Raw genomic sequence first — 72089 nt, 5'->3', positions numbered from 1 at the left:
GGTGGGCACCTAGGGCTCCGATCGGCAGAAGCTCGGCGGGAGTCTGGGTCCCGGCGCGGCTCCCTGTGGCGTGCGCCGCTCACTTCTCCCCAACTTGGGCGGCAGGACGGAGCTACCCGAAGTGCCGAAGCTTCCTCTGCCGAAGGAAGCAGGCAGAGAAGAGTCCCAGTCGCTTTTGGGGGGAGGGGGCCCGAGACCCAGCGCCCCCTCCCAGACGCTCCAGGCCTGGGAGCGAGCCCTGGTCTTACGGCTGGTTGGGGACTCTGAGCCCAGAGCGCCCTTTCCCGGAATCCGGGGACCGTGGAGTCGCAGCGCTGAGAGCGCACCCCAGATCCACTCCCTGGGGTCAGGCTGTTCTGGATTCTCCGAGTGTCGGGATCCCCTCAGCGCTCAGGTGCCCCCGTTGCCTCTGGGGACTCTTGGCCGTGCAGAGTCCGTCTTTGGCCTCCGGCCTGCGTCGGACAGCCCGCAGCCCCTGCCGCCATTTGTACCCGGGTTGGTGACTTTGAGATTTTCCACCTTCCTCTCAGCGCCAGCCTCACGGCTGCAGGGCCTTTACCCGGGTTGCACGCAAAGCCACCCCCATCGACCTCCCGGACGCCTCTGGGAGCGCGCCAGCCGCCTCCTGAAACTGACTTGGTAGGGATTCTGGCTCCCCTGCCGCCTCCGCACTCCCGACCCTAATGTCCGGAAGTCGCGAGACCCAGGGAACCGGAGCTGGCGCCGAGGAGGACCCCTGGCCCGCAGCGTCCTCGGACGCCGCAGCCCCGCTCCCACTCTGGGCCAGCCGAGAGAGGCTGGGCTGGGCCGGGCCTGGTTCCTCGAGAATCCTAGCCCGCGTGGGGCTTCTCGCCCCAGGCTCTCGGACAGGCAACCCCCACCCCACAGGTGGGAGGGCGGGCGCGCGTGGGGTGCTGCAGCCGGGGTCCTACGCTCCAGTGCCCGTGGCTCGAGACATGAAAGCCAGGCGTCTACCACCCGCTCACCAGCAGCAGCCACACGCTCCTGGCCACTGCGACCCACAAGCTGTGCCTTCTTTGCCTCGCGTCTTGGGACAGGAGTCCCTGAGCCACCACACCTTGCCCGCCCGGAAGGACCTAGACATTCCCCCGCCCTGGGATTCAGGCCTGGGACCCGCAGTGAGACGAACCGGGGACGTTCGTGCCTTCTTGCCCCTTCGTGGTATTTTATCAACAAAACCCATAACCAAAGCCCCTTAAAAGTTTGACGAGAGCCCTTCCCGTAGCAGCTACGCAGAGGCAGCAGCATTCCGGCGCTGGGGCGCGGGTGAGTGAGGGCAGAAAGGATTCTCCGACGTGTTGGACGGCTCCGAATCACCCCAGACGCGCGGTAAGTGAAGGGTGGGTCGCCAGTGTGTGCTGCGCGTCCAGGCGGAGGTGCCAGCCTCCTCGGAGGGACAAACGCCCCTCCCCAAGGCGCGCCCCTCGACTCTCTCCAGCTGTCTCCCGAACAGCCGCGGGATCCTAGGCGAGCCGGCGGGCGGCTAGAGCCCGGGCTGAGCGCCGCGTGTCCAGCAGGCGACGCTGCGGAGCCCGGCGGAGCGGGAAGGAGCCCTGGAACCCGGGCCAGCCTGCGGGCCGCCGGCTGGGTGGGCATCCCCAGGCACCGCGCTTCCACTTTCGCGTGGCTTTGGGGGTGGTGTTAGAGAGGCCCCTTCTGTGGCTCCTCGCTCCTTTTCTCCTGCTGCGAACCGTCTCCCCTGCTCTTCTCCACCTGCTTCAGTTTCTGCCCTTGTTTCCCCCTTGCTCTCTATTCTGGTTCTGAGGATTGGCACAGGAGTCAGACCCTTCCCAACCTGGGGAGCCCCAACCGCCACCCTCGAGGCTCTGACACGTCACCTTGTCTGCCATGCTGAAACAGTCCCCACACAGTCCTGCATTCATTCACTCCCTGCTTCACTGATTATTTCCTAGCACCTACCCCTTGCCAAGGCCTGCTTTAACCTTTACTCATCCCTGACACAGTTGGAGAAACCGAGGCTAAGTCCTGGAGGCCAGTGGCAGGGCAGCGGATAAAGCCAAGGCCTTTCCCCCACCATCCAATCTCATCCCCCTACCTGCCCCTCTGGTGGTGACACTGAGTGACCCTGGTGTCCTTGTGCTGGGTGACTGCACAGATGCAGATCAGGGAGGTGTTCCTCCGAGATAGCTACCAAAGAAGGACCAGCTTTTGAAATCTGCCACCAGTCTGTGGACCTCCTGGTCAGCACAACCAACACAAATGCAGATGCCTGTCAACACACGTCCTCACTCACATGTTTCCACACTTTCACCCCTGCTTCCACAGAAGCCACCTCCCTGCTCTGACTCTGGCACACCTGGTTATGTGTGGCACATAATTATGCTCTGACAGCAGACAAGAGAAGGAAAAATGATGGGCTCAGTCTTTAAGCAGTGAGGAAAGGCAGAGAAAGCCCTGCTAGATGATGAAGTTCATGTGCTTTGGAAAACTCATAAAACTGGAGCTCCAGTGGCGCAATCAGTTAGTGCACAGGACTTACACAGAAAACTCATAAAAGTTGCCCAGAAGGTGGGACCTATCCCCTGCCAGGCCATCTGCTGGCCTCTGCTGCCTATAATGGCTTAGGGTTCCTCACTAAATGTGGCTAGTGGCCTGGTGGTTGCTTAGAGTGACTGAAAAACCCAGGCTGACCTGCCCACATCTGTTACGGGCTATGCCCAGCCCATGGGACCCTATATCATCCCATTTAAACTTCACAACAGTTCCATGAGGTCATTAGAATTGTCACTCCATTACTAGGCTTAATACCTGGGCGATGAAATAATCTGTACAACATACCTTCATGACAAAAGTCTACCCATGTAACAAACCTGCACTTGTACCCCTGAACTTAAAAGAATCTTCACCCCATTTTTCAGATGAGGAAACTGAGGCTCAGTGGGAGAAAGACACTGGCTTGAGGTCACATAGCTAGTGAGAGATGGCTATAACCAGAGATTCTCACCTTGGCTGCTCTTGCCTGATGAAGTTTTGAAGAACAGTGCCTGGGAACCAGAGGTGCCGTTCCAGCTAGGGGAGGGTCTGGTGAACATTGCTCGGTTTTCAAAAAAGTTCTGGTGTTATTGCTATTATTTTTTATGGAGATTTTCTTTATTTATTTATTTTTTTTTTTTTTTTGAGATGGAGTCTCGCCCTGTCGTCCAGGCCGGAGCGCATTGGCTTGATCTCAGTTCACTGCAACCTTCACCTCCTGGGTTCAAGCGATTCTCCCACCTCAGTCTCCTATGTAGCTAAAATTACAGGCGTGCACCACCATGCTCAGCTAACTTTTTTTATTTTTAGAAGAGACAGGGTTTCAACATGTTGGCCAGGCTGGTCTCAAACTCCTGACCTCAGAGATCTGCCTGCCTCAGCCTCCTGAAGTGCCAGATTACAGGTGTGAGCCACCACACCCAGCCTATTTTTTAATGGAGATTTTCAAACAGAGCAGTAGAATGAATCATGTAATGGACCGCATAAACCCATCACCCAGCCTCAACACTGATCAGCTCTTGGGCAACCTTATTTCCTCTCTACCCCCTCCAGCTCATTATTTTGAAATTATAAAGACGTCATTTCACCTCCTCAGTGCTTGTCACTTCCAGCTAGGGTTTCAACCTATGCTTGGGCTGGCTTCCAATCCAGGCCTCATCCTGCTGTCCCACCTGGGTTGAGGCTCGGTGGGGTAAAGCATATTGCTCTCCAGTTCGTGCACAGTACAGCTGGGATTTGAACCTACTTCTGTCAGACCTGGAAGCCAAGCACTTAACCCTACCCTGTGCTGGGTGTTGCCAAAAATCCCAAGGGTACTAAGCCCTCTGTGCCCAGTACGACCCGGAGTCAGGCCCAAGGGTATCTGGGCTATGCAAAGACTTGAGCCCCACTATGAAATGCCTTGGTTGGGATGCCCCCAGTACAAGAGAGATTCTGAGAGTGAGACCAGCATAAAGCCACATGGTGCAGTGGAAAAAGCACAGATCTGGGTTCAGTCTAACCTAACTTTTAGCTCCACCACTCTTATCTAAGGCTAAGTCTCTCTTGACCTCAGTTTTCTCATCTATGAAATGGGCACATTGATACTAACCTAATGGGGTTTTTGTGAAGCTCAAATGAAATAATAAATTTGAAAATGGCCAACCTACTGCCTAGTTCGTACTGGTTCTTAGTAAAGACAAGTTTGTTTCTTTCTTTCCTTTCTCCCCAAAGTCTCATTTCATTGTGACCAGCTGTCTTGCTCAAGAACTTCCTATGGCTCCCTGTGGCCCACTGGCTTAGATCTTCATTCCACTACCTGGCTATCAGGGTACCTGTAATCATGGTTCATCCTCTGGTCTGACCTCTGTTTGCCTAACTACCTTGTGTCTCACCAGTCTTCAGAGTTCAAATCCTCTGCCAGCCGGCTAGCCCCTCAGCCCATCCCTCAACACCCTGGTGGATGGCACCCATCATGTACTCCTTCCCTGGAATGCATTCCTTTTTCCCTTTCTGCCAAAACACTCTCAATACTCTCCTCTTCCAGGAAGCCCTCTAGATTTTTCCCCCCACCACACACTGATCTTTCCCTTACTTTGTGTTCCCTCAGCACTTAATGCAAAGGCGGACGGTAGAGGTATAAAGGCCACTGTACCAGGGACCAGGACACTTGGTTTTGAGCAGTGCCTCTTAATAGTTGTGTGACCGTAGACAAGTAAGTCACATGTCCTCTGTGAAGCTTGTCTCCAAAACTGATACAGGGCTGTGCATACCATGGGTGAACAGCACATTGCCAACAAGAATAATATTAAAAAGTAGCATGAACTGCATACTGACTAGTCCTTGCATTCATTTATTCATGTGACCATTACTGTCCCCATTTTACAGGTGACAACGCCAAATAAAATGTCCATGTGACACTGTGCTGGTCCCTGCGCCTGGGATTTTGTCCTCCACCTCCTTTTCCTTGTTACCAGCAACTCAAAAGTTCTACTTTAGATCTCAGGCCAAGTGTGACCTCCTTCTGGAAGTCCCCCAGACCCTTTTTATCGGATTTTATGCCCTTTCCTTTGCTGTATCCTGCCATCATATCTTTTTATATTGTCCAGAAAGCCTGGATTCTGGGTTACTGGGGAGAAGATATTATCTCCTATACATATTTCGAATAATAGCAGCTAGCATTGTACCTGGAACATAGTAGGTGTTCACTAAATATTAGAAGGAAGGAGGGAGGGAAAAGGAAGGAAAGAGGAGAGGGAGGGAGAGAGGAGAAAGCAGAGGGAAAAAAAAAAGACAAAGGGAGGACAAATGCACATGAATCAGGCACTCTTGGATAAAATTATGCTTCCAAAGAAGGGAGGGTAGGAGAAAAAGGAGCAGTGGCCTTAGAGGAACTTTGAATGTCTTTGCCTAAAGCTCAAAAGTCAGGGCCAGGTGAGCTTCCGTGCATCAGCTGGAAATAGCATTTGCTGATGATAACAAAGACCCCTAAATAGTGGCTTATGGAAGACAGATATTCTCCCAGACTGGAAGTGAGCAGTCCAGGATGAGGGTAGCCCTCTGTCACCAGGAACCCAAGGCTCTCCTGTCTTCAGTTCTGCCAGCCCAGAAAGCTTTCCTCCTACATCATCTCTGAATCCATGAAGGCCGCTTGAGCCCAGGCACCATCAGCTCATTCCAAACCACAGGAAAAGAAACAAGAGGTAAAAAGGACCCTCTCCCTTTGAATGGGTCTTCCTGGTAGCCATACGGCTCCTCAGCCTGCACCTCATTGTGTAGAGTTTAGTCACTTGGCCACACTTAGCTGTAAGAGAGGCTGGGAAGTGTCATGTTCAGCTGGGCACACTGCCTGCTGCCTCAGATAAACTCAAAGCTGCTGTGGACTGAAATGTGTGCCCCCAAAAATTCATTTGAAGCTCTACACCCTCGTGTAACTATATTTGGAAATAGGGCCTTTAGGGAGGTGAAGCTAAATGACGTCATAAAGGTAGAACCTAATCTGAGAGAATCCGTGGCCTTCTAAGAAAAGGAAGAGACGCCAGCCACGAGGCACAGAGGAAAGACCCTGTAAGGAGGCAGCCGTCTTCAAGCCGGGTGGAGCGCGCTCACCAGAAACAGAATCAGCCAGCACCTTGATCTTGGACTTCTAGCCTCCAGAACTGTGAGAATAAATTTCTGTTGTTTAAGCCTCTCAGTCTGTGATATTTTGTCTGGCAGCCCAAGCTGACTAACACAAAGAACTTTGTTACTAAGAGAAGCGGGAAGGATGGAAGTAGGAATAGAATATTGGCAACTCCCCTTCACCCCGCAAGAGGGGTCACCCAGAACCAGAGTCAAGAGAGAGCCCTCTTGTTGCCAACCTTCGGTGGGTCACAGGATGGTGACTTCTACCTTTTAAACACAAATTCTTGTTGAAGTGGACAGGGGTGCTACTGGAGAGGCCCTTAGAAGTTGTAATTCAGAGTTAGTGCAATTCAGTTGATGGTGCCTATCAACGTACAACGCAATGATGTAGAGCTGGATTTGTGAAAAGTAATTTTTATTCCCATAAAGAACTTTGGTTAGAGACCTGTTTATTTTGGTCCTGAGGAGAAGAAGGAGGAAGAGGAGGGAGAGGAGGGATGAAGAAGGAGGAGAAGGAAAAGGAAGAAGAGAAGGAGGGGAAGGAAGAGGAGGAGGAGAAGGGAAGAAAAAGAAAGAAGAGGAGGAGGGAAGGAGGAAGAAAAAGAATACCAGGAAAGGGAGGTGGAAATAAAGAGGAAGAAGAAAAAAGGACAAAAGCAAAGCTGGGTGGAAAGGCAGTAGCATATTAAACTTACCTGCCACCTGCCTCCATGTTACTGATTAAAAAAAAAAAAAAAAAAACTGAACACAGCCTCCAACCCAAAATGGAGGCAGATCCTGCCTTAAGTAATTACAGTGTAACTACAGAAACCTGAAAGAAACAAAACCCAACCAAAAAGAAGGCAGATGATCTCACTGAATCATAGCAAAATGTGAGCAAGTTTTGTTTTGTTTGTGATGGAGTCTTGTTTTGTCGCCCAGGCTGGAGTGCAGTGGCACTAATCACTGCAACCTCCCCAGTTTCCAGCGATACTCCTGCCCCAGCCCCCTGAGTAGCTGGAATTACAGGCATGCACCACCATGCCCAGCTAATTTTTGTATTTTTAGTAGAGTCAGGGTTTCGCCATGTTGGCCAGGCTGGTCTCTAGCTCCTGACCTCAAGTGATCTGCCCACCTTGGCCTCCCAAAGAGCTGGGATTAGACATGAGCCACTGTGCCCAGCCCATGTGAGTGAGTTTTAACCTTGCCTCTCTCTCTATATATATAAAGAGGTAGCCCAGGGGACACCTATGTTGGGTCCACGAGGGCACTGGGAGGAGAGGGAGACTTGGAGAAGAGAAGAGGAGACTCCTGGGAAACTAGAGGGAGTAAGGAAAATGCAGAAACCAGGAGGGGCACTGAGCCTGAATGTGAGCCTTTTGGTTGCTTCATTGCCGGAAGTTTCCTCCAGCCTTAGGTCTCAACATGGAAGAGACATCTCAGAGTTCTCGGCTGACTCTCTGTGTGTCTCTCCATCTCTGCCATTTTTCTTTCATTTACTTTACAAACATCTCCTTTCCTCCAAAACCCTGCCAGGGCAAATGGGCAATTCCCAGGATGTAGGAATTCTACATATGCCGCATCAGCAGTTCTTAAGCCTTTTGTGGGTTGAGGGAAGGATGCAGAAACCACAACTTTTTTTACAGTATATTGGAAGCCGTGGCCCCTCTTCACAGAAATGAGTCCACATGCTCAATGTGGGAAACTTAATTTCACATAGTTCATGGGCCTGTAGATTTTAGATCCTTGACCTTGAAGAAAATCCAAGATGTTAAAGATAAAAAGAGCAAGGCCTTTGGACATGCCCTGAGGGGCCCTGGGCTTTCCTTTCTAAATTATTCTGACCAATGGGACATTCCAACTACTCTGTGATCAACTGTAATAAATAACATTTCTGTCAACCCACTACAGACCAGTGTACACTTGTGCAACCTCACTGGAACCCTATGAAGGAGGCACTATCATTAGCCCCACTTTATGGGTGGGGAAACTGAGGCACAGAGAGGTTAAAGTGACTTGCCCAAAACCACACAACCAAGAAATAGCAGATCTGGGATTTGTTATAGGGTATCAGACTCCAGGGTCTATTACTTTTGTGCCTTCCTCTCTTTGCTATACTGTATAGTGACTTTTACTTCTCTGTACACTGAAGCCACAGAAACCTGTCTTTCTCCCAAACACAGGTGTCAGACCCCACCCACCCAGTGGTGTGCTGGAATCAGTTCCTACCGGCTCCCAAGAGCCAACTGTGCACATCTCCTCCCAACTCCTCACTCGGCAATGTCGTGTTAGTAGCTTGAAGTCAGCCATGGTGGGAGTATTTACACCACAGCAACGGGCAAGTGCTACAAATGAAAGTCTCCCCCCACCAAAGAACTGCTTTTTCACCATTTACCAGCTCGCCACTGGCCTCACCTGTTCTAGTCCAAACAGCTGCAACCTGCTACCCAGGCCAGGAATCAGTGGCCCCTCCCTGCCAGTGAGGAGGACTTGTATATGGTCTGCTTGTATATGTAGAGTATTTAGGGGGAGTATAATCTTCCTCTCTGACCCCACTTTATGTGGGCCACTGCCAACTGCCCTAGTACCTCTCTTCTGCTGGACACCAAGCCTGCTCATGTGAGGTCCTGGACCTCTTTTCCCACATAGATCCAGATTCTTTACACCAGAGGAAACTGAGCACTGTGGATGATTCTAGCAGTCCATCAGATCCAGAGAGTCTTTGGCTACCTAGAAGCCCCTGAAGTCTGCCAGATCTTACCCCTGACATTGTACCCTTGGCTATTGGTACCTGCCAGCCAGGTCTGTTTTAACCCAGCCACTTTGGGGTTAGGAAACAGCCAGCCCCACACCCTCACCCCACTGGAAACAAGCGCTGCTCCCTCTCTTCCACTTTCTGGGAGCACCCAGCAAAACCCAACCCTAACTAGACTAAGTTGTGACAATGCACATCCTCTGACCTTTGTCCATAGAGAAACCTCCATCTGACGGCAAGGATTCCAGTGGACCAGGTCTAGCATGAAACCTGCCCTTATGCACTCTTACCAGGCAGAGTATCAGGAAAGAAATTGGATTATGATCATTGATACCATTTAGCAAGCACTTCATTTATACCAAATGCTGTACGTAGCACTTTCTCGACATTATCTTTTTACATTCTTACAAGAACGCTGGGAGATAAAGAACTACAAAAGAAAAAACTGAGACTCAGAGAGGTTAAGCAATATGCCTGAAGTCCCACAGCTAACAAGTGGTGGGGCTGAAATTCAAAGCCAGGTCTGTCTCATTCTAAAGCCCTTGCCAATAAAACCTGTGCACTTCCACTCAGGATTCTGCACTCAGAGCAAACAGAATGTCCGCAGCTGCTCCTTCCCCAGGCCCCAGGGAAGTGTGAGGAGGACAGCCCCCCTCGCCTACTTCAGTATTCTCTGGGGAAGCCATCAAGGCAATAGGGAAGACAAACTTGACCACATGTGGCAAAACCAGTGCCCAGAGTTATGAGCCCCCAGCCATGGAAAGTGTTCAATGGCAAGCACATATTGAGCACCTGCTGCATACATAGCATTAACCTAGGCATGGAGACAATGGGAAGATGACCAGGACATGGTCTCTGCCCTCAAATAACTTACTGTCCAGTCTAGTAAGTCATGGAGACAGCTGTTGCCTTAAGGCAGGCTGTAATGAAGGATATAATCAGTGGGGGCCCAGGATTAACTCCAATGGGAACATGTGAAAGTTATCAGGGAGGAGGCAGCACTTGATCTGGGCTTGGATGATGAGTAGATACTTGATGGCTAGAAAATGGCAGATTTGGAGATCCAGGAGGAAGGACCAGCAGGATCAAAGGGATGGAAGCAGGAAAGATGGTGTCTTGTTCTTCAGTAAGCAGTAGGGAGCCATTGGAGGTCTTTGAGCAGAGAAGGAACATTATAGGATGGAGCAATGAGAGACTGGAGATAAAGAAACCAATGTGGAGGTCTTGTGGTTAAGAGGAGAAAGTGAGAGCTGGAAGCAAAGGAGAAGCTGCAGGACGGGCAAAGCAAGGACAGTTCCAGGGGGCAGTGAGGAGGTAGAATGAATGGACTGTACTTGGTGAATGGCTGAGCTGGAATGGACAGCAGGAAGGTGAAGAAGATCCTGAGATATTTAGACTCAGGTATTGGTCTACACAATGGTAAAACAAATACAGGGACTTAAAACAGAAAGAAGTTTCTCTCTCAGGTAATGGTCTCTGTGACTACTCTGCTTCATGATGTCATTCAGGGGCCCAGGTTCCTTCCACCTAGGTGCTCCTTTGTCCCCTAGGATATTGTGCTCATTCTTGTAATCAAATCTGGGCATATTCCAGCCACTGAAGGGTAGAGGGAAAAAGCAGCGTGCAGTGTCCTTTCAAACAAGTGAGAAAGAAGTTGCTCATAGTCACATGGCTACACCCAGCTGCAAGAGAGTCTGGCTGAAATGTTTCTGGCTTCATCTCCAGTCTCTCATTGTTCCATGTGCCAGGGGAAATGGGGGAATGGATGAAGTAGAACCCATGACTGGGTACCTGGAAGAAATTCTAGAGGGAGAGCAGGCTTTGGCAGGGAGATGGAGTTTGTATGACTTGAGTTTCTAAAGCCTGCATCGGGTCAGGGCTAGAGCTGTAAATTTGTGAATTGTATACAGAGAAGAGAAAGCTGAAACCTAGGGTGTGAGTGATGTGTACCCAAGGAGAAAAAAACAGAAGAAAAAAGCTGGAGTAAGGGTGGAGGCTGAGGATGAGGGAGGCTTATGAAGAATAGTCATTCTGCCAGTTGTGTTTTCCAATCATTTGGTGCCACCGATATATCCCATCCCATATATTCTTCTCACACTATGGAGCTGGTGCTCCTTCCTTGACAGATGGGGTCTGTGTTCTATTCCCATGAATCTGGCCAGGGTTGGAGTGGAAGTGATGCTATGGAACTTCCAAATCTTAACTGTAACTGGTGATACAGCTTCCTCTGGAAATGCACACCCCTGGGACCCAGTCACCATGCTGTGAGGAAGCCATGCAGCCACAGGACGGGCCATGTGGGAGTGTTCTGGCCAACAGCCCCAGCTGAAGCCCCAGGCAAGAGCAGTGTCAACTGCCAGCCACTTGTGTGAACGAGGCTCAGACAACTCCCGGCCCAGCCTTTGGGCTGCCCCAGCTGACCAAGATGCAGAGGAGCAAGATGAGCCCTCCCTACTAAGCCTCACCCAAATTGCTAATTTTTCAACAAAGTAAAAGTTGGGCGTGTTTTTAAGCCCCTTGATTTGAGACTCTTTTTCATTTAGCAGTAGATAACTGAGACTGGCTCTCTTCCCAACCCAAGAGAATGCTCCCAGCCATACAGAAGAGGGTGACCTGGGTGACCTCTTTGTATGTCTCCTGCTTGGCCCTTCTCCAGCTGTAGCCCATCCCACTATCCATTTTCCTAGTTCTCAGCTCGCTGCCCTGGTGGGCCTCTGGGTCCCCACAATGGCCACCTCCCTAGGTTCTGTCCTTGGAGTGGCCCCACAGGAAACCCCCTCAAAAGGACATCCCTCATCCTGAGAGGGGTGGTCTGGTGGCAGAGAAGTAGGAGGACAGCATGAGGTCCCAGCACCAAGGACAGAAAGGTCGCCGAGTTCCTTTTGAGTATCTGTATGAGGAACAACATCAGAATTGGAGAGGCAGAGGGATGAAGGTCAGCGAGGAAGATTCTGAGACCAGTGGGCAGGCCCAGGGGGCTGAGGCTGGGGAGGTGGCCACAGGCACCATGTCCTGTGGGGACAAGAGACCTCAGAGGAAAACTGGCTTAAGAGGGAATGTGGCCCCCGTACAGGGTCTCAGGGTTCCTCAAACTCTGAGCATGCCCCCAGCCAGGTGGGGACTTTGGGGAGGTACGCAGGGCTGCATGGTCAGAGCATCATTTGGGTGCTGGACTGCAGGGCTGTGTCCTTTCTAGGGGCCTAGCTGGGTAGCTACCTGGCCCGGGGCTAGGAATGAGGATGTGGCAGGGGAGGTGTGTCTTTGTGGCACTTGCCTTGATGTAAGAGTGCTACTCGGCCTATGTCTGAGTGTGGCATGGGGCCATCTGTGGGGGCCTGGCTGTGATGGGGGATACACCTACCTTTGGACAAGCCCAAGTGACACTCTATGTGTGTATGAGTGTATGCTTGTGCCTGTGTGGGTCCATATGGGAGAGTGTGTATGAGTGTGTATGTCCATGTTTGTGAATTTGTATGTGATCATACATGTGAGTTCGTGGGTTTATGTGTGTTGTGTGAGTCTGTGTGTGCATGTGTGAGATTATCTGTGTGAGTGTGTGTGTGTCTGTGTGTGTGTCTGCACCATCACCAGGAGGGCGGGAGAAAGGGGGACTAGAATCCAGGGCCCTCAGTGTTCTCAGACAGGAGCACCCACCACGAAGAGCAGACCGCGTCCCTGCCCCACATCTCCCAGCACCTGAGCAGAGGCCTGCCTTGGGAACCAGCCCCACAGGGCTTCCAGTCCCCACAGGAACCAGAGTGGTCCTAAACTTCCATCACAGCTCCAGAGCACCTCCTCCTAGAGGCTATGGAGTTTCCTAATCTCCTCTGAAGAATGGGCTGTCAACTACACCCTGAGACTTCAGCACAAGGACTAGTGCCTGCCAGGGCAAGGGTCTGGCCATTGATCAAATAGCTGGCATGCTGATTGACCAATAGATCAATTAAACAGCCAACCGATTGCCAAACCAATGACTGATGGACAGACCTGCAGCTCCCCAGGCTGAGGACAGGGTTTGTACCTGGTGTCTCTTTATCCCCACTAACTTAGCACAGGGCTGCCTCATTCATGTTCAGTGAATGGCTGATCAATGAACAGACAGCAAATAAAATGGCTGAGTGAGAGGTATCTGAGCACCTGGCCAAGGGCCCACGCATGTGAGTGGTTAGTTGACTTCACAAGTGAAGAGCTGATTAAGTGACTAAGTGATCAGAAGACTGAGCAGCTGAGTCACAAAGAGACTCTGAGATTGCCTGGTAAGAGTATGACTGGGAGGCCCACAGAGCTCAGGAAATGCTGGGATATGAGGAGCAGAGACAGCAGCCATCAATACATGGGATGACCTCTGCCCTGGGAGACCCTGGAGGTCCTATAATTTCAGAAAAGAAAGCAGAAGTGGGGGCAGCTTGGGCAGGAGAAGCTGGAGTCTTAGAAGAGAATTGGACCTGTGGCAGACACCAGGAGGAATGGGGGCTGAGGAGCACCCTAGAATAGAGCTTGCCCCAGCCCTAGATGGGTGGGTGCTCTGTCAAGAGGCTGCAAGGTATGTGCTGGTAATGGGAAAGAATTCATTCACGAAAAATCACAAAGACTCATGTGTAAAAGCCCCACCTTCCCCCAGGTTACATGATGAGGACCATGGACCCCTGGAATTTCCAACCCTGTCCTGACATCAAGAGCAAGTCAAGAGCTGCAGCCACAGCTGAACCTTCAACCAGAGAATCCAGAACAGTGTGTTAGGAAGCCTAGGGGAAGAAAAGCAGATATCAGCAAGAAGGATGCAAGCTGGCCAGTGCTGGCCCTGTATTTCCCTGGAAGAGAGCGCTCCAGTCCAGCTTAGTTCCTCCTCACGCAACACTAGAACACGGGGTCAGAGGAGGAAATAAGCTGTACCGGTGGCACCAGCTCCCAGAGAAAGAGGAATCTCCATAGGCAGTTCTTACCAAGAGGATGTCTGATCCATTCTCCAACACCCACTACTGAATTCCACAAGGATTTGGGAGTCTTCCTAAAGGGTTGACCCATGAGATTCTGAGAGAGCAGCCGGATAATATACAGCTTTTGCAGCAGCACATTTTGAGAGCTTTCTAGAGAAAACCACCTTTGATCCAGCAGAATGGGGGACTCAGGGAGAAGACCGCTTCTACAACAATCATGCATTGGAGGATCAAGAACCACCTGATAAATATGATCCTAAACAAGAAAAGTCTCCAATAGCTAGGGAGGAGGAAGAGACACCAGTCACCATCTTAGACTCTTCTGAGGAAGATAAGGAAAGAGAAGAGGTTGCTGCTGTTAAAATACAAGCTACTTTCCATGGACACATAGCCTGAGAGGAGGTAAAGAGAATGGAAATAGTCTCCAACATGAAGACATAGAGGAAAACAAGTGAGGACGCTGGTTTTACCTCAAGAAAACATGAAAAATAATCCAGATCCATCAGCCTTGCTGTTGTTGTCATTTTCTCCTTATTAAGGAAGATTTGATGTTATGAAATAACATTTGTTACTGTTGTGAAAATCTGTCATGAGCATTTGTTTAATAAACATACCACTGAAACATGAAAAAAAATGTATGACTTCCTCACACTTCAAGGGAGTCTTTGCATACCACCATTTTGGCTCATGGCCAAACTGAGTTATGAGCTTGTTTATTAGAATTAGGTTCTGTAGTCTGGGCACGGTGGCTCATGCCTGTAATCCCAGCACTTGGGGAGGCCAAGGCAAGTGGATCACTTGAGGCCAAGAGTTCGAGACTCGCCTGGCCAACATGGTAAATGTTGGCCTGTCTCTACCAAAACAATACAAAAATTAGTCAAGCATGGCAGCTCATGCCTGTAGTCTCAGCTACTTGGGAGGTTGAGATGGGAGAATCACTTGTACCCAAGAAGCAGAGGTTGCAGTGAGCTGAGATCGCACCACTGCACTCCAGCCTGAGCCACCAAGTGAGACCTTATCTCAAAAAAAAAAAAAAAAAAAAAAGAGAGAGAGAATTAGGTTCTGTGGCAAGTGACAGAAAATGAAAATGATTCTCATTTTCTATTTGTTCCCCCACCGCACACACATTCATACACACAGTTGAAACCTGGAGGCAGACAGCCCAGGATTGGCATAGCAAATCCATAAAGTTATCAGAGACTCAAAGTTCTTCTATTTTGTTGCTCCGCTATCCTCTTCACATGGTCCATAGTGGCTGCATAAGTACCAGCTATCACATCTGCCTCTCAGCCAACAGGAAGAAGAAGAGAAAAGTGTATCCCTTCCCTTTAAGAACACATCCCAGGCCACGCACAGTGGTTCATACCTGCAAGACCAGAACTTTGGAAGGCTGGGCAACATAGTGAGATCTCATCTCTACAAAAATTACCAAAAAAAATTAGCTAGACATAGTGGTGTGTGCCTGTATTCCTGGCTACTAGAGAGGTTGAGGGAGAGGATTGCTTCATCCTGGGAGGTTGAGGCTGCAGTGAGCTGCGATGGTGGCACTGTACTTCAGCCTAGGCAACAGAGCAAGACACTGTCTCAAAACAAAATGAAAACAAACACACGCACATCCCAGAAGTTGGCATGACAGTTCCTCTTACATCTTATTGGCCAGAATTTGGTCACATGACCCACCTAGCTACAAGAGAGGCTGGATAATGTAGTCTTTATTTTGTTAAAATCAATTACAAATCAGGGTTTCATTACAGGAAAAAGAAGGAATTCAGATTGGAGGGCCTGGATTTCTTTCCAGGTTGGAGTGGGCGTGTGGGATTTTCATAAAGAAACAATCATTTCAGCTGCACTGAATAATTCCAGTGAATGCATCATGCAGTTCTGTATGGCCACTGTCTAAGGGGACCATCATGGGTTCTTGTTAGTGGGTACAAGCACTTGAGGGCCAAGTCTCAAGTTCAGAGGTAAAACTGCATGGAGCTTTGAAACAGTATTACCGTATTACCTCTTCTGCAGAATTTTCAGTGGCCACATTGTTTCCCCTTTATCTCTTGGTATCTTAAGGACATTCTGAGCTGAGATGCAGAGAAGCTACCTTTTCTCTTTGAAATGATTGCTTTCTATTTCCAAAGGCCAAGTCTTAAAGATGCAAAGTTTCAAATCCTCTTCGATTTTGCTCACTGCAAAACCTTACTAAAGTTTCCACTCGAGACCTGGCCTCAGTGCTCCTCATTATTGCTGATCCTAAATCCTTCCCAGACGGGGCCCATTCAGGGTTACGGGCTTTAATTCTGGAGTCAGAAGCAAAAATCCTGAAAATGTGCCCTCCTCACCCTGAGTCATTAGAGCCTGCTTCAGTGGCATATAGATAGGTGCCGAGCTCCAGGGCCCTTGCCTGGGTTCAAACTCCAGCTCCGTAGCTGACTGGCTCTTTGACCTTGGGCATGTTGCTCCCTGAGCCTCAGTTTCCTCCTCTATAACATAGGATGAGAATAGTAGTCCCAACCTCCCAGGGTGATGCACCTGGGGAGAACAGGATCTGACAGATGATAGAGCTCTAAACCTGTTAAGTGTTCTAGGAATGGAGACAGTCATTTCAGGCCTGTGTTCAATCTGCCTCCCCAGTCTTCCAAGGGGTAAGTGGCCCTGCCTTTTCCATTTCTGTGGTCCCTCCTCCTCCCTCATGAACTGAACCGAGAGGCCCTACTGCCAGATCAGTCTGGGCACAGGGTTGGATAGAGTGAACAGGTCTAGTTCACACACGTCTCTTCTAATCCGTGTTACCAGGCATTCACTTTCCTCCACTTCAGCCACTTCTCACCCAGAGGTGCTGAGCAGGCCATGCTGTGGGTGTGTGGTACGCACCCCCTCCCACCCTACCTGGATTCAGACGGCCTCTCTCCAACAACAAAGCGTCGCAGGGCAAAAATGAAATTTGCGTCCAGGCTTCCTTCTGGTGCCTCGAGTGTCACTTTTCTGCGTATTTATGGTAATCATCCCTGCAACAAAAACAGTGACTTCACTGTCTAAATAATAAGGTAATTTGTTACAGCTAATTACTCAAGGACTTCCTTAATCTCACTCAATTAAAAGATCCAAGAGGATTCCTGTCCCCTCTCATGCCAGTGTTCCTGAAGATCCACCTAATGTATTCTGGATCACAGATTAGTGGGGAGCCAAGAATGGTCTGTGCTGGGCAGAACTGCTAAAATCCATCCCAGCAACATGAAGCAGTGATTTATTGTGACATGGAATGTGGGACATTTCCCCAGCTTTTGTGATTGTGGTAATGAAGCTGTAAACCAAATAGCATGAAATGAGGCAAGGCCTTACAATTTAATCAGCTCGTAAACAGATCTACTGCATCAAGCAAATGACATTATTATCCATCCGAAGTAAATCATGCTAATCTCGGGAGATAAAATCAACATCGTTAATGGTCACATGTCATATTCATCAACACTAAACCATCCCCTTTGACAGATTAATCCTAACTACAGCTCCCAGGATGTATGGTAATAGGGCTTGTAGCATGCATTTCACTCCGCGCCAGGCTAACCAGCACTCTTAGGCTGCTATTACAAATAATTTTTTTATTGATTTACATATTTTAAAATGCATTTAAGGTGAGGCACCATTAAAAATCCTGTCACCCGCCCATATTTCTTTTCTACATTCCCAGACTTTATTAATAGGAACGGGAAGACAAACACAGTAAGCCTTATAAATACTTTGTTTAGGGCACTGTTAGGGGAAATTAAGATCAGGACTGGGGTTTAGAGGGTGTGGAGAGACACAGGTGAGGAACAGACGGGGTGACAGGAAACAGGGACCCTTTTGTGGTTCAGGAATAAAGGGAAATTGTAGCATCTTTTGCTTCCTGTGTTCCCTGGAGGTACCAGGAAGAAAGGGAATAAATTGCCCCCAAAATCTGCTTGTGGGGCCTTCCCTCTTTCCCTTTCTGTCACATCCTACATCCACCCCATCAACTCAGCCTTATGGTGTATGCATCTGTGCTTGTGTTCCGGTCCCTGTATCCCGCCTGCTGACTTCGAATGCCAAATGTATTTATTTATCATGAGGCTGACCTAGGATGAATGCTCCCGGAGAAGTGTCCACTATTCAAAATGTCACTTCCCCTCAACAGGCTGTGCATTATATTGACAGGCATACTTTCAGAGGCCTCTGAATGACGAGGATGGATGGAGGGCTGCCGCAGCAGAGGGCACTGCTGCCTGGACTGAGGGAGGGAGTGGGTCATGGGTAAGTGCGGGAGTGGGTGGGTGCCCAGATTATCTATGCTCTCCCCCAGGAAGCATAAGCTGTGGGAGCTGAGACAGTGACCAGGGATGCAATCTGGAGACCATCAGGCCTGTAATGCTTGGTGGAGAACAGATAGCAACCCACCTTCACCCAGCCACCCTTCTGATGGGCACATTCGAGGAGCTTCCTGCCCATCTTGAAGCCAGTTGGGGGTGGAGGGTGAAAAAGAAGGGGTTGTCCTTTTTCTGAGTGACAGCAAGGAGGGTAGGGGTCTGATATGGTTTGGATTTGTGTCCTCACCCAAATCTCATGTTGAAATGCAATCCCCAATGCTGGAGGTGGGGCCTGGTGGGAGGTGATTGGATCATGGGGGCAGTTTCTCAGGGCTTAATACCATCCCTCCGGTTCTGTCCTCGAGATAGTGAATTCTCATGAGATTTTACTAGCTCATGAGATAGCTGTTTAAAAGTGTGTGGTACCTCCCTCCTCCCTCTCTTCTTCCTTCTCTGGCCATGTAAGATGTACCTGCTTACCCTTCACCTTCCACCATAATTGTAAGTTTCCTGAGGCCTCCACAGAAACAGAAGCTGCTATGCTTCCTGTGCAGCCTGCAAAACTATGAGCCAGTGAAACCTCTTTTCTTTATAAATTACCTACTCTCAGGCATTTCTTTATAGCAATGCAAGAACAAACTAATACAGGGTCCCAGGGCCACCATGTGTGGCCATGCAGACCTCCCACTGCACAATCCATGGAATTATTCCATGCAGCAACCCTGGGATTACAGTTTCATTACAAAAATCCCAGATGCCCACTTCAACGTGGATAGAAAGGCAGGAAGCAGATGGATTCCCCAGATGGAGATATTGAACTTGATAGAGGTACCTCTCTTAATGCACTGAAAAGACCCCACCTCGGCTTACGTGGACTGAGGTAGAACTCAGACACTTCCAGACACCCCAGGCATGTGTCATATAGTCCACCAACTGCCAGGATTTCAGAATGGGACCCTGAAAAACTCGCCAGCCCAGGTCTGTGTTTTGTAAAATTGCAGCTATGGATTAGACCAATGAATAAAATAAAGCAGAGAGTAAATTAACTTCAGAGTTTAGATGGTGCCAAGTTCAACTGGTTGGAACCCACTGAGCTCTATAAGAAACTCTGGAGAGTTTGTGTCCTGGGCTTCCCATGATCCTTCCCAGGGGCCCTGGAGCTTACCTTTTCACTGGGGACCTGAAAGGCCCTTCTCTGGAGCTGTTCAGTCTGGAGCTGTATGGTTGAGGGCAGTGGTTCCCAAACTTTAGCCTGAGTCAGAATATCCTGAGGGCTTGTGAAAACAAATTGCTGGACCCACCTCCAGAGTCTCTTGTTCAGTAGGTCTGATGTGAATCTAGAGGGTTTGCATTTCTAGCAAGCCCCCAGGTGATGCTGATGTTGCTGATCCCAGACCCACACTTTGAGAACACCTGATAGGGTTTAACTCTGTGTCCTCACCCAAACCTCATTTTGAATTATAATAATCCCCACAGGTCAAGGACAGGACCAGGTGGAGATAATTGAACTATGGAGCAGTTCCCCCATGCTGTTCTCGTGATAATGAGTTCTCACTCAACATCTGATGGTTTTAAAGGGGGCTTTCCCCCTTCGCCCAAGTGAAGACACTCATCTCTCTCCTGCCACCCTGTGAAGCAATGTCTTCCACCATGATTATGAGTTTCCTGAGGCCTCCCCAGACATGTGGAATTGTGAGTCAATTAAACCTCTTTTCTTTATAAAGTACCTAGTCCTAGGTATTTTTTTTTTTTTTTGAGACAGTCTTGCTCTGTCACCCAGGCTGGAGTGCAGTGGCACCATCTCGGCTCACTGTATCCTCCACCTCCCAGATTTAAGCAATTCTCCTCCCTCAGCCTCCCAACTAGCTGGGAATACAGGTGCATGCCATCACACCTGGCTAATTTTTGTATTTTTCATAGAGACAGGATTTTGCCATGTTGGCCAGGCTGGTCTTGAACTCCTGACCTCAAGTGATCTGCCTACCTCAGCCTCCCAAAGTGCTGGTATTACAGGCATGAGCGACCATGCCCAGGCTCAGGTATTTCTAGATAGCATCATGAGAATGGACTAATACAACACCTAAGCCAGCGAAGGGTGGAGGGACAAGGAAGGAAGTGTAGATGGAAAACACTGGGCTCCCAGGTACAGATTACAAGCCCAGAGTTGGGTCATGGCAGGAAGCAGAGGCCAAAACACCTAGTGATGTCTGCAGTGGGACTGCCACATCTCTGAGGCCTTTCCTCTTTTAAGTTCCTGGCACTTCTTAAGAGCAAATGAGCAAAGCAGGCCTGATAATCCAAGGTCCAGAACCCCAGAGTCAAGACTGAAAGCAGCATGTGCCCTGGAAGCTACAGCTGGCTGATTCTAGCCCTGGCCTCACCGTTGATCTGCCTCGTGACCTGCAGTACCTCCGGTTCCCTCTCTGGGGTTCCCTCTCTCACTTCCTTCTCTGTGAAGAGGGAGTGGAGCACACGATTTCCTCCAGAATCCCTTGCATTTCTGATAGATGTGAGGTTATGCCACTGTTGCTCAAAGTGTATTTTGTGGATCTTTTATTCTCCTTGAAAAATGGGTTCTACAGGCTCAGTGGCTCATGCCTGTAATCCCAGCACTTTGTAAGGCCCTGGTGAGCAGATCACTTGAGGCCAGGAGTTTGTGACCAGCCAGGCCAAAATGGCAAAACCCAGTCTCTACTAAAAGCATAAAAATTAGTTGGGCATGGTGGCACAGGCCTGTAATCTCAGCTACTAGAGAGGCTGAGGCATGAGAATCCCTTGAACCCAGGAGGTGGAGGTTGCAGTGAGCTGTGATCGTGCCACTACACTCCAGCCTGGGTGACAAGAGTAAGACTATCTCAAAAAGGAAAAAAGAAAAAAGAAAAAGAAAGATGGGTCCAATGGTCAGGTAGTTAGGAAAACTTTTCAAAACATAAACCCCTAGTTGGACTTATATTTACATATGAAGAGCTCTGGGCTCAGCGTGGTGGCTCACGCCTATAATCTCAACACTTTGGGAGGCCAAGGCAGGTGGATCACGAGGTCAGGAGTTTGAGACCAGCCTGGCTAACACAGTAAAACCATGTCTCTACTAAATACAAAAAAAAATTAGCCAGTCGTGGTGGCAAGCACCTGTAGTCTCAGCTTCTTGGGAGGCTGAGGCAGGAGAATCACTTGAACCCAGGAGGTGGAGGTTACAGTGAGCCGAGATCACGTCACTGCACTCCAATGTGGGTGACAGAGCAAGACTCCATCTCAAAAAAAAAAAAAAATGGCTCTGAAAAGTACTGGAGTTGGAAAACCTGTTTAACTTTACTTAATCCGTCCCAAACTCATCGGATCACAGCCTTTTTTCCACTTACTACCTATTGGCACTGGGGTTCTATAGGACATACTTTGGGAAACACTGGCCAATACCAAAGGCTGCACCAAGAGGCAGATGACTGTGTCAGCATCTGCAGATGCCTTTGCCCCTGTGCCTGAAGATACAGGCCACTTCCCCTCAGCTCCCAGCACCTTGATGCATTGGCACATAAGCAAATCAGGCACTTACCAGGGACGGAGCTGGCCACTAAGGAGCTAATAGAGAGATAGTGAGGCAATGGCTCCTACCCTCAAGAAGTTCCCAGGCTGGCGTGGCAGGAAAGCCCCTAGGTACTGCCTTGGCCTGGCACAAACTTTATTATTTTTTATTTTTATTTTATTAATTAATTTATTATACTTTAAGTTCTGGGGTACATGTGCAGATCATGCAGGTTTGTTACATAGGTATATACACACCATGGTAGTGGTTTGCTGCATCCATCGCCCCGTCATCTACATTAGGTATTTCTCCTAATGCTATCCTTCCCCAATCCCCTAACCCCCTGCTATTCCTCCCCTCGCCCCTCACCCCCCAGGCCTCAGTGCATGATGTTCCCCTCCCTGTGTCCATGTGTTCTCATTGTTCAACACCCACTTATGAGTAAGAACATGCAGTGTTTGGTTTTCTGACAAACTTTCGATTCTAGGCAAGCTTGGGGACTTTTATCTCTCCTTTTCCAAGGGCTAGCATCAATTTTCTATGGTTTCACTAGTGGATTTGCTTTGCTCAGTTTCACCTGCCTATGAAGCATACAAACAGGTTCATTCATTCACTTAACAAAACCTATTGGGCATATATTTCATGCCAGATGCCGCTGTAGGTACTGGGAGACAGCAGAGAATAAAACAAGCAGAGATCCCTGTCCTCTCTTCCAATGGAGAAAGACAAGCAGTGAATAAAGAAACTCCACGGCATGTTGGATGGTGAGGAGTGCTGAAGTGGAGAGTTGGGATAGGCAGGGCCAGGGAGTTTTGCTATTTTTAATGGGGCAGGGGTGTCAGGAAAGGCCTCTCTGACCTTCGGTAAGAACTTGAAGGGGAAGAGAGTGAGCTGGGTGGAAAGCTCTCCTAGGATGCGGGGGTGGCAAATGCAAATACCCCAGGTGGGAGTCTGCCTGGTGTGCGTGATACACAGCTAGGGGCTGATGAGGCTGGAGGAAATTAAGAGGCTCAGTTGCAGAAAAGGGTCAGAAAAATAAGGGGGGACCCGACTGTTAGACCCTGAGGAGGACAGGAAGCCGTGGGAACAGAGGGCATGACTTACCTTTTTATTTATTTTTTTTTTTTGAGATGAAATCTCGCTCTGCAGCCCAGGGTGAGGTGCAGTGGCATGATCTCAGCTCACTGAAACCTCCATCTCCTAGGTTCAAGTGTTTCTCCCATCTTGTAGCTGGATCCATAGGCATGTACCACCACGGCTGGCTAATTGTTGTATTTTTAGTAGAGACGGTTTCACCATGTTGGCCAGCCTGGCCTCAAACTCTTGGCCTCAAGAGATCCACCCACCTCAGCCTCCCAAAGTGCTGGGATTATAGGCATGAGCCACCATGCCAGGCCATGACTTACTTTTTTTTTTTTTTGCATGAAAACTATTAAAATAAGGATTAAACCTGAATATAGAACAATCAGAATGCCAGCCCTTTTCATAAAATCAGCAAGAAAAAGGAAAGAGAAAGAGAGAAAAAGAAAAGAGGAAACGGAGAAGAGGGTAGACGGGGGATGACTTATTTTTTAATAGATCTTAAGTGACTTACATTTCAGACTATGCCAAGTTGATGTGGAGAGCCACAGAAAGTAACATTAGTTCCAAAGCCACAGGCCTCCTGGTGGGGGTCAGGTGGCCCTTCTGCTGCAGGCCACACCTGGAATGATGTGTGGAAAGAGGGCAGGGATAGAGGGAGATAGGGAGCTGGAGATGGCCAGGAGGCTCTGAAAGCCAAACTTTCTTCACACTTGTATATTTCTACTTTGTGCCCAGTACTGTGCAAAGCCCATTCACTTATGAATTCTGAATTAACTCCATGAGGTAGGAAATTCCTCTCCTTGTTTTGCATTTGAGAACCTTGTGGGTCTGAGGAGTTAATGGAGTTGCCCAAGTCACCTGGCTCTCCAGTGGCAGAACCCAGGGCTTCCAGATTCTCTCATTCCCGTGCCCCTCCCTCAGCCTCACATGGTCTGGTGTTGAGAACAGTGTGCAGAGCTCCCTTGGTCTCTAGGAAAGGTCATCCCAGGTGGATGAGTGACCACAGCCTTTAATGGAGGCTCCAGATATCCTGCAGGCACCCAGAGTCTGCAAGGTGAGTATCTTCGATTGGAAAGATACACTGAGAAGTGGAGGTGCATGCAGGTATATTGGGGAGCGCTCTCAGGAAATACATCTGTAAGAAAACTGAGAAGACAGGACTTGGAGGAGAGAAAGTGACCCCAAATGTCGTTGCAGCAGACACCTCATCCAGTCTTGGAGGATGCTCTGGAGCTGAGATGGCCCCCAGAGTTGCCCTCAATTGAAGCAAAGGGCTGGCCTTTGTGTCTCCATCTGCCAGTCACTGGCCACAGGCCACACAGATAGAGCCACAACTTTGGGCAAAGCAGTTCCCTGCAGCCAAGGGCAATGCCCAGTGAAGAGCTGAGCTGTGAGCGGTCCAAAGCTGACAGTCCCAAAAGATGGGGGATACATGCATCACCCCGAAGAGGGGTGGAGCTTGTGCGCCTTGGGAAGAGGTTCTCTTTTCACATGTACCAGAGCAGATTGGCTCTTTTCCTTCCTTCCTCCCTGCCTCCCTTCCTTCTTTCCTCTCTCTGGAAGGAAGCTCTCAAGGACACAGGGGTGAACAAGAAAAGGTCTTTGCCTTCTCTGGCTCTCTGCCTACTGGGCAAACCAAGCTGTGAATGAGAAAGAGCCCCAGGAGGCTAATAGGGGCTGTAATGGAAGCGGATCCAGGGTGCCTTGGAGACCCAAAGAGGGCTCCAGTTGGGAAAATACCCTTAAACTCTCCCAAACCTGAACACAGTCCTGGAAACTCAGGCTTGGATTGGGGGTTGTTGCCCACAGGGGCTTAGACTGATCTTGCAGTCAGCTCTGAAAACACCAACCTACTCTTATCAAACCACAATAGATTTGTATCGAGTGCTCTCGGTGTTTGGGTTCAAACCGTTAAACAATCCTGTCCCAGGCTGAGTGGATTTCCCAGCCACCCTGGCAAGGCTGAGCCTCAGGGCACAGTCACTCATTAAGTATGGCAAGTGCTTACAGAAAACCTACGCCTTATTCTGAACTATTTAGAAGCTGCGGTGGATACTGTCTCTGCTCTCCAGTGCCTCGCCCTTTAGTGGAGTAGACAAGCCCAATCACAACGTTCAGTACGAATGTCACTAAGTTACTTGTTCACCTCCCTCTCTGGACCACGTCTTTTTTGATTTTCTAAATCCAACAGACTTGTGCTTCTTGGCATGTAAGAGTCTCTATCTTTCTACAATGAACGTTATGTTGCTTTTGTATTAAGAAAAATACACAATAAAAACTCTTTTTGGGCCAGGCATAGTGGCTCACACCTGTAATCCCAGCACTTTGGGAGGCCAAGACAGGCAGATCACCTGAGGTTGGGAGTTTCAGACCAGCCTGGGCAACATGGTGAAACCCTGTCTCTACCAAAAATACAAAAATTAGCCAGGCAGCAGTAGCTGGCATCTGTAATCCCAGTTACTTGGGAGGCTGAGGCAGGAGAATCACTTGAACCCAGGAGGCGGAGATTGCAGTGAGCAAAGATCTTGGGCAGTGATAGCAAAGGCTGAAGCAGGTACAGAGAGAAAGAAGAGGTAGAGAGGGATCCAGTCAGCTCTGGAAACACCTACCTGCTGATGCCAAACCACAACAGATTTCTATTGAGTGCTCCCAGTGTTTGGGTTCAAACCATTAAACAATCGTGTCCCAGGCTGAGCGGCCTCCTGCATTCCCTCCTGAAGTCCTGCAGCCTTCCAGCCTTTCTTGATCCACATCTTAACCCTTAGACGGAGACTCTGTGGACCAGGAGTGCTGACTCAGCTTCTCTAAGAGGAAGTTTGGAGCTCCCTCGATGCTGCCTCTGCTCCAGGCACAATTCCTCCAGGGCCAGTCCTGGTCCCCTGAGATCCTCACCTCTGACCCTCCCAGGTCCCCATTTGCTAGTCTTGGCAGTGAGATATTCTCATACATCATTTTTTACTTCTTTCCCTGGGCCCTTTTTCCTGCCCCTCACTCTCCTCATTTTGAGCCAGGCTTTTAAAAGTCAAAAGTCAGGACATTTCTTCCTGCTGTCCTCTCTTCCTTGAGGCATCCAGCATAAAACAGCTTCACTTGAAGGGGTAGCAGGCTGGAGAGAGACAGAGACAGAAATAGCCAAAATTGTTAAAAATTAGTTAATAGTTCTGATATATCTCACTGTGAAACAATGGGAATTTTTAAATGTAAAACACCCCAGCTTCAGGATTCAGCCACAAGCACCTTCCCAGATGAGCATTATTACTTGTGAGGCCAGAATGTTAATGTCAAGATCATTCATTGATTTGTGTGCCAGAATAGACAGTCCACTGTTTCCTTAAGAAAAATTCTTGTCTTGCCAGCAGATTCTTTCCCGTCCCCTGCCCTGAAGGGACAGGGTGGCCATTCATTTGCACAAGTCTTGGTTAGGCTTCTTTATTGTCATAAAAGTCAACCTAATAGTCTTGGCTTAGTGTCTTTAAATTATTATTATAAAAGTAAATACCTACTTATTAAAAATGTTACAGAAATTAACATAGAAGGTGGAAGTCTGTAATACTTTTACCTCCTCAAGATAACCACTTCATTTTATTTATTTATTTTTTTTTTTTTGAGATGGAGTCTCATCCAGGCTGGAATGCAGTGGTGCGATCTTGGCTCACCACAACCTCTACCTCTGGGGTTCAAGTGATTCTCCTGCCTCAGCCTCCCGAGTAGCTGAGACTACAGGCACACACCACCACGCCTGGCTAATTTTTATACTTTTAGTAGAGATGGGGTTTTGCCATGTTGGCTAGGCTGGTCTCAAACTCCTGGCCTCAAGTGATCCACCCACCTCAGCCTCCCAAAGTGCTGGGATTACAGGTGTGGGCCTGGCAACCAGGATAACTACTTCATATCTATCCAGATTCTTCCTTCATATCTTATTTCTTCAGTAATGCTGATCTGCTTCATTCTTTTTAACAAAACTGCATTGTTTTCTCAATTAACTTTTCAAAAACTATTTTTAAAATCTAAAAGTGTATTTGTCCATTCTCACGCTACTATAAAGAACTGCCTGAGACTTGGTAATTTGTAAAGGAAAGAGGTTTAATTGACTCACATTTCCACATAGCCAGGGAGGACTCAAGAAACTTATAATCATGGCACAAGGGGAAGCAAACACATCCTTCTTCACATGATGGCAGGAAGGAGAAGTATGAGAGTCCAGTGAAGGGGGAAGCCCCTTATAAAACCATCAGATCTCATGAGAACTCACTCACTATCACGAGAACAGCATGGGGGAAACTGCCCCTATGATTCAATTATCTCCACCTGGTCACACACTTAACCTGTGGAGATTATTACAATTCAAGGTGAGATTTGGGTAGAGACACAGAGCCAAACTATATCAAAAAGCAATACATAATTATAGTAAGGAGGGCTTGGGTAAGCTGTAAAATTCTCATCCAAAGTTAAACACCAATTTTTGTGTATCCTTCTAGAAATTTTCTATACCCACATGCTTTATTGTTAATTTTTGATACAAGTGGGATAATAATATACCCACTGTTTTGCAACTTGCTTTTTTTCCCACGTAACCTTTCCTAACAGCATGTGAAGTCTCCCTTGTTCCTACTGATGTTTGCATAGTATCCCACTGTACAGATGCGCTGTAATTGATGTATCTAAATCCAATTCTCAGGCATATTGAATACCTGCATTCTAGACTTTGAAACTATAACCTCAAACTGTCTGCTGCTCAGCTTCCAATAAAAGCAGAGCTGAAAGGAACACTTTGTATGGAAATTAATTTGGAAGTCAGGTTGGAGTTAGTCCTTGCACTTTTCCAGTATTAAAATCTCACCCCTGAATGAAACCATCCATTAGTGAACCATATATTTGATGCAAATCTCCTGGATTTCCAAGAGAGTTGGCTTGCCAGGTCATCCATGTCCAATGCAGGGATCTCCACGAGCCTCACCCCTGCCTGAAGTATGAGGGTGTGTGGAGGGCGATGTCAGGTACATGACCCACATGAGGTCAATGCAAAAGAACCTTGATTCTGTTAAGGAGCTGGTCTGCTTTTTCTTTTAAAATGTGTAACACTTGTAATTAATCATATGTCTTATTTTCCTTCTTTGCTTTGGCCTCCAGGAAGTCCAGAGTCAAATTTTGGTAATTACATAAGATTTATCTGCATATCTCTTTACTATTCTTAATCCTTTCATCTCTTCTGTCTAGCCCTTTCTTTTCCTGGACCTTTAATTTTAAAGATATTGATTTTTTATTTTTGAACCTTTCTATTTTGCAGAGATTTGTTATTCTTATTGGTACCCTTGAAAATCAGCTCATTTTTTAAAGTTGCAGAATGAGCCAGGGGATTAGAAGAATAATTTTGGAAGATGCTTTTTTTTTTTATTTTTGAGACGGAGTTTCGCTCGTTACCCAGGCTGGAGTGCAATGGCACGATCTCGGCTCACCGCAACCTCCGCCTCCTGGGTTCAGGCAATTCTCCTGCCTCAGCCTCCTGAGTAGCTGGGATTACAAGCACGTGCCACCATGCCCAGCTAATTTTTTGTATTTTTAGTAGAGACGGGGTTTCACCATGTTGACCAGGATGGTCTCGATCTCTTGACCTCGTGATCCACCCGCCTCGGCCTCCCAAAGTGCTGGGATTACAGGCGTGAGCCACCGCGCCCGGCCTGGAAGATGCTTTTGGGACATACCCCTTTCTGCTCAAATGCCTGCTTCTCTCCTGTCCTGTTGATGTGGAGAGGTTTGAAGGGCACCATGGAGACCACACAGCTAGACGGGGCAGCAGGTAGCCTAAGAATGATTTGTAGCTCAAGAACTTAGGGCCGGAATTCATTTGAACTGCCTGAACTCCCTCCTAGTGAGGTATGGGGGCATTCTGTATGCTTATCGAGGTTCAGTGCCCTAACTCGAGGTTTACTGGGCCTTCCCCAAGTCCAATAAATGCCTCTTCCTAACAGGACTACTGCTCCTGGGATCGGCTTGGAAAATGGCAGGACGAAGTAGGACCTGCAATGCTTTCAGAATCAGAGCCAAGAAGGACCCTTGGGTCTTCTACTAAATAAGGGGGAGGTGTGTCAGTCCCTGGAACCCAGTAGGTTAGATGCTGTCCTGTCACCTTACATGAGGAATGGCTGTGATAAAATAATAACCAGGGACAGTAGGTGACCCAGTTTGAACAAAGGGGATGAGGATCGATGCTCCATAGCTGCCTTCTGCTTTGTGGGTCCTTTTACTACAACATTATATATTATATGCAAATCGCGGCACAAACTTAGGGCCGCTTTTCATGTCAAGAGGCTTCTTTGAGCCTATATGTTATATTTTACAGATCTTGGACAGTAACATTTTTCTTTTTAGCACGAAGCTGCTCAAGGTTCATCTGAGACTCTTTTAAATTGCTGCTTTCAGAGAAATAACAATGTAAAATGACACAATGATGTATGGCCCCGTCCAGCAGACCAGGGTTGCAGCAGCCGCAAACGCCACCAAACCTCTGGGAATGAAGCAGTCTCCGGAGCGCCATTGTGCAATTGTCCTAACCGGATCATTTTTAATTAGTTGCAATTAATTTCAAGTGACAGCATCCTGCAATATCAAGTCAGAGAAGCTCCGGTGCGTGGGTGGGGTTGTTAGGAACAGACGGCTGCTGAGAGAGAACCAGAGAGGGAGATCTCATCACAGGTTACAAGATTTTCTGGGTGGTGGGTAGAGGGACAATTTCCTGAGCTGGGGGAGGAAACTTCTTTCTAAAGATGCAAATGTTCTGATTCTTTCTGGGCTGTGTGTAGGCCTTGCTAGGTGGATACGTAGCCAGGTAGATACATATAGGACCTTTCTGGTGGGCAAGTGTGTTGTGCTTCAGATTGCAAAGTGGTGCAGCCAGCTAACTCTGCCTTAGTTTGGCAGAAGCAGATTCTGAGATAAGGATTTGGGAGGTGACCCCAGGAGTGAAGAAGTGAATCAGGAAAGGAGAGGAGCCAGAAAGAGGTACATTATTAAGCAAGCTAGCAGTAAAGGGACCTGGACCTCTCTCCCATTGGGAAACTTTGGGAGACACTGTAGAACATACAGCTCAGAGTTATCTCATCCATGGGATGAAGGAGCTAGGATATTTACACAACAATCCTGTTGGTCACTGGTTGAGGACTGCTTCCAACCTGCCTTGTAAAGGCACACCAGTGGCTAGAGAAAGCTCAGGCAAAGAACTGCAGATGCTGGTGGCTGGAATCAGGCTCAGAGCACAGACATGGTAAGGGCAAAGGCCTTGGGGCACTGTGTGTGTACAACCTCCAGGACCTCGTACAGTTCAAACATCCTGCAATTTCCCCAGTACTCCTTGGATGTCCCTCTGAGGCACTTACATGTGGGGACAGAGAGGCAGAGAGGTTAAGTGGGGTGAAGCTCCCATGGCCCCCAGGCCTGGTGGAGGACAGCTGAGAAGTCATGTTGCCTGCCTTTTGGTAGCAAGCAATCACCATCCTGCCTTACCATTGCTCGGGATGTGGATGCCACATCTAGGAACACAGGTTACCTCTGGCCAGGCTATTATGGGCAGACAGGGTTTTTTACTCTCCAGCCAGTGCTGACACTTCTGTATCCTGTGTTCTTAGCCTGCATCACTAACTATTTGATCTTGGCACCCTTTCCCGGACATCCAGATGTGGATTCAGAATCCCCAATAGGATATAGCCCACAGCTGTTCTCAAGCAATGGTATATACAAAAGAGCTCAAACCAATTTGCTCCCATGGCCTACAGGGAGCATCCCTCCTAAGCACAATGTTCTCTAATCAAAATGTTTTGGGAGGCACAGATTACCTATGTAGATAACTTTATAGTGACACAGTCACTCCTTGTCCCCTACCTAGCTGAATCTTTGCAGCCAAAGGGGTAATCTCTACTTCAAATAGACTTGCTACTCTAAACAGTGGATTTAGAATCAGGACCAGGGCACTTGACCTCCTCACTGGGGCTCCTCCAGGAAAGTAAGAGGCACATATGCCTGCCCTGACTCAGCTCTTATGTTCCCAAAGCCACCCTTCATTGGTTAATCAGCAGGAAGGGAGTGGGAACTAATGCAACTTGGCCCTTTTCTTGAGAGTAACAACAACGTAAGCAGACACTTATTGAGCACTCACCATAGGCCATGCACTATTCTAAGCATCTACCATATTAACTCATTTCATTTTCATAAGCCAGCAAAGTAATATTACCCCATTCCAGAGGGGAGAAAACTGAAGCACAGAGAGGTTAAGGAACTTGCTTAAGGTCACCCAGCTATGCAGTGGTGGGGCTAGGACATGAACTCAAGCAGTGTCTGGAACCCAGTGATGAAGGCTATCCGCTATGCTTCTCCTGCGTTTTCTTTCATAACTCTTCTAACCTGAAATACAGACACATTTAAAAATCGACTTTCCAAAAATGCAGCATGAGTCTGAGCATTTTTCCTTTTCCTTTCTTTGAAAAATTGAGGCCAGGTGTGGTGGCTCATGCCTATAATCCCAGCACTTTGGGAGGCGAAGCAGGATGGATCACAAGGTCAGGAGATCAAGACAATCCTGGCCAATATGGTGAAACCCCATCTCTACTAAAACAAAAAAAAATTAGCCAGGCGTGGTGGGACATGCCTGTAGTACCAGCTACTCGGGAGGCTGAGGCAGGGGAATCGCTTGAACCTGGAGGTGGAGGTTGCAGTGAGCCGAGATCGCACCACTGCACTCCAGTCTGGTGACAGAGCAAGACTCCGCCTCAAAAAAAAGAAAAATTGAAGTGGACTATCACATCCATATGGAGGACCCATAGAAATAACCAGAGACCCAGTAGTGCCTCCTCCTTTCTGGGTTCTGGGCCCATTGTCTGTCTCAGGTTAGGACACAAGGATTCTGCCTTGGGAATGTGCAGTCATCCCCCAGATATCACAAGTGCAGCTCCTAAGCACAGCCAGGTTCCCCTTAATAACCTTTTATGGTGCTATCATCCATTAACTTACCTAAACCCTGTTCTCTGAGCTTGGCCAATCTTCCCATTTGCAAAGGATGCCTTTTTGCCACAGAAGTCGCTTCAAAATCACCATCTCACCACATAAGATGTTTTCTTCATTCCTCAACTTGTCTGGTCTTTGGACTTCCAATAAACTGTTTTTAAACAACCTCAGGCTTTGGATGGTTTACTTGTTTTTCAATGATTTCCCATGAATTTTTTTTCTAATTAGTCTTTAATTTGATGAGACTTATGAAACGCCTCTTCTGGAGTCTTGAGGCCCTCTATTTTGCCCCAGCCCTCTCAGGCTGACTGATGGGGCTTTCTGGACTTTGCATTCCTTTGCTGTGGGTGCCTGTCTCTGGTTTCTGCTCCCAGGGGGCCCTATCACCGCCAGATTCATGTATTTCAGTTCAGCACGCCAAGCTGGTGTCCTTTACTCCAGGGCCCAGTCAGGGCCATGAACAGTGACCACTTCAAAGCTGTCCTTGGTGAGCTTTCATGTTTCTTGGGGCACAGTTGAGATGATTGTCCCTGGGATGATCAAGGAAAAAAAAAGAGAAAGTAGGCATTATAAAGCACTTCATTTCAGGGAGGAAGGAAAGCAGGCTTTGGGTGGGAACGTGGTGTAAAAGTGGTCAGAAAAGGCTTCCTAGAGATGTTGAGGCTAGAATTCTCTGGCTTCAGCACCCAGCCCATCAGACCCACAGCTTTCTTTTATTACCAGGTTTGTCACACCCCATTTACTATCTCAGAATGGAAAGCAGAGATAACATAAGAAACCTATCCACGGAATTTTTTAAAAAATCAATATATTGACCCAGCTGTAAGATAAAGGAGAAATCAAAGGAAAGTAAGTTATAATTAAATATATATTTCAATATGTAAATGCTCAGGAATAATTTAAAAAGTAGAATGCTTGCACCTAAAGACAAAACCACACAGTGGAACTGCTGTCACTGCCGCCTGCCACAGGGCAGTGTCCTGTTGACTTAAGGGCCACAGAATGGCTACATGAATGGTGGTTTCTGAAATGGTGCACAATGCTTGGTAAGGATCTGTGCAGAACAGAGGACAATTTCCTTCTCAATTGCCACAAGAGTTTCAGTCCTAGAAAATCCAGTGTGCATTAGAGCCATGCAAAAATACTCCATGCTTATATGTAAAACAGTAAGATTTAGAGCTCTGGTCACTGTAAACAGGTTTTTCCACTGGGATGACTGTCAAACCTAGGACCTCTCTGATGGTTGTATAGATTGTGCATTGCACAGCCATTTACTGCATCACGGAAGTGGAGTACACAGCGACCTGGGTGGGCACTTAAAAAGTTGTATGGAATGTGGGAGAATTATTCACTGGGCGAAACTGTCCTACACATTTGCAGGATCCAGACAGCACCCCTGGCTCATGGACACACATCACACACATATACACTAAATGCCAGCACTTCCACGTGGAGAAACAGAGACAGAAGGGTTAAGTAACTGGCCACTTCCCGGCCATGGCTTTGAGCAAAAGAAGTGGGGAGATCTCTAGTCTCTGAGAAGAATGCACCAGGACCCTACAGAGAATCATAGCAACCCACAAGAGGACATTTCCCAAGGCCTGGCCACAGGGCTGCTCCAACCAAGTCATCTGATGACATGAAAGACCCACAATACAGCCCCAAAGGGTCTGCTCGGCGCCATCCTGGGCCTGTCTCCTGGGCTGGGGGCTGTGACTAGGTCTAACTGCGGAGTCAAGTTGCACTGGAGCCTCCTCTACTGAGCTGCTGGGCTTCCGTAGCTGAATGAGGCAGGCCTGGTGAAGCAATTCCTTAACAGGGAAGGGAGGAGTGTGTGTGTGTGTGGTGTATGTATGCACGTACACACATATCCATGCCCACCCATGACTGCTGCCACCTCCGCCGCTGTCTGACAGGAGGGCAGACATTTAAACCTCTTTTTGTAGTTTTCACACCCAGGGGTGGGGACTTGGCCAGGGCTGGGGCGGGGGTAGAAGTAGATGGGGGATTGAAGAGGGGGAACTCTGAGATTTCATTCCGGCAGTTTTGAACAGAGAGCCTCGATTCCCAGCTGAAGCTGAGCAGTGGTTCCCCCACCCTTGCACAGGGCCTGACTCTAATGTCTTCTGATGGGACAAATTGGTGAGCACAACTATTAGCTGAGTGACATCAAAAGGCATTAATCTCTGGTTCCTGAGCAAGACCAGCACCACATTAGTGCCTCACACCCAGTCATTATTAAGACTTTAGCCCAAGGGTGTAATAAATGTTTTATGGCATGCAAACCAAGGTAATGGAATGCAAATCCCATAATATAGCCATACATTTATTTTCTAATGGAGCAAATGATGATGTATTTTATTTTAGAAGAGCTGCCCGATAGGGTCTGCTTGGGAAATTCGAAGTTAGACACCCAAAGGGTGAGTGGGTGGCCCTGCTCTGGTGGGGGCCAGGGGTGAGCAAGGGTGGCAGTCACGGTGGGACTTCCCAGAAACGGTCAAGCCTTCATACACACAAACCTTTTGGACAAGCCCATCAGTCTTGCTCTAGGTCCCCCAAGTACCGCCCCCCCTTTTGGTGTATATATCGACCATTCTGAGGCTTAATTACATCCCCTTTGCAGAGTGCCCCCCTCCCAGGATCCCCCACCCCTAACCAGAGCTGCATACTAATAAGCTTCTCAGCCAATATGAATTGGCTTTCCAAAAATATGGCTGCATTAAGGTGCAAAATGTTAATGGATGGAAGGGCGCAGGGCTATTTCTCCAGTGAAGTTAGGGCTTTGCTTTGGTGCTGTTTTTATTAAGAGGCCAGCACTGTTCAGTTGCAGCCCTGGGGCTGGTAGGGAGGCTGGGCTAACTGGCTGGGGCCACTGCAGCCTTGGGAAGGGCTTTGGTCGACCCAGTGCCCCAGGTCTTTCTGGCTGCTGCTGCTCCAGAAAGAACTTTCTGATTGTTCCAGTCCAAAAAGTGTATGGGCTCCCTTCTAAAGTCAGAGGGCCTCTTCATTCCCAGGAACCCCTTTAGTGCCCTTTCTTTTGTCCTTCCCAGGCCCAGGCACACAGTACCTACCTGGGCAGTTATCAGGCTCATGGGCCTTATACGGATGTCCAGGGACCTACTCTGTACCTGGATGTATGGGGGCATCAGGAAGTCTAAGATCTGTCCCTGCCTTCAAGGTTCTCATTATGTAACTAGGGAAAAAGACACATATCTGAAAAGAAATTAACATGTAAATGATTTAATGGTCACCTGAGTGACCATTGAGGAGAACAGGTTTCCTGAGTGGTATATTTGAGGAGTACAGGTTTTCTTCAAGGATTTTTTTTTTAAGGCATCCATTGAGAAAAAAGAAATGAACACTATCAGAGAGGAATCCTAATGGAGATACTGTTGTGGGCGAGAGTTACTGAAGACCCCTTAAGATAAAAAATGCAGGACTTGGCTCTTCCCCCAGAGGGCTCATACTAGGTGTTCAATTCACATTGGTTTTTGAATGGCTTGAAAACAATGATATCAGTTCTCAAAAGGCTGAGACTGGATCTAGAATTGGCACTTCAGCGATTGGCAGTACTTTTGATCTTCTAATATGCTCTCTTGTTTTCTAGAACAATATTGACAACAATAATTCATTGAAAATTTATATCAGACCCTGTGCTAAGCCTTTATTATTTTACTGAATTTTAAAACAATACTAAGAAGAAAGTACCTTTATGGTTCTATTGAGAGATGATAGAGGAAACTAAGTCTCAGAATGAGTCTTACCCAATTTAGGAAGAGCTGGGACCATAACCAGACCTCCCTGCCTGCAGAGGCCATCCTATACTGTCTCTCTCCAAATCACAGTAAGGGGTCAGAGGAGTAAAGTGTATTCAAGGACACAGAGAGAACCTCTGGCTTCAGGCCCCTGCTGTCTCCTGCACCACAGTGAGCATCTCTTGGTTTTGTGTGTGTATTATCCCACGAGAGGTCTCCCCACACCCAGTGGCCTGTCTCCTTACCTTCAACTAGTCTGAGCCCAGGAAGACTATCTTCTCACTCTAAAGTAGGTCAAATCATGGATGAATACAACTAAGATCTTGAGAACAGTGAATCCAGTGTCCCAAATAAATTCTGAGCCTAACTGAAAGATTCTCCATGGATTTGATTTCTCTGTGCTTGGATGCTGTAGGTTGATTGCCCTTGAAGGATAGTTAGGCTGGGATGAGTTACATTGCTTGGTTCTTCTCTGGTTTGTCCTGGTAAAGCCTCAGAACAAGCCTCTATGGAACATTATCTTCCAAGGTCTAGAGAATGGGCCAAGCCTACCTGTGGGGGAAGAAAGACAATAGCGATTAACTCTGAATTCTTCAGGCTGGGTTCAGGGACAGACAGGGGTGGACCTCCAGCAACCTAAGCAGGGCCAGGAATAGGGAAAAGAGAGAGGCACCTAGGGTACAAAATTTAAGAAGGCACTCACTTTCAGAGTCACACAAGTGCAAACCTTAAAAACAAGGGACCCCCAAATGATGCATTGTCAACCCCCGACCCTGAACTTCACTAACTCTATCACAAGCAGGAAAGTGAAAATAACAACAACAACAACAGAAAAAAACATGTTTCCTTAGCCCACCCTTGAGTTGAGGAGTGAAAGTTCAGGTTAAGAAACCTTCGGCAGGGGTGGATCCAGCTACCCAACATCTTTAACCATCTTTTCCTTTTCATTTCTCAGCTCTGCTTTCCTTCATATTCTGCTTGGGCACAGACTAGTTGAAGGGAGACAGAGAGTTTCTTGGGCCTGGGTAATAAACACACCTAAAAACCAAGAGCTTCTCATTATGGGGTAGGAGACAGTAGGGGCCTGAAGTTAGAGGCTGTCCCTCGGGGGCAAATGAAGTGATGGGTTTCATTCTCAGGTTCATGAAGCCTCTCCCGAGTGAGGGCAGGATGGTTGCTAGCAGCTCCAGGCTTACTTCTGGCCAGTTCCAGTGGAAAAAGAGAGCTCGTCCTTCCCAGGAGCTGCATCAATAGCTTTCACTGGCCCAGCCCAAGTCTCATGCCCATGGCTGAACTGATCACTGTGGCTGGGGGCTAACCTGCCCTGAATGGCCAGCTCTACTCTTGGGCTGACTCCTGGGGACCCCAGACATTCAACCCCACTTGGAACCACATAGATTTAATGAGAGATGTGGGTTCTCCAAAGGAGAATCTGGGTGCTCTTGGAGGAGGGATGGATGCTGAACAGACAAACTCAAGAGCTGGAGATGCTTCTAAAACTCTGGCTGCCCCAGGCCTTCTCTGGAACCCTACAGCACTGCTGCCCAAATCTGTGTTATTTGTGAGCATCCTCTGTAGGCTTTCCTAAGGCATGAAATGCTTGAAATGCTTCTTGCTCATCTTTAGCCACCTAACCCTCTTCCCTAAGGCTCTGGCCAATGACTTGTGCATTACACTCACTCAGGAAGAATCTGCTGACATTATGAAAGAATGAATGAGGAACTGTGCTAGGGCTGGGCCCAAAACTTTTATTAACTGCAAGGTTAAAAGCTATCGAGGGTCAGGGCACCACAAAGGGGCAGAAGGAGTGAGTCAATTAACACCTGCCTTTTTATTTCCAAATCGAATTGTTGCATGAGGTTTGGGGATGATGTAACCACTCAGCAGTGTTGGGGCAGGATTTATGAGCTAGGGTATGTGGAGCAATGGTCTGAGCAGGCAGCTGGTGAGAGGCACTTACCCTGACTGCCCTCACTTGGAATCCTCCCGAAAATAATAGCTATACGGCATGAAGACATCTTGGCAGAAGGACTGCTGCACCCAGGGTGGACTGGAGTTGAATTACTTTTTCCTGGGTTGGTGTGGAAGGGTGTCCAGTTCAGGCATGGCTTCATGTTGGGAGGGGAGGGACGAAGGGGCAGGCAGGATAGCACATTAACACAGCCTTAGGGCCCGGGAATTAGGACATGAGCCATTGGACATGAATCCTAGGTTGCTCTGCATTTGAGTAGGGAGTGGCATTAGCCAACACAGGGAGTCCATTTGTTAATGTCCATTCATTGTCTCCTACCTGAGAGGAGCAGGGTTAACCTCTGCTGGAAGTTTCTGGGAATGTGGCTGGCACAGTAAAAACTCACTGACCACTCCATGGCCTGCTGTAGGGCTCAGGAGGGAGGGAGCAAGGCAGGCAGGCAGGCCTCTCCTCCTGCCTTCCCACCAGTGCTTGGGTCCAAACGATGAATTTTCGACTGGGTCATTAAATGCTGATTAAAGTACTGGAGAAAAGAACAGAAGAAAAAACCAACATCAAGTGTTGTATGTACATACACACTCTCACCCCAGGCCCCCCCTTTCCCTTTCTCAAGCTGCCTCGAAGTTCGTTCCAACCCTCCATTGGAAATGCTATAAAAGGCCAGGTTAATTAAGTCCTATATATTACCAGCGCAAACACTTCCAACTTTATTCCGGCAGCTCAGTGAGTGAGGAGGAGGCCGGGCAAGGTCCAGGCAGCTCAGGGTAATAAAACAAAAGACTCAATTACCTTGTACATTTGCAGTTTTTATAAAATCATTTAAAGTTCTGCCAATGAAAAGCACAGCGGAGAGGGACTGGAATGCTGACATCCAGCAGAAGCTTAGGGAACCAGGGTTCCCTAACAGTTGCCACAGATAACGAAGTCATCCTGGCCAATCTCCCTGTTCCCTGGGCAGGAAAGTTCTCTCCATAGAGCAGCCCAGGGGAGAAAAGGAAAGGGACTCCCTAATAGTGCACTGAGCACCCACTGGGTCTGGAGTGCTGTGCTAGTGCCTTATATAACTCACTAGAGTAGATATCATCCCCATTTCCAGATGAGAAGACTCAGGCTGCAAAATGAGTCTTTGGTGTCTAACCAAGAGAGACCCAACACCCAGAGTCTGTGTGCCTCACCTGCTGTATTCCTATTCCCACCCCTCCCTTTAAGCTCTTAGGCCTGCTAGCTGCATATCAGGACCCAATGTTAAGAGGTCAGGCTCTGGGCTATGGGCCTGGATTCAAATCCCAATTCTACCACGTCTTATCTGTGTGCTCTTGGGCAATTACTTAATGACTCTGGGCCTTAGAGAAATTACTTTCCTCATTCGTTCCACTTAATCTGCTAACAGTTGTGGTGAAAGGTACTAATATCATTTTTATAATGTTGTATAAAATGCTCGGAGCCCAGAATATGATATATATTGGTTATTATTGTGATTATTTATTTTCTTTCTTTTTGAGACAGGGTCTTGCTCTGTTGCCCAGGCTGGAATGCAGTGATGCCAACTTGGCTCACTGCAGCCCCAACCTCCCTGGCTCAAGCAATCCTCCCACCTCAACCTCCTGAGTAGCTGGGATGACAGGCGTGCACCACCATGCCCAGCTGATTTTGTTATTTCGGGTTCTTTTTGTAAATATAGAGCCTCACTATGTTTCCTAGCTAATCTTGAACTCCTGGGCTCAGGCAGTCCTCGAAGCTCTGTCTTTCACAGTGTTGGGATTACAGGTGTGAGCTACAGTGCCTAGCCCTATTGTGATTATTATGCTAGCTATACCTCCACTTGTCTTGACCCACTCAGTACGCTTTCCAGTCTAATAGCCAGTGAACTAGCTGTACAAGCCATGCTCCTGTGCTAAAGAAAGGGTTAGAGGAGCTCCCCAACTTCTTTCTCTATACCACAGTGACTTAATTCACACAGGGATTCTCCCATTTCTAAGTCCTACTGAAGGGCAGGAACCTCTTTCCAATTGAGGAACCCTGTTTAATCCCTTGGGAAAAAAATAAGAGCTATATATAAATAAAAAATAACTTATTGTTTTATTCTTCAATAAACAGAAACTGTTTGACATGCCTACACCTTTGAGAAATGGGAGTATAAACCTTCCATTCAAAAGCAGCCCCTAGAGGGAGAAGCTTTCTCAGGAGGCTGGAGAGAATTGAGCCCAAAGTTCTCTCATCTTGATCAAATCTGGCAGGCCTCAATGGGGGAACCTGAGTGGGGTTGGGGCTGAAAGGCAGTGCAGCTGTGAACCACCAGAGGCATGAGGGGATAGCAGCTGGCACATGGGAGACTCTGATCACTTGTGCTGACTGAATGAATGATGTTCTAGCACCCTGAGTGCCTCCCAGGCCCTCCTGCATGGAGAGCTTCCTCTGAGTTAGGCAGATGAGCCACATGACATTTTCTTAAAAGGTTTACTTAGTATCTCCAGTGCCACCTAGAATCTTGACACCCCTGCTAGAATCTTGACACCCCTGCTAGAATCTTGACACCCCTGCTCTTGAAATTGGGCAGGACTTGCAAGTGAAATGTAGAAATGTCATGCTGCACAACCAGCAAAGCTAAATCCTAAGAGGTAATGTGGCTTTCACCTGTCACTCTCTCCTGGGAACCTGGCTGCCATACTGTGAGGAAGCCCAAGCTCTCTAGACAGGCCACACACAGATATTCTGGCCCAGAGTCCCAGCTAAGTCCCAGCTGACAGCCAGCCCCACTCACTAGATGCCTGAGTAAGCAAGCCTTCTGATGATGCCAGCCCACAAAAGTTGAGTCACCTTCAGACTTCGAAACTTCCAACTGAGGCCCATATTCTGTGGAGCAGAGACAAAGCTTCCCTGCTGTACCCCATCTGAATTCCATACCCACAGAATCTATAAACATAATAAATGGTTGTTTTACACCACTAAATTTGGGGTAATTTCTAACCTAGCAATACACAACCAGGATAGCCAACTGTACCTTTCAACGCCAGGTTCAGTTCTAGGGACAACTGTATAAGAAGGTCATTGACCAACTGAAGAAATTCCCAAGCATTGTCATCAAGGCAGAGGAGTCTGGAACTCTGGCCTAGATGTTGATGGCTAGTGATGGGAGTGGAGAGTGGGGAGGACTCAGTCATGACACTCCTATCCCTGAGGGACGAGTGGGCTTGTTCTGGGGCAGCAGGGAAGTATCATCGGAAGAGAACAGGCTTCAGACAGGGATCCTAGTGTCTCTCTTGCAGGACACTTGTGCAGATTAAATAAGTGGCATGCTTGATGCAAAGACTGAATAAATAATATCATGAAAAGTCTTTGGATTACCATTCCAATCTGCAAATAAATGGGAGGTTTTTATCAAAAGGGTGCTGCAGGATGTCTCCTCTGATTTGAGGGGAAGGAAGATTAAGACCTAACTCTTCTTATCTCAAAGTTTTAATGTACAGAAAATAGGCATAAGGAGGAGGATGCAGATTGAAGCTTTGGCTTTATGAATAGTAGCAGATGGCCGGGTGCCATGGCTCACTCCTGTAATTCCAGCACTTTGGGAGGCCAAGGCAGGCAGATTATTTGAGGTTAGTAGTTTGAGACCAGCCTGACCAACATGGTGAAACCCCATCCCTACTAAAACTACAAAAAAATTAGCCTAGCATAGTGGTACATGCCTACAGTCCCAGCTACTTAGGAGGCTGAAGTAGGAGAATCGCTTGAATCTGGGAGGCAGAGGTTACAGTGAGCCGAGATCGTGCCCCTGTACTCCAACCTGGACGACACAGTGAGACTCCATCTCAAAAAAAAAAAGAAAGAAAGAAAAATGAATGGCAGCAGATGCCCAATAACAAGAAAGGAAGGGCAGCTATTGGAGCCTGGCATTCTCTGTGCAGAGATCTGTCATTAAAGATTTAAGTTCTTTTTTTTTTTTTTTTTTTTTTTTTTTTTTAGAGAGACAGGATCTTGTTCTGTCTTCCAGGCTGGAGCCCAGTGGCATGATCATAGCTTACTGCTGCCCCAACCTCCTGGGCTCAAGTGATCCTCCCACCTCAGTCTCCAAAGCTGGGACTACAGGCATGTGCCAAGATGCCTAGCCAATACATTTTTTTTAATTTTGTAGAGACAGTGTCTCACTATACTATGCAGGCTAGTCCTGAACTCCTGGCCTCAAGCAATCCTCCTGCCTCAGCCTCCCAAAGTGCTAGCAGTACAGACATGAGCTACCAAGCTCAACAGGATTCAACTACTTTCACCATTATAGGATTATACAGGGTTTTTTTTTTTTAAGTTCTGGGGTACAGATGCAGACCTTGCAAGACTCTTACATAGTCAGTCAGGCAGGCATACACATGCCATGGTGGTCTGCTGTCTCCATCCTCTCGTCACCTACATTAGGTATTTCTCCTAATGTTATCTCTCCCCAGTCTCCCCACCCCCTGCTATCCCTCCCCTAGCCCCCCAGCCCCCAACAGACCCCAGCGTGTGATGCGCCCCTCCCTTATACAGGCTTCCTATTCTTTTGTCAGTTTTGGTAATCTGCGTTTTTCTACAACTTTGCCCATTTTATCTAAATTTTCACATTTAATGGCATAATGTTGCCCAACTGCCTTTTTAATCAATCAGGAAGTTCTCTCTTTGATCAAACCTCCAAAATTGTGTTGTGGGGTAACCCCATGTTCTCTTGTCTAATGGTCAAGGAGGTAGTGGTTTTGGCATCAGCACTTGAAGCCACCCTCCGCGTTCTCCTGGGCTTCCCAGGGTAGAGTGGAGAATGCATTCTGAGCATCAGCAAGTTAGAACTGCTGCTCATCCAGAAAGTTCAAGGAAAAGCCAAATCCCTTCCCAGCACAGTGTCCTGAAGACAGCTCAAGTGTGCCCCTGATGATTAGGGTTTGGGGCTGACCGAGCCATCTTCCCTACCCCACTTTCAGTGAGTAGCTCATTTCCTCCTTGCCAATTTCTAAGCCGAGCAGATCCTGAGCTCACTTTGGCAGGCGTCGTCATGCATGTTCCACTCTCATGTCTATTGCTTATTTATTCCCCACTGAGACAAGCAGCATCTAGCAGGCTGGGATCTCGGGGTGAGGGGAGCTTATGGGGCAGCAAGGGGTTATCTGTTTATCCCAGAGTGATCTTTTGTTTGCTTATGCTGAAGAGGATGGACGAGTGTCACCTTAGCAATGGTTCAGTGAGCCGCCCATTTGAGAGGTACCCTGCTGTTTGCCTTTCCCAGAGAAGCCCCTTTCCTTCTTGATAGTTTCAGAGGAACTGCAAAGGACAAGACTGGTGGGTGGTTCTACCAAACCCTGGCTTTTTGGGGAGTCTCTAGCTTATGGTCTTCATCCTCCACCTGCCTCCCCAGTTGGGTTTTCCCTGGCACGCCCCTGAGCTCTGCCTCCCTCCAAGAGTGGCTGCCCTGAGGTCCCTGCCCTCCATCTGGTCTCTCAGCTGAGGAGAGCAGAGGACACAAGCTGCTGCTGTGCTGTCTGCCAGGGTCAAAAGTCTCTGCAGTCAGCCAGGAATTCAGCCAGCACTGGAACCTCATGCTCTGGGGAATGGGTGACAGCCGGGTGGGCACTGAAGGAGTTAAAAGAACGTGGTGGAAGATGGGAGGATGGAGGCACTAGCCCTGTGCATGGATAATTAGAACTGAACATCAGTAAACAATGCCTTTTCCCCTCATTAAGGACAAATCTGTATGTATAATATGCCTATTTTCTCTTTCATTAACTTATAAATGGCCACTACTTTAAAGCCATTTAGCCAGCAGTTTTGACTTGCCAATCCGCTCAGGGTCTGACATGTTTTCTCCCCTCCTACACGGACATAGGTGCCCCCCTTGGCACACAGCTCCCATGGGGAGAGGTTGCATGGGTGCTCCTCTAAAACACCACCTACAGGCCTGTAGCAGTTTCCAGAAGGGAGTACAGACAGGTGTGGCGTGGGGAGGCGGAGGCCTGGCTCCCATGTGGTCCTTCTGCCCTAGGCCAGGCAGCCCCTCCTGGTCCATCCTGTCCCTTCAGCTGTCCTTGATGACTCACTCACTCTCATGCTCTGAATTGCCTTGTCTGTGCCCTCGAGTTATTTAAGAACCCTGACTCGTCTTTAAATAAGGAGCCCCCCGAGAATGTGCCCAATCTGCAAGCATTTTTCAAGATAGCCAGCAACACACTGGGACCAGAGATCCCCAAAGTAAGATAATATACCTGCATTCAGGAAGGTCAGTCCAGGAAAGATCAGCATGTGTTCATACGTAAGGAAATGGTGCTTGAAGAGAGGTTCACGCCAAGTGGAAGTCTTCACCGAATCTTGGACAGCTTTCCAGGTGAGAGTGTATTTCCTCTATCAGCCTGGAAACTTCCTGGAAATTGATGTCAGATCAAGTCTCTTTCATTAGGCGAGGTGCTTGAGAGGATATTGACTAGCCCCCCATCAGTCTCGGAGATCTTCTGGGCAAAAAGACCCGGTGTCTTCCTGTCAGGCTAGAGACCCCAGGATTAGAAACTATTGCTCCTATCAGATTGCAAACCCCATGAAGCGGATATCTATCCAAGGGCAGGGCCTTACCTCCCTGTCCTTTGCTGGATAGCACCCCAGGACCCTGCAAAAGATAAAGCCTGACCCCTACAGCAGCCTCTTTGCAGCTCTACCTCCTTTTGGGGGCTTCAAATGTGCCCCAAACTTGTGCTAGGGCTTGGGAAGAGTGAGGTTAGTGCCAAATGGGGGAAGGACAATCCCTGCTCTCTGGAGAACCCATAGGCATTTCAACATTGCAGTGGCACTAATCCACACAGAGCAATGGCAAGAGAGGGGAGGGGACTAGAGTGAACATGTAGGGAGCGCTCACCTTGCAGCAGCAAGGGGCATGTATATGACCTGTTCTGTTATCCCACATATGAACTCATAATCCCAGGAGGTAGACAATATTTCCCCATTTTGCAAATGGGGAAGAACTGGAGACCCAGAGAGGTAAAGCAATTCTCTCAAAGTCACACAGCCATTTGGTGGTGGAACTGGGAATGAAAGAGTCTATCCTGTTCTAAAGTCCAGGCTCTTTCCACCATACCCAAATGCCACCTTAGATAAGTTAAAAAAAAGCCTCACGAGTAGAGGGAGGGGAAGATGAGGAATACGGAGTAAGAATGGAGGAGTTGACTCTCCTGGGAGCTTCTGCTGAACCTCAAATGCAGGAAAGATTTGGAGAGGCCAAAGACCTTCTGAGGATCTTGTGATGGTGAAGCTGGGAACAGCCTCACTTCTGAACCCCATCTGCATCTTCCCTGGATATGAAAAGTGGAGAGTCCTCAGGCCTAGTGAGGGACCATGCACATAAATTCAGTTGTGCCTCAAAAATGCTGCCTACTGGCAGGGCACGGTGACTCACGCCTGTAATCCCAGCACTTTGGGAGCCTCAGATGGGCAGATCACTGAAGATCGGGAGTTTGAGACCAGCCTGGCCAACATGGTGAAACCCCATCTCTACTAAAAATACAAAAATTAGCTGAGTGTGGTGGTACATGCCTGTAATCCCAGCTACTCAAGAGGCTGAGGCACAAGAATTGCTTGAACCTGGGAGGCAGAAGTTGCAGTGAACAAAGATCACACCATTGCATTTCACCCATGGTGGCAGAGTGAGACTCCATCTCAAAAAAGAAAAAAAAAAAATGCCACCTTCTGATAATATTTTAATGTTAGGCTGACTTCTGATGGATACTAGGTTGTTCCACTGTTGAGATAAGATCCCCATCATCATGACCATTAGCACTGTTAATAATTCCAAAGAATTAGAAACAACTTGAATATCCATCCACCAGAGGATATAGATGATTCACATGTAGAATATGTAGAATGCTATACACTGAGAAATGCATGTATTTCTCAAATAAATGAAGTAGCTCCTGCTAGGTGTGGTGGCTCACATCTGTAATCCCAGCACTTTGGAAGGCCGAGGTGGGCAGATCACGAGGTCAAGAGATTGAGATCATCTTGGTCAACATGGTGAAACCCTGTCTCTACTAAAAATACAAAAATTAGCTGGGCGTGGTGTTGCGCACCTGTAGTCCCAGGTACTCGGGAGACTGAAGCAGGAGAATTGCTTGAATCTGGGAGACGGAGGTTGTGGCGAGCCGAGATCGCACCATTGCACTCCAGCCTGGGCAACAAGAGCGAAACTCCGTCTCAAAAAAAAAAACGAAGTATCTCCATGTGGCAAGACATGGCTAAATCTCCAAGACATGCTGCTGAGTGAAAAAAAGACAACTCGCATGTTGATATATTTCATGTGATATTATTTATGTAAAAAGAGAAAGTGCCAGGCTGGACGTGGTAGCTTATGCCTGTAATCCTAGCACTTTGGGAAGCTGAGGTGGGAGGATCACTTGAGGCCAGGAGTTCAAGACCAGCCCAGGCAACACAGTGAGACCCTGTCTCTAGAAAAACTAAAAAAAAAAAAAAAAAAAAAAAAAAAAATCCAGGCCTGGTGATATGTGCTTATAGTTCCAGCTACTTAGAAGGCTGAGGCAGAAGGATCGCTTGAACCCAGGAGCTCAGGTTACAGTGAGCCATGCTCATATCACCACACTCCAGCCTGCAGCAGAGTGAGTACCTGTCTCAAAAAAAGAAAAAGAAAAGCAGAAATGGCCAAAGTGCTTTCAATGGCTACATATTGTACTTAAAGGGTCTGCAAAATACACATCAAGCTGATAATAGTTGTTACCTCTGATTGGGGGCAGTTGTTACCAAATGGGAGCATCAAAGGGGACTGCAGGTTTTGCAGGTGCCCACCTGTCCAGTATGCCCAGGATGGATTCTGTCTTCTCTGTTGGGGGTGTAACTAACAACAACACTGCCTTTAACTCCCCAAAGCATTCAGTTTTGGTGATAAATTATATAATAACCCTACTTATCTGCAATGTTTAATTTTTTACACTAAGAATGTGTAAAAATTTTTATTGATTTATCACTTGTGTCATTTCTAGTAATGCATAAGGTAGAAGGTAAAGTCCTCCTCCAGCCCTCCAGGCTCCCAGCCCCATTCCTCAGAGGTAAATATTGGTAACGGTTTTCTAATGTCCTTCCTAAAACTGTAAATCCATATTTAACCACATAAGCTTCAAACGGAGAAAGAGATATATGTGATTATTTAGTATGCGCGGTTCTAAAACTTGTTCTTTTCACTTAATTTTGTCTATATCGGGATCATCAGGCAAACCTAATTCACTGGATCCTCAGGGTCCACCAACAGAGGTGCAGATTCAGTGGGTTGGCAGCGGGGCCCACAGATGTGTTTCTGACAGGCTTTCTAGGTGACTCTGGTGACAATGGTCCATGGACTCCATGCTAACTTTTGTCCACAGAACAAACATTTATGTGTTTGTTCAATAAACAATCTGGACCCTGGCTCTGGGTTTGGCCCAGGCTAAGCTTGGCACTCAGCAGAGAACACAGTGGAGGCCCTGCCTCCAGGCACAGCCTTGGGTCTACTTCCAGTGGGACCAACTGTCACTGGCAGCAGTGATTGCCACTATAGTAGTCAGCTGCAGTGGTTACAGGCATGGGCACTGGAGTCAGACCTAATCCTGGCCTGTTCTTTTTCTATGTGACCTTGGGAAAAGTACTTAGCCACTCTCTGCCTCAGTGACCTCATCTGTAAAATGGACACATAATCCCCACATCACATGAGGGACACCCAATCAATTGCAGCCACTATTATAAATAATAAACTAATTATAAGTAATAAATATGGTTAACATTAAAACTCATGCGACATTCTTGCCAAAAATGTTTAAACTGAGTTCAATCATGACAAAACAGACAAATCCAAACTCAAAGACATTCCCCAAAACTGGCCTATATGCTTCAAAAATGTCAATGTCACAAATTTTTAATATATATATATATTTTTAGACAGAGTCTTACTCTGTCACCCAGGCTGGAGCACAGTGGTGCAATCTCAGCTTACTGCAACCTCCCAGGTTCAAGCGATTCTGCCTCTCAGCTTCCCAAGTAGCTGGGACTACAGGCACCCGCCATCACGCTCAGCGAATTTTTGTAGTTCTACCAGAGATGGGGTTTCACCATATTGGCCAGGCTGGTCTCGAACTCCTGAGCTTGTAATCTACCCACCTCAGCCTCCCAAAGTGCTGGGATTATAGGCATGAGCCACCGCATGGGGTCCCCCAAAATTTTTTTAATGCAGAACTGTTCTACATTTAAAAAGACTAGGCCGGGCGCAGTGGCTCAAGCCTGTAATCCCAGCACTTTGGGAGGCCCAGGCGGGTGGATCACGAGGTCAAGAGATCAAGACCATCCTGGTCAACACAGTGAAACCCCGTCTCTACTAAAAATACAAAAAAAATTAGCTGGGCATGGTGGCGCGTGCCTGTAATCCCAGCTACTCAGGAGGCTGAGGCAGGAGAATTGCCTGAACCCAGGAGGCGGAGGTTGCGGTGAGCCGAGATCGCGCCATTGCACTCCAGCCTGGGTAACAAGAGCGAAACTCCGTCCCAAAGAAAAAGAAAAAAATAAAATAAAATAAAAATAAAAAGACTAAAGAGATATCCAACTAAATGCAAAGTGTATCCCAAGATTGGATTATCAATTATAAAAATATATATATCTGTAAAGAATATTGGGATAACTGGGGAGTATGAATATCAACTTATATTACATGGTAGCAACATTAAATTTCTTGAGTGTGGTAATTGCACTGTGCAAATGCCCTTGTTCTTAGGAGATATGTGCTGAAATATTTAGAAATAAAGTATCATAATGTCTACAAGTAACTCTCAAGTGATTCAAAAAATTATGTGTGTAGTGGTGGGAGAGAAAAATGAGAAACAGAAAGAGACAGAGAGAAAATGTTAACAATTGGTATATGAGGTGAATATAGAGGTGTCCCTAGTCTAGTCTTCCCATTTATTTTATAGATTTGAAATTGTAAAAACTAAAAAATTATGAAAAGTGAAATATAATGGTTTTAAAAAATAATAGGGGCCAGGTGCAGTGGCTCACGCCTGTAATCCCAACACTTCGGGAGACAGAGGTAGGCAGATCATTTGAGGTCAGAAGTTCAAGATCAGCCTGGCCAACATGGTGAAACCTCATCTCTCCTCAAAATTCAAAAATTAGGCCGGGCACAGTGGCCCATGCCTGTAATCCCAGCACTTTGGGAGGCTGAGGCATGTGGATCACTTGAGGTCAGGAGTTCAAGACTAGCCTGGCCAATATGGTGAAACTCCATCTCTACTAAAAATACAAAAATTAGTCAGGTGTGGTGGCACATGCCTGTAGTCTCAGCCACTGAGGAGGCTGAAGCAGGAGAATCACTTGAACCCAGGAGGTGGAGGTTGCAGTGAGCCGAGATTATGTCACTGTACTCCAACCTGAGTGACAGAGCGAGACTTAAAAAAAAAAAAAAAAAAAGCCAGGAGTGGTGATGGGCACCTGTAATCTCAGCTACTCAGAGGCTGAGACAAGAGAATCGCTTGAACCCAGGAGGCAGTGGTTGCAGCGAGCCAAGATCACACCACTGCACTCCAACCCGGGGGACACAGCAAGACTCCCTCTCAAAAAATAATAATATTAGGTAGGGTAGTGGTAAATTTGGGAAGAAGGGTATAACTGGGTGGGAAGCTCACTGGAGAAGGATGTCCTATTTCTCGACCTCAGTATTTGGGAGGATTTTTGAGATGGCAGTCTATTATTTCTCCTCTTTTGTGTGTGCATGCTATGTGCCAATAAAAAGTTGATTTAGAATAATCATCATAATAAACCATCCTTTGCAATATCCCATCCTCTGATCTGTCTGGAATGTGAGACAGGTTAGGGGGCGGGGAGAGAGAAGGCTGGGACTGGGCCCTCCCATTGTGACTGCGGTGCCAACTCAGGGAAGGGCAATGAGGACTGAGTTGAGGACAGCCTGCCCCCCAGGCTGACCCCTTGGGAAGGATGCAGGCTGCTTCCAGGAGGTGCCCTATCCCACCGCTCAGAGCCACGCCTGACTTCTGCTGCCAGCCCCTCCGGCGGGAGGTTGGCCTTGACTCCACACTTCTCGGGCTTCTGCATTCTCCTCTCTTGTCAGCCCTGTGGGCCCAGATGGATGTGGGATTAATGAGGCATGTCTTCTGGTGAGAACTAAGTTGAGGGGTCACATTTTCTTCTCCTTGCATTGTTTCCCTATGTACTTGATCTGATCTGCTTCACTAGCTGGAGACATGAACATGATCACATCCTTATATTTTGCAGATTAATTGCCAGAGTCCTCATTGCCTCAATTAATAGGCATGATAGCAATTGCTAACATTTACACGGCGCTTACTACATGCCAGACCGTGCTCTAAATATTTTATATGTATATAACTAATTTAATACTCACAACAACTCTCCAAGGCAGATAATATTTTAAAAATCCATTTTAGAGATAGGGGAACAGAGGCATAAGAGAAGTAGTTTGCCCAGACAGGACTGGCTATATAATTTGCAGGGCTCAGTGCAAAATGAAAATGAGGGGCCTGGCCAGGCACTGTGGCTCATGCCTATAATCCCAACACTTGGGGAGGATGAAGTGGGAGGATCACTTGAGTCCAGGAGTTTGAGACCACCCTGGGCAATATAGGGAGACTCTGTCGCTACAAAAAAAAAAAAAAATTCTTTTTAATTAGCCAAGTGTGGTGGTGCACGCCTGTAGTCTCAGCTACTCAAAGAGGCTGAGGTGGCTGGGTGTGGTGGCTCACACCTGTAATCCCAGCACTTTGGGAGGCTGAGGTGAGCAGATCACTTGAGCTTAGGAGTTTGAGACCAGCCTGGGCAACATGTCAAAACTCCATCTCTACAAAAAAAAAAAAAAAAAAAATTACAAAAAATTAGCTGGGCATGGTAGCACACGCCTGTGGTCTCGTCTACTTGGGGACTGAGGCAGGAGAATTGCCTGAGCCCAGGAAGTTGAGGCTGCAGTGAGCCAAGATTGCAGCACTGCATTCCAGCCTGGGTGACAGAGCAAGACCCTGTCAAAGAAAGACAGAGGGAGGGAGGGAGGGAGGGAGGGAGAGAGAGAGAGAGAGAGAGAGAGAGAGAGAGAGAGAGAAGGAGAAAAGAGAGAAAGGAAGGAAGGAAGGGAGAGAGGGAAGGAAGGAAGGAAGGAAGGAAGGAAGGAAGGAAGGAAGGAAGGAAGGAAGGAAGGAAGGAGAGAACAGGGAGCCCTTCTTCAAAAATTACTAAGATTTTCAAGACACCAAACTTCAAGCCAAGCATAGGGATCTATTTAAGGTCAGGGCCCTGTGAGACTACACAGGTCTGCACATTTACAAAGCCAGACCTGTATACAAGGTAAACCAGTAAGTAGCAGAGCAAGAAAGTGAACCGAAGCCATCTGGCTCCAGAGCCCATTCTCCTAACCACTGGGTTACATTACCTCTACCTCTCAGGATCTCCCTTCCCTCGCTTCCTCCAAACTGTCCACGAACCAGAGAGCTTACTCTTTTCATCAGGATCTGCCGTTTCTCAAAGCCAGATGCAGAACTGAACAGTCTTATCAGTCCGCCGCCACAAGAGGTCACTGTTGAACACTAATCCTGCACAGTTTGACCCCCACCTCCGTATCTACCAGCAAGTGATATTCTTGTGCTCCAGATGCCTGGACTCACAGCATAGTGGAGCCCCACCGTGTGCTCCAGTCTATGATTCCTTTATTTCACAATCCTACATGCAGCCATAGTTCCCACAGCACGGAATGCCTGGGTCCAGGAGCGTCTCTACCCTGCCATGTGCTTGGCTGGCGCCAGCCCCCACAACCACCATCTAAGCCTGATATCAGCTCACCTATTCCCACTCCCCATTTCCTGATGGTGAGCTCCCCTCTAAGGTCCTTTCTACCCTTTCATGCCAAAGGGTCTCAGAGAGACTGACTCAGTTCATCAGAAAGGCTCCAGTAACCTTATACCCCAACAGAGAAAGTTCAGTCAGGGTCTTGCCAGGCCCCTATGAAATATCCCAACCCCTGTGACCAGCTCTGCACACCCAAACCTGCTTAGCATCACAGCATTCCTTGTTACAGCCCTTTCCCAGAGCAATGCATTTGTCTACTTACCTCAAAGTTGCATAACTAAGAGCGGAAACATTGTTTATTTGCCAGAAAATTCTAGTTTTGCCTTACTAGGTGCTCCGTTGCTCAGAGTTCAACAGCACTGATATATCAGTGTCACACCAGATACTTTCTTAACAACATGGGTGGCTAAAAGGGTTTGGATAATGAGACTTTAAAGAAGTGCAGAGGCTACATGATTGGAGGGGCAGAGCTGCTGACGCTGGGTTACTGTTACTACTATAGCCTCTCTCATGCCCCATGGCTGGCGAAGATTGGGGATGTCAGAAGTACTCTGGAGACCTTGGGCATCTCTGTAATGAGGCTGACACCACCCAGAATTCCCTCTATATTAGAAATGCCTTTAGCTACAGGTAACAGAATACCCAGCCAACAGTGGCCTAAACAAATAGAGATTAATTCTTTTCACATAACAGAAGTCTAGAGGTAGAATGGTTACTGGCATTGGTTTATCAGCTGGTCAGGGCTGGTGTCACTACAGTTCTCTTGGTCTTTCCTTCATAGAGACTGCAGGAGTTCCAGCCTTCAAGTCTTCATTCAAGGCAGCAAGGAGAAAGGGCAAGAAGGGACAGGACCAGCAACATCCAATGTCTTCTGTGAGGAAAGGAAAAGACTTCCTAGAGCCTGGCTGAGGTTTCAGCTTATGTCTTATTGGTCTGAGCTGTGCCATCTAGCCTTCCTTAGCTGCAAGGGAGTCTGGAAAAGTGAATTTCTTGTCTGGGGCTAGGCACATTTTCACCACAAATGGAAGTGGAATGTTGAAAGCAAAGAGGAAGAGGAAGATGCCATACCTTTCCTCTGACAGTCATCTCAGCTGCCACAGGGCCCCTGGCCCCTTTCCAGGGACCCTCAAAGGGAAGTCACCCCAGGGACCCTCACAGAGGAGCCCCTGTGGCCATCTCGGTGCCACACACAAGAATGGCCCACCCAAGGAGTCTGATTTCTCCTAAGCCCCAAGGCACTGCTGCTGGCTTTCTCCTTCAGTGATTAATGGTGTTCTGCCAAGCTGGGGAGGCAGCTAATTAGCTATAGACTGATTAAGGACAAGGCAGGAAAAATCCCAGACATGATAAATGCAAACTTTCCATCTTCCTTTCCCCTCCACCCCCAGTCCTGCCACCACCACCTGAAGTCAAGCCTGAGGTCCCCCCCACAGTCTGACTGCATGGGGGGCCCAGCAGATGTCACCCCAAGCACAGTTCACAAGGCCTAGCACCCACCAGGGCATCGTGTAACAGGAGTGGGCATGCTAGGTTTTCCTTCAGGGCTCAACTTCTCCTGCAGCCTTTTGCCAACCTCTGTGCTCTGGAGCAGGCCTGGGACCAGGCATGGGATTTCTCAAACAAACCAAGCTCCTGCCCTAAAGAATCAAATGCAAGGAGGGCTGAGCACAGCAGGACCTGGAGTCTCTGGGCAGGGCTCCATGGAGGTGATTTGGGTGGATTTTGTGCATCAAGAGGGGCACTGCAGAGAGGGGAGGCCCCCTGCACAGCTGCGGAGGAGAAATGAACAGGCCACAGTCCTGGGGCAGTGGGGAGTAGAGACAGGCCCAGAGTAGGTGAGGGTGAGCTAAGAGTAGATAAGGACAGATGGGAAACACGGGCTTAGGTGTGGTATACCCCAGCTGTTTCCACCCTCGGTTCCTCCAAGACATGTATCATACATACGCAAAATCCTCCCTGGGCAAACCCGGGTTAGGCCCCCTCCACCTCCAGCCATGATGCCTTGCCTGTATTTCCCAGCCCAGCAAGCATATCCAGGTGCAGGCAATTCCATCCCACAGCAGCCTGGGCTGAGGTCTGGTGGAAATGAGCTCTCTGACACATGAATCTTGTACAAGATAAGGCTGTGATAGGGACAAAGGATACATTTCAGCAACAGATAACAGAAATTCAGTGAGCATGCCTTCTCAGTTCTGTTTCCTCCCAGGAGACACACATAGGAGGTGGCAGAGCCAAACGCCTATCCAGGGGAGGCTTGGGAAGCACCCGCCACCCCTCATTTTGCCTGGTTCACTCTTACCGAGTCCTTGGGTCTCAGATCAAGTGTCACTTCTTTGGAGAAGCCTCCCCTGACCCCTCAGATTAGATCAGATTCTGTTTCCCTTTGTCAAGTGTATCAAGTTTACATTAGTGTATTTAAGTGACCATTTGTCTTTAGTCTTATACATTCAATCAGCAAATATTAATGGAGCCATGAACTGGGCTAAGGTCTGGGGATACCATGAGACATGAGCTTGCCCTCCTGGAGCTTATGGTCTAGGCAGAAGACCCAGTAAGAGTCCACTCTAACACCAAAAACGACACATGCCCCAGCGCCAGCAGAACACTGGAACAACTCATGCATCAAAGCTATGCCAGCAGTAAACCACACCCACAGGCCACCCCTGGGAGGCACTGCTTTGGGAACTATCCCCAGTGTGCACTTTGCTTGTTACTAGTAATGAAATCCCCTGTTAAATCCTCCTTGGTTGTGGTCAGCGGGCTGTCACCCAAGTGATGGAACCCATGACTGTATGGGTAACAATTTGAAATCACAATCCCCACCCCTTGTCTCAATCCAAGACATTCTGGAAGAATTTTCCCAGCTTCGGAGCTTTCCATGGAGTCATTCAACTTCTCCTTCTGCACAGTCCTTGCTCTCAGACTGGAGTGGCAGTTCCTACATGAGAACTACCTGAAAGTGTTCCCCAATAAGACTCCTGCATGCAAATCTCGAATCTGTTTCTTGGTGAACCTGACCAAAAAAAAACAATTGAAAGCTGAAATCCACCCTGGTGTGTGACCGCCTGTGTCTGGAGGAAGAGACTGCTTTTTCTCATCTGCATAATAATGCCCTCTGATGACTTGGTGGTAGCCCAGCCCACCCCCACCCACCCAGCCTGGCATGTGGACCAGGGATACAAGCCAGTGCCAGAAAGACCTTGGCACAGGAGAGGGGAAGGAATAGATCCTTGCAGCCAAGTGATTTAGAAGACTCCAGAGGAGAGTATATCTGCAGTAAGAAGCCCACCAGCCCCTGGAGTCTGATTCTAGCTGATTAAGAGGCACCCAGGGCCTGTATTTCAGCAAGACAACCAAGAAATAAGCCAAGGGAAATTGTTAATCTGTGTGCCTGGGATTCCCAACAATGCAGTTCCAGATCAGCCCCAAACATCCTAATTCAGACCCAGTGTGTGGGAACTTGCCTGGGTGGGAGCAGGAGGAGGGAGTGGGGGAAGTGGGAAGGAATTAGGCTTGCACAAACTTAGTAATTGAAATCATTAATAGCAGTAAAATAAGTTGTCTATCCTACATGTAATTTGTAGTAATGTTTCGTTACTGAGATTAATTTCTAGTAATGAAATACTAATTAAACCATTTATTGAGTAATGTATTTGCTTGGTGGTGGTTTATGGGTGTTCACTTATAAATATTTTAATTACTTTTGCTAAGTAATTAGAATTTACTAAATATTTCCAAACTATTTATTAATTTCTAGCAATTCTCAGCCAACCCACAAGTAATTGTTTTACTTTATATCAGTAATTAAAGTCTTTTTTAAAAAACTTTGAGTGAAAAGAAGGACAGAAATGAAGACTTGTCTGTTCTATTCACATGAGGCTGGTGGGTTACAGCAAAAAAATAAAAGTTACTCGTGATCCAGCATTACTCAAACACTGTTAACATTTTTATTTATATTTTTACAGACTTTTCTTATGGGTGCATGTACAATTTTTTCAAGGTTGAGATCATATCAACTACATGTATTCAGGATACCAAACTTTGCCAATTTTTATATCATAGTTTCTATTCTATTAAAATACCAAACTGTTCTAGAGGAACAGTCTCTTTACAACTTTAAGAGAGTTTCCAAAAGCAATACTTACTTTTTCTACCTCTAAGCACTACTATGTATCAGACACTATGCAAAGTAATGTGTACACTCTACCTGTAACCTTCACAACATGGCACTATAATCTGGAGCAGTAACCTGCGTAAAACTGGGTGTCCACGTGGTGCAGTGTTTCAGCAAAAAGTCACCTTTAATGAAATAATGTTCTGGGAGAAAAAAAAATTACTGAAATAGAAGAATTTATCTACTTTTATCTATAAAAATAGAATCATAATGAATATACTGTCCTGGAACCTGCTCTTCTCACGTAAAATATTACAACCATCTTTCCCTATCAATAAATATGAGACCGGGTGTGGCAGCTCATGCCTGTAATCCCAGCACTTTGGGAGTCTGAGGCGGGCAGATCACCTGAGATCAGGGGTTCGAGACCAGCCTAACCAACATGGAGAAACCCCATCTCTACTTAAAATACAAAAAAATTAACTGGGTGTGGTGGTGCATGCCTGTAATCCCAGCTACTCAGGAGGCTGAAGCAGGGGAATCGCTTGAACCTGGGAGGTGGAGGTTGCAGTGAGCTGAAATCGTGCCATTGCACTCCAGCCTGGGCAACAAGAGCAAAACTCTGTTTCAATGTATATATGAAACAGCAGCAGTGTCCTTTTCAATAGATGTGTAGTATTCTATGAAGTTACCTTCATTTATTATCCGATCTCTAATTGCTGGATATTTTGGTTGTTTTCAGTTGTTCACGATTATGAACAAAACTATCATGGTTTTCATTATATCCTGATCTTTGTGAACTTGTCCAACTATTTTCTTAGAACACATTCATACAAGTGGAATTGCTGGGATAAAGTGTATGAATATTTTTAAGACTTTTGATACTGCCCAAATGCCTCAAGAAAGATCAGACAAATTTATACTCCCACCAGTAGCGTTAAAAGTCTTGTTTCACTGCGCTGTGTATGACTATTATTATTATTATTGTTGTTGTTGTTGTTGTTGTTGTTGTTACGTTGAAACAGGGTCTCGCTCTATTGCCCGGCTGGAATGCAGTGGTGTAATCACAGCTCATTGCAGCCTCAACCCTCCCACCCCCTTTCAAGCAATCTTCCCACCTCAGTGTCCTACGTAGCTGCAACTACAGGTGCACACCACCATACACAGCTAATGTTTGTATTTGTTGCGGAGATGAGGTTTTGCCATGTGGCTCCAGCTAGTCTCAAACTCCTGGGCTCAAGCAATCCATCCGCCTTGCCTCCCAAAGTGCTGGGACTACAGGCATGAGCCACTGTGCCCAGTTGATTGTTATTATTTTAAATCTATGTCACTTGTTTTCACTCCCTAGTCTAAGCAGAGAGGTGGCCCAGAAAAACATTCTGAACCAGAAAGTCTCACAACCCATTTCCCATGATGAATCAATGGTTGGCTGGCAGAAGACCTATAGGCTATGTCTTCATAACTTAAATAGCATCAAAATATCAAGATGTATAAAACTGGTTTCTACCATACCATTCGCCTTTGCCCCACAATCTCCTTTCCCCAAGAGTTCTGCCACTCTGAGGGCATCGCCAAGGCACAGGTGGCTTGGCTTCTCGCTGGCAGACACCCACCCTGTGTGTTGGCAGAATAGGCACCTATCATTGGGCTCTGTCTTTAACTCTTGACAAAATATCTCCCCCACCAGCGTGGCACAGCACCTTGAACGTCTGCCACTGGCGGCATACACTAAGCAGTTTCCTAAACACTCAGAGGTTAGCCCAGGTGACATTTTATGAGCTAATAAGTGTTTTGGAGGCTCTCCCATCTTCTTTCTGAAGCTCCCCTCTCACCCACTGCCAAGTGACCCGGTGCCTCTGGCCATCTGAATGCCAGACTCTAGCCCCCTTTTCCCTCCTCCGACAGACATCTGTAGTCCTTTTTCTTATAAAAGAGAGAAACACCTTCCTTCTCCAAACAAAGCATGAAGATTTTTTAGACAGGAGATATTTCAACAACTCCTCTGGTAGTTGTTGAAAGAGAGAGGAGGCAAAGAGCGAGAGTGACTTGGGAGGAGGCTTAGGATAGAGACAGAATGGGAACAGATGCAGCTGCTTCGTTCCCTGCAAGATTCTCAAAGGAGGGCACCCAAAGGTGGGTGTCTGCTGGTGCCCAATCTGAGTTTGTTGCTTCTCCAAAAAATGGATAATTCCCACAGGCATGTCCCTATGGTGACACCTTCCATTATTTCCTTTAGTTTTTACATTCTTTTTAGAAGGAGTCTTGCTCTGTCACCAAGGCTGGAGTGCAATGGTAGGATCTTGGCTCATCGCAACCTCCACCTCCCAGGTAAAAGCGATTCTCCTGCCTCAGCCTCCCAAGTAGCTAGGATCACAGGCATGCGCCACCACACCCAGCTAATTGATGTATTTTTAGTAGAGACGGGGTTTCTCCATGTTGGTCAGGCTGGTCTCAAACTCCCAACCTCAGCCTCAGCCTCCCAAAGTGGGATTATGGGCATGAGCCATCAGGCTTGGCCATATTTTCTTTACTTTCTGCATCCATTTCCTCTCTTTCCAGAAAGTGCCAGATCTCAGGCACCTTCCCAGGCTCTCAAAAGGCCCAGGAGATGGGAGGAGAGGGATGAGGGCCCTGAGAACTGCTGCCACTCCCCAGAGAAGTCAGAGAAACGAGGCCCAGCTCCCCTTAGCAGAAATCCCCCTTCCTCTTGGATCAGAAAAGCATTAATTTTATAATTGCTAACATCTATTAGATCCTTACAATGTCACCTCTGTTAAGCACTTTACACACATGATATCACTTAAATAATATATTTCTCCTTACCTATCTGATGAGAAAGTGAGACTTGGAGAGTTTAAGTGAGAGATGTCAGGATCAGTATCCAGGTAACTCTTTTTCCAGAGCCAAAGCTTTCAGTGCCATCTTCTGTTGTCTTCTAGAGTAAGTGATCCGTAAATGCAAGTTGAAAAAAGGAAAAAAGAGGGCAAAAGGAAACTTTATGTCATTGTAATGCAGAGAAAATAGCATCATTTGCCATAAATAGAAGGTAACATTAAGACATTATGATTACAATTTAAAATGTTGGTCTACATGTCACGTAAAGTCACTGTTTCTATTCTTAAGAAACACTGGAACATTTGATCTGTGAGGTCCATTTCTAGCACACAACTCTATAATTTCCAAGGATTAAATAAACTATTTTCTTAAGAAAAACTTCCATGGACTTTGGATGCATGGGTAATAAAATCCTAAGGACAGATGCTGAGTCTTATTTATCTCTATATTCTCCATAAGCATTTAGTACAACATCTGGCCCAAGGTGGATGTGTAGAAGATTTATTATAAATTCCCTTCCCCTCTCTAAGTATTGATGTTCCAATCCAGAGAATAAAAGGGCAGGACTAGGTGATCCTGAAGGGTGCTTGTTGCTCCGTGAGGCACTGGTCCACTGAACCTAAGTGGTCCTTTCCTTGCTGGTTCTCTGGCTTTCTGCTTCATCAGTCCTGTGGTTGGCAAAATTCTAAAGATGGTTCCCCAAGACTCCTGTACCCTGGTTATTCAACCAACACTAATCTAGGTACTGCTGTGGAGAATTTTTTTAAGACAGGGTCTCACTCTGTTGCCCAGGCACAACCTGGGTTGTGCAGTAGCACAACCTCAGCTTACTGCAACCTCGGCTTCCTAGCTCAAATCATTCTCCTACCTTAAGCCAGCCTCCTGAGTAGCTGGGACTACAGACACATACCACCATGCCCGACTAATTTTTGTATTTTGTAGAGATGGGATTTCACCACGTTGCCCAGGCTGGTCACAAACTGCTGGGCTCAAGCAATCCACCCATCTTGGCCTCCCAAAGTGCTGGGATTACAGGTGTGAGCCACCACACCCAGCCAGAATTTTTCAGGTATAATTAAAGGCTCAAGTCAGTAGACTTTAAGATAGAGAAATCAGCTGGTTGGGCTTAATCCAATAAGGCAAGTTAAAAGCAGAGAATTTTCTCCAGCTGGTAGCAGAAAAAGAAGTCAGAAGACTTCGATGCATGGGGAATTCTCTTTTGCTGAGATTAAAGGGGGCCACATGAAAGGATCTGAGTGTGGCCTCAATAGGCTGAGAGTGACCCCCTAGCCAGCAATAAGATGGGGACCTCAGCCCCACAGTTACCAGGAACTGAATCTGCCAACAACCTGAATGAGGTTGGAAGTGGATTCTTCCCCAAAGCCTCCAAGAAGATCCCAGCCTGGCCAACATCTTGATTTTGGCCTTGTGAGATCCAGAGCAGAGAAAGACAAGCCACCTGGACTTCTGACCCACAGAGCTGTGAGATAATAATTCGGTGTCATTTTCAGCTCTGTGGTTGTGGTCATCTGTTATGCAGCAGTAGAAAGTGAGTGCAATTCCGTAACCTATTCCTACCAACCCACGCACCTTCTCAGAACTCCCTGACATTTAGCAACATGCGCGTCACTTCTAGGGCAAATAGCAATGACAACGATAATGATCTGAAAATCAGTGTTAGGAATCTGCAGCTTAGGCTGTTTTTTTGGTTTTTTTGGTTTTTTTTTTTTTTGACAATTTTGTGTAGGTCTAACAAGGAAGTATTAAGTATTGAATTTCCACTGTGTTTCAAGGTCCTCCATTGGAACATATAATTTGGAGCTAAAATTGTGAACAGACAGGGTAAGTGGGAGCACAGGAAAAGTGGAAGAACAGTGTGCTTTGGAGATGCTTAATTGGCTTAATAAAAGAAGTGAAACTTCAAGGTGGAATAAACTGCAAATTGGCAGAGAGAGGCGAAGGAAAAGAGATATTCTAGGTCGATGAGGTAGCCCAAAGAAACAGAAGTAGAAATGAGAATGACGTTGTCCAAAGTTGATTCCTGGGGACAGGCCAGGTTTCTCCAGCCTTATGATTGGAAACTAGCTACGATGCCATGCTGTCAGTTGATAATGTTAGGAAACTAGATGAAAAGTGTGTTTCTAGTGAGGAATGGAGGATGTGTTAGTCTTGGACAGAGAAAGGTGAAAAGTCTTTAGCAAAAGATCTGGAAGGAGTGGAAGAAGAAGAAAACAAAAGAAAACATGGGAAACTTTGCTATGAAACAGATTCAAGTTATGGTAAGGAAATGAAGCCCAGAAGGAAGGGACAGAGACTGAGGCTCATGCCTGTGTCCCCACCCATACCTCCATGGAAGGGAGGGAGAAGAGATAAACCATCAGCCTCTGAGCCTTGCATGAGCCATCAGATCATATATGTGGAAGGCTGGACCTTGAATAGATAGGCTCACTACAAGGAAATGCCCAATGTTGGGATACAGGAGAATTATCATTAGAAAGATAGGTTGGGCTAGACTGTTAGTGATCTTGAAAGCCAAAGGTTTTCAGTGTTGGCTCAATACCAAAATCACCTGGGGATCTCTTAGAAATTCTGATACCTAGATCCTACCTAAAAAATTCTAATGTAATTAGCCTAGTTTGGTTGGGGTCTCAAGAGTTTTAAAAGCACCACAGATTACGCCGTTATTCTACCAGGGCTGAGAACAGCAGATATAGAGTTTGGACTTCATCCAGTAGCCAGTGGAGGCCCATTAAGGATGTATCACTGAAATTATACAATGGAAAATAATTGGCAAAAAAAACTTGGTCAAGTAAAAATAATAATAGCAAACACCAAGATAGCATTTTTTGCATCTCAGTGTTCCGGGCACTTTTCCAAGTTTACACACACACATTCTAAATTATCACAACAACCCTAAAAGGTAGCTACTATATTATCCACATTTTAGAGATTGAAAACTGAGGCTCAGAAAAGTTAATAGTTTGCTCATGATCACAGTGCAAGTAAATGATGGAACTGAGATTTGAATCCTGGAAGTTTGATTCCAAAGTCCATACTCTTAATTTTGCTTCTGGATATGGTAGATTGACTCGTATCAGACCAGCCTCCTTGTCAAAAACAACTAGGAAATATGGTTTGAAAATGAAGAAAAGTTAACAGGGAAATGAAAACCAAAATCATGAAGAGAGATGAAAGCATTCATGTGAAGCAGACATCTGACCGCGTTTTTCTCCAGAAGTAATTTGCAGATTTGCACACAAATAGCTGAAGGATCCAGAAGCTGAGCAGAGATTTCAGCAGTCTCCTAGGACTCAGGGTAAAAAAAAAAAAAAAAAGAGTTCCGGGCTGGTATAAGTACAGGAATCTAGAAAGCACCTCCAGCTTTCCATTGGGGCTTCTGATGAGTTCTAGTTTTAAAATAAGGCCTAATCTTATTTCTAGAATATACAAATAAATCAGCCATTACAAAAGCTGAAACATAGATTTAAACCAGCCTGATCCAAGATGAGATTAAGATGATTTGATCCTGACATAAAAGAAAATCTCTCTGGAGGAAGAAAGTATTATCTAGAGCCTCAAATCTGTACTATAATTTCTTATCTACAATGTCCAGCATTTAATAAAAAATTATAAGACTTAACAAGAGATAAGACCAAGTGACCAAAAACCAAAGAAAGACTAAATAATAAAAATAGACTTTTAGGTGACTTGTGTATAGGAGTTCTCAGATACATTTTTTTAAAATGTCATTAATACATTAAAGAAAATTAATTCCAAGTTGAGAATTTCAACAGAGAGCTTGAATCTGTTTTTTAAAAGAATCACATAGAAAATGTTAAACTGAAAAACACAATAACTGACATTAAGAACTGGATAGATAGGCTTAACAGAAGAGTAGACACAGCTGGAGAAAGAATTAGAAAGCTAAAAAATATCAGTAGGAAACATACAAACTGAAACAAAAGGAGAAAAAAAGAAAACAAAATTAAAGATTTGGAACACAGTGAAGAGAGAGAAAATAGAGCAAAAGTAGTATTTGAAGAGATTATTGACTGTAAATTTTCCAAAAACAAAAAACATTGAGCCACATCTTCAGAAAATGCTAAGACATCCAAGTAGAATAAACACAAGAAAACTACACCCACACTTTTGGCACATCAAAGTAAAACTGTTTAGAGACAAAGAAAACCCTTTAAAAACAGCCAGAAACATACACTGAAGGAGAAAGGATAGAAAAAGATATTCCAAACAAACAGAAACCAGAAGCAAGCAGAAGTAGCAATACTTGGATGAAACAGACTTTAAGTCGAAAGCAGTAAAAAGAGACAAAATGGTCATTATATAAGGATAAAGGGATCAATTCAATAATAGGGTATAACAATTGTTAATATATATGCACCCAACACTGGAGCACTGACATATATCAAGCAAATATTATTAGTTACAAAGGGAGAGACAGTAGCCAGATATCAAGGCTTGTGCCTATAATCTCAGCTACTTGGGAGTCTGAGGCAGGAGGATAACTTAAGACCAGGTGTTCAAGACCAGCCTGGGCAATATAGCAAGACTTCATCTCTACATTTGATCTTAGCCAAAAGGCAAAGAAGCAAATGAGACCCCATCTCTGGAAACAAAAAATTTTTAAGCCATGCATGGTGGCACATACCTGTAGTCCCAGCTACTTGGAAGACTGAGGCAGAAGAATCACTTGAGCCCAGGAATTCAAGGCTGCAGTGAGGCATGATCATGGCACTGCATTCCCACCTGGTGACAAAGTGAGATTCTGTCTCTAAAAAAATAAAATAAAGGGAGAGACAGACTCTAATTCAAAATAGTTGGGGACTTCAACATATCACTCTCAGCATTCGACAAACCATCTAGACAGAAAACCAATAAAGCAATACTGGATTTTAACAGCACTTCAGTCCAAATGGACCTAACAGACATTTACAGAACATTTCATCCAACAGCGGCAGAATGCATATTCTTTTCATCAACACATGGAACATTCTCCAGGATAGACCACATGTTTGGCCACAAAGCAAATCTCAACAAATGTAAAACAACTGAAATCATATCAAGTATCTTTTCTGACTGCAATGAAATAAAACTAAAAATCAATCACAACAGGAACATTTGAAACTGTACAAATACATGACAATTAAACAACATAGACAATGAAGAAATTAAGAAGAAAGTTTTAAAAACACAATGTGTCAAAACCTACAGGATACAGCAAAAGCAGTGTTAAGAGGGAAGTTTATAGCAATAAATGCCAACATCAAAAAAGTAGAAAAAATTCAAATAAAAAACCTAACAATGCATCTGAAGAAACTAGAAAAGCAAGCATAAACCAACCCCAAAACTAGTAGAAGCAAAGAAATACTAAAGATCAGAGCAGAGAAATTAGGGCCAAAAAATACAATATATTAACAAAATGAAAATTTGTTTTTTAAAAACATAAATCAAATGGACAAACCATTAGCTAAACAAACCAAGAGAAAAAAAAAGATCCAAATAAATAAAATAAAAAATGAAAAAGGTATTACAGCTGATACCACAGAAATACAAAGATTCATTAGAGACTATTACAAACAACTATATGCCAACAAATTAGAAAACCTAGTTGAAGTGGATAAATTCCTGGATGCATACAATCTACCAAGATTGACTCAAGAAGAAATAAAAAGCCTGAACAGACCAATAACAAGTAACAAGATTGAATCTGTAATAAAAAGTCTCCCATCAAAGAAAAGCCTAGGACCCAATGGCTTAACAGCAGAATTCTACCAAACATTTAAATAACTAATACAAATTCTTTTCAAACTCTTCCAGAAGAAGGAATTCTTCCAAACTCATTCTATGAAGCTAAGATTACCCTGATACCAAAACCAGACAAAGAAACAACAACCAAAGCTACTGGCCAATATCCCTGATGAACATAGATGCAAAATACTCAATAAAACATTAGCAAGCCAAACCCAGCAGCCCAATAAAAAGACCATTCACCATGATCAAGTGACCATGCAGCCTCTAGATTGATTCCAGGGATGCAAGGATAATTTGAAATAAATAAATCAATAAATGTGGTACATCACATCAATAGAATGAAGGACAAAAACCATATGATCATCTCAATAGATGCAGAAAAAGCATTTGATAAAACTCAATATTCTTTTATAATTAAAGCTCTCAATCAGCTAGGTATAGAAGAATCATACCTAAGCCAGTAAAGACCATGAATGACAAACTCACAGACAACATCATACTAAACAGGGAAAAGATCCTGTAAGATCTAGAACAAGACAAGGATGCCCATTTGTACCACTTCTATTCAATATAATACTAGAAGTCCTAAACAAGGTAATTAAGCAAGATAAAAAATAAAATAAAAGGTACCCAAATTGGAATGAAGGAAGTCAAGCTGTCCCTGTTTGCAGACATGATCTTATATACAGAAAAGCTTGGTCAGGCATAGTGGCTCATAGCTGTCATCCCAGCACTTTGGGAGGCAGAGGCAGGAGGATTGCAAGAGGCTAGGAGTTTGAGACCAGCCTGGGCAACAAAGAAAGACTCAATTTCTATATAAAAAAAAAATTGTCTAAATTGGCTACGTGTGGTGGTGCATACCTGTAGTCCCAGCTACTTGGGAAACTGATGCAGGAGAATCACTTGAGCACAGGAGGTCAAGGCTACAGACAGTTATAAGCACACCACTGCACTCCAGCCTGGGCAACAAAACTAAACTCTGTCTCTGTAACAAAAAAAGAAAAAAAAGAAAGATGCCGTTTTATGATAGTCTCAATAAAAAAGAGAAAAAAAGACAGACAGAAGAATGTGCCACAAAAAAACTCTTAGAACAGATAAATGAATTCAGCAAAGTTTCAGTATGCAAAATAAACATACAAAATCAGTAGTATTTCTATATATGAGCTAGCCAAGAAAGAAATTAAGAAAGCAATCCCATTCACAATAGGTACACAAAAATCAAACACCTAGAAATAAATTTAACCAAGGAAGTAAAAGATCTCTATTGATGAAAAAAATTAAAAAGCACATTAAAAAATGGAAAGACATTTCATGTTCATGGATTAGTAGAATTAATATTGTGATAATGACCATACTACCAAAAGCAATCTACAGATACAATGCAATCCCTCTCAAAATACCAATAGCATTCTCCACAGAAATAGAAAAAAAAAAATCCTAAAATTTGTATGGAACTGCAAATCACCCCAAATAGCCAAAACAATCCTGAACAAAAAGAACAAAGCTGGAGCCATCATACTACCAGGCTTCAAAATATACTACAAAGCTATAGCAACCAAAACAGCATTGTACTGGCATAAAAACAGAAAACAAACACATAGTTCAATGGAACAAAATAAGAACCCAGAAATAAATCTATGTGTTTACAGCCAACTGATTTTCAACAAAGGTGCCAAGAACACTCACTGGGGAAGGAATAGTTTCTTCAACAAATGGTGTTAGGAAAACTAGATATCCACGTGCAGAAAAATGAAACTAGACACTTATCTCTCACCATATAAAAAATTAAAATAAAGACTTACATGTAAGACCCAAAATGATGAAAATACTAGAAGAAAACATAAAGAAAATGTTTCCAGACATTGCTCTGGGCAAAGATTTTATTGTAGAAAACATTTTCAAACTATTATCTGACAAGATAGCCAGAATACACAGGGAACTCAAACAACTGAACAGCAAAATACTAATCATAATAATTATTATTATTTGATTTTAAAATGGGCAAATGAGCTGAATACACATCTCTCAAAAGAAAACATACAAATGGCCAATGGATATATTTTTTAAACACTCAGCATCGCTAATCACCAGGGAGATGCAAATCAAAATCACAATGAGATATCATCTCACCCCAGTTAGAATGGCTATTACCAAGATTAAAAAAAAAAAAAAAAAAAACAAGGTTGGCCGCGGTGACTCTTGTCTGTAATCCCAGCACTTTGGGAGGCTGAGGTGGGCAGATGAGCTCGAGACCATCCTGGACAACATGGTGAAACCCCGTCTCTAATAAAAATACAAAAATTAGCTGAGTGTAGTGGCACGACTATAGTCCAAGCTACTCGGGAGGCTGAGGAGAATGGCGTGAATCCGGGAGGTGGAGGTTGCAATGAGCCAAGATCACTCCACTGCACTCCAGCCTGGCAGCAGAGCAAGACTAGTCTCAAAAAAAAAAAAAAAAAAAAAAATGCTGGTGAAAATGCAGAGAAAAGAAACTATTATACGCTGTTAGTGGGAATGTAAATTAGGACAGCCATTATGGAAAACAGTATGTAGGTTCCTCAAAAAACTACAAAGAGATCTACCATATAATCCAGGAATTCCGCTTCTGGGTATAGCCAAAGAAAAGGGAATCAGTATGTCAAAGAGATTATCTGCACTCCCATGTTTATTGCAGCACTACTCATAATGGCCAAGACATGGAATCTATTTGTGTCTACCAACAGATGAATGGATAAAGAAAATATGTTACATCTACATAATGAAATACTATTGAACCATAAAAAGAACAAAAGCCTGTCATTCAGGGGAATATGGATGTGCCTGGAGGACATTATGTTAAGTGAAATAAGCCAGACACAGAAAGACAAATACTGAATGTTTTCATTCATATGTAAAATCTAAAAATGTTGATTTCACAGAGGTAGAGAGTAGAATAGTAGAATAGTGATTCCTAAAGGTAGGGAAGGGGTCCTAGATCAGGGGAGGTGGGGGGTAGTGGGAATAGCCAAAGGTTGGTTAACAGATATCAAAGTAGAGCTAGACAGGAGGAATAAGTTGAGTTCTAAAGCACTACAGGGTGACCATAATTAACAACAATTTGTTGTCTATTTTCAGATAGCTAGAAAAGTGAATTTTGAATGTTCCTAACATAAAGAAATGATAAATGTTTAAAGTGATGGAATGCTAATTGTCATGATTTGATCTTCACACGTTGTATACACGTATCAAAAATATCATACTGGGCCAGGTGCCAGGGCTCATGCCTGTAACCCCAATACTTTGGGAGGCTGAGGCAGGTGTGGTGGTGGGCGCCTGTAATCCCAGCTACCGTGGAGGTAGAGACAGGAGAATTGCTTGAACCCAGCGGGCAAAGGTTGCAGTGAGCTGAGATGGCACCACTGTACTCCATCCTGGGCTACAGAGCAAGATTTCATCTGGAAACAAAAAATCACACTGTACCCCATAAATATGTACAATTAATTATGTGTCAACTAAAAATAATAAAACAATAAACATTTTAAAAGTAAGACCAAAAAAGGAAGATTGCCTTCAAAGTAGAAGCAATAACTTACTTCTCCACAATTGAAGGCCAGAACACTGAAAGATATCTTCAAAGTCCTGAATTAAAATAATTGCCAACTCATCATTATATATTTTGCAAAAATATCTTTCAAAAATAAATGGAAAATAAAGACATTTCTAGCCAAACAAAAATTGAGGCTTTTATAATTAGCACACAGAAAAAGAAAGAAAGAAAGAAGAAAGAAAGAAAGAAAGAAAGAAAGAAAGAAAGAAAGAAAGAAAGAAAGAAAGAAAGAAAGAAAGAAAGAAGGAGAAAAGAAAAGAAAAGAAAAGAAAAAAAAGAAAAGAAAAGAAAGGAAGGAAGGAAGGAAGGAGGAAAGAGAGAGGGAAAAAAAGAAAGAATGAAAGAAAGAAGGAAGGAAGGAAGGAAAAAAGAAAGAGGAAGGAAGGAAGGAAGGAAGAGAAAAGAAATGAGGAAAGAAAGGAAATGAAAAGAAAGGAGGAAAGGGAAGAAAGATAGATCTACAGGCAGAAGGAAAATGACCAGATTAAGATCATGGATATTCAGAAAACAATAAAGAGCTAAAGGAATGGTAAAAGTGTCTGTAAAACCAAAATGAATATGTTGTCTACATAGAAAATTCCAAAGAATCTACCCAAAACAAACTCTTAGAACTAGTAACAAGTCACTTTAGCAAGGTCATAAGATGCAGAGCAAATATACAAAAAATCAACTGTATTTCTATATTCTAGCAATGGACATTGGAATTATAATTTTCATTAGGGTGATACAAAAGTAATTGACGCTCTTGCCATTACTTTCAATGGCAAAAACCACAATTGCTTTTGCACCAACCTAATAAAAGCAATACTGCAGTCAGGCATGGTGGCTCATGCCTTTAATCCCAGCACTTAGGGAGGCCAAGGAGAGGATCACTTGAATCCAGGAGTTGGAGACTAGTGAGCTACAATCACATGTAATCACACCACTGCACTCCAGACCAGGTGACAGAGTGAGACCCTATCTCAAAATAGAAAAAAGGAAAAAAAAAAAAAAGGAATACCATTTATAATAGCACCCCCAAAATGAAGGATTTAGTTATAAATCTAACAAAATATGTGCAGGATCTGTATGTTGAAAACTATGAAATACTGACAAAAGAAATCAAAGGAGAAATTCAAATAAATGGAAAGATATGCCATGTTTATGGATTAAAAGAATCAAATTATTAAGATGACAATTCCCCCAAAATTGATCTGTAGATTCGTTGCAGTCTTAATCAAAATCTCAATATACTTTTTATTGCCACTATGAACAAATTGATTCTAAAATGTATAGAATTTTAGAATCTATAAATTTCTGTAATTTATAGAAATATAGATTATAATTTGGCTATTCTAGATGTAGAATAGCCAAAACGATTTCAAAAAGTAGAAATAATGTTAAAGAATTCAAACCACCCAATTTCAAGACTTACTTGAAAGCTACAGTAATCAAGAGAGTGTGGAGCTGGGTGCTGTGCCTTGCACCTGTAATCCCAGCTACTTTAGAAGGCTGAGGCAGGAGGACCACTTGATCTTGAGAGTTCAAGGCTGCAATGAGTAAGCTGATTGTGCCACTACACTCCAACCTGGGCAACAGAGCAATGCCCTGTCTCTAAAAATACAGTGTGGTGTTGGCAAAAAGATAGACATGTAGATCAATGACACAGAACAGAGGCTAGAAATAGACCCACGCAAATAGAGTCAGCTGATTTTTGAACAAACGTGCAAAGGCAATTCAATGGAGAAAAAATGGTCATTTCAACAAATGGTTCTAAAGTAATGAATCTCAACCCACACCTCACACCTTATACAAAAATTAACTCAACACTCCTAGATATATACCCAAGGTAATTAAAAACATATATGTACTCAAAAACATGTGTATCATGATAGAAGTATCATTCATAATAGTCAAAAAGTGAAAACAACCCAAATGTCCATTAAATGATGAATGAATAAGTAAAATGGGTATATTCATACAATGAAATATTATTCAGCCCTAAAAAGTCATTAAGTACTGATGCATGCTACATAATAGATGAACCTTGAAAATATTATGCTAAGTGAAAGAATCTACAGAGACAAAAAAAAAAAAAAGTTGCTTAGGGCTGAGGGGAGGAGGAAATAGGAATCCCAGCAAATGAGCATGGGAATAAAATACCCTAGAATTAGACAGTGGTGATTGTTGCACAACTTTATGAATATACTAAAGACCAATAAATTATGTAATTTAAGGGGTGAATATTATGGTATGTGAATTATATCTCAATAAAACAAATATATATACATATATAATTAATTCAAGATGGATCATAGGCTGGATGCAGTGGCTTATGCCTGTAATCCCAACAATTTAGGAGGCTGAAGTAGGAGAATCACTTGAGGCCAGGAGTTTGAGACCAGGCTGGGCAACAAAGCCAGACCCTGTCTCTAAAAAAATAAACAATTAGCCAGATGTGGTGGTGTGTGCCTGGAGTCCAGTCACCTTGAGGCTGAGGTGGGAAGATCCTTTGAGCCCAGGAACTTGAGACTGAAGTGAGTGATGACCACACTTCTGCATTCCAGCCTGGTTGCCTGGGTGATAGAGCGAGACCCTGTCTCAAAAAAAAAAAAAAGGATCATAAACCTAAAAGTACGATGTACTTCTAGAAGAAATACAGGAGAAAATCATGACCCTAAGTATGATCCAAAAAAGCATTATCCATAAAAGAAAAAAATGACAATTTTAACTTTACTACAATTTAAAACTTTTGCTTTGCAAATGATACTTTTAAGAGAATGCAAAAGCAAACCATAGATTACAAGAAAATATTTGCAAATCATACTTCTGACAAAGACTTATATATAAAATATATAAAGAATGCTCAAAATTCAAAAATAAGAAAACAAGCAATCCAATTTTTTAAATGGCAAAAATTCTGAACACACACTTCACCAAAGAAGATATATGTATGGCTAACAAGCACATGAAAAAATGCTCAACACAATCAGTCATTAGGGACATGCAAAGTAAAACCACCATGAGATACTTAGAAAAAAAAAAAACACCTGACAATATCAAGTACTACCAAAGTGTGGAGCAATTGTAAACTTCAAATATTGCTGGTGGAAATGCAAAATGGTACAGCCACTTTGGAAAACAATTTGGCAGTTTCTTAAAAATTAAACATATGGCCAAGGCAGGTGGATCACCTGAGGTCAGGAGTTCAAGACCAGCCTGGCCAATATGGTGAAACCCCATCTCTACTAAAAATACAAAAAGTAGCTGGGCGTGGTGGCGGACACCTGTAATCCCAACTACTCAGGAAGCTGAGGCAAGGGAATCGCTTGAACCCAGGAGGCAGAGGTTGCAGTGAGCCAAATTTACACCATTGCACTCCAGCCGGGGCAATAAAAGCAAGATTCCATCTTTAAAAAAAAAAAAAATTAAACATACACATACAATACAAACTCAAAATCCCACTTCTAGGTATTTGCCCAAGAGAAATGAAAACCTATGTCTATAAAAATAAATGTTTATAAGAGCTTTATTTATAGATACCAAAAACTGGGAGTAACCCACAGGTCTTTCAGCAGGCAAATGAATAAACATTATATAGTGCAACAATACAATTAAACACTGCTCAGCAACAAAAGAAACAAACTTTCATTCTCATCTGGGTAGACTGTTGCAGTAAGAATAATTTTAAAAAAAAGAAACAAACTATTAATTCATACAACATGTATGATGAATCTTAAATACATTTTGCTATGTGAAAAGACTCAGAGCCAGAAGGCTACACAGGAAAACAGATATATCCACGGGTTATAGTTGGAGAGAAGTTGACTGCAAGGGGAAAACACAGAACAAGGGAATTTTGGAGTAATAGATTGTTCTAAATCAAGACTGGTGGTGGAGATACAATTCTGTGCATTTCACAAAACCTGTAGAAGAGTATACAACAAAGAATAAAATTTACTGTATGCAAATTTTTAAAAATTGACCAGGACGTGGGGAAAACTCAAAATGAAATACAAACTATAACAACAACAACAAAAAAAAATGGCTAGGTGCGGTGGCTTACACCTGTAATCCCAGCACTTTGGAAGGCCGAGGTGGGTGGATCACAGGTCAGGAGTTCGGGACCAGGCTGGCCAATATGGTGAAATCCCATTCTACAAAAAACACAAAAATTAGCCAGGCATGGTGGCAGGTGCCTATAGCCCCAGCTACTTGGGAGGCTGAGGCAGGAGTATCACTTGAACCTGGGAGGCAGACGTTGCAGTGAGCCAAGATTGCGCCACTAGGCTCCTGCCTGGGCAACAAAGTGAGACTCCATCTCAAAAAAAAAAAAAATTAGATATTGGTTGGTTAGTTGGTTGGTTTTCAGACAGGGTCTCACTCTGTTGCCCAGGTTACAGTGCAATGACATGATCATGGCTCACTTCAGTCTCAAACACCTGGGCTCAAGCAAGCCTCCTGCCTCAACCTGCAGAGTAGTTGAGACTACAGGTATGCATCACCATGCTCAGCTAATTTTTTATTTTTAATTTATTTTTT

The 72089-nt window shown here is 45.6% G+C and overlaps 1 long non-coding RNA gene and 1 pseudogene across 2 annotated transcripts; one reads left to right on the top strand and one right to left on the bottom strand.

The window, feature by feature from the left end:
- Positions 1 to 13354: 13354 nt before the first annotated feature.
- On the top strand, positions 13355 to 14422 carry LOC116535446 (annotated as a pseudogene).
- A 446-nt stretch (positions 14423 to 14868) lies between these two features.
- Positions 14869 to 58990, bottom strand: LOC116535445. Of its 2 annotated transcripts, XR_004262197.1 has the most exons (6): positions 58202 to 58990; positions 37818 to 37951; positions 35702 to 36008; positions 31708 to 32231; positions 25317 to 25813; positions 14869 to 16787 (listed from the first exon to the last, which is right to left on the bottom strand). It is a non-coding gene; the product is annotated as an uncharacterized LOC116535445 (long non-coding RNA). The 2 variants fall into 2 exon arrangements; XR_004262198.1 differs by lacking the exons at positions 14869 to 16787; positions 25317 to 25813; positions 31708 to 32231 and having other exon boundaries at positions 32502 to 36008.
- Positions 58991 to 72089: the final 13099 nt, after the last annotated feature.

Source organism: Sapajus apella, unplaced genomic scaffold, assembly GCF_009761245.1.
Source record: "Sapajus apella isolate SASKATOON/1434 unplaced genomic scaffold, GSC_monkey_1.0 scaffold94, whole genome shotgun sequence".
Taxonomy (NCBI): Eukaryota; Metazoa; Chordata; class Mammalia; order Primates; family Cebidae; genus Sapajus; species Sapajus apella.
This window is presented reverse-complemented; position numbering and strand designations above follow the sequence as displayed.